This window comes from Dermacentor variabilis, chromosome 6 (assembly GCF_050947875.1).
Source record: "Dermacentor variabilis isolate Ectoservices chromosome 6, ASM5094787v1, whole genome shotgun sequence".
Classification (NCBI taxonomy): domain Eukaryota; kingdom Metazoa; phylum Arthropoda; class Arachnida; order Ixodida; family Ixodidae; genus Dermacentor; species Dermacentor variabilis.
Genome location: NC_134573.1, coordinates 82,247,953 through 82,320,041, shown reverse-complemented (window position 1 = coordinate 82,320,041; position 72,089 = coordinate 82,247,953). Strand labels below are relative to the sequence as shown.

The window sequence follows — 72,089 nt, the reverse complement described above, 5'->3', positions numbered from 1 at the left end:
CACTATGTTTAGATTCAGACCCAAGCTCTCAACTCAAGACATCCTCCTACAGTTGAAGGAAGAAGTCCTGCCAAATATACCAAAATCAAGCGAACACATTGTCATGGCCATCGACATAAAAGGAGCTTTTGTTAACGTAAGCCACCAAGGAATACTCGATGGCCTGGCTGCCACAAACTGCGGAGAGCGGATATACAACTATGTTCGCAGCTTTTTAAACCAACGAACCGCTGAGATTAAATTTGGCGCAGTAGAAATCAAGACTTTCAACGCACCCAACAAGGGTACTCCCCTGGGCGCAGTGATCTCGCCAACGCTATTTAACGTGGCGATGATAGGCCTTGCAAGAAAACTACAAGCCATCCCGGGTACCCTGCACGCCCTATACGCGGATGACATTACAGTCTGGTGTGTCACCGGGTCGCTACGTGAAAAAGAAGAACGATTACAAGCAGCTGCCTGGGAAATCGAGACATACGTGCGAGCCAGAGGGCTGCAATGCGCGTCAGAGAAATCGGAGATTATACGAGTGTGGAAAGGCAAAGGGAATTGTAACGTCCCGACGGATCCTGCCCTTAAACTGGAAATCAGACTTGGCAATGATGGAATACCTGAGAAGACCACAATCCGGGTACTAGGCATGTGGCTGCAATCAAATCAACACTGCCAACACGGGCTTAACCTCATCAAGACGGCAACACAACAAGTCGCGAGAATGATAAAGCGGGTAGCCAGATTTCACCTTTTATGGGTACCCGGTCATGAGGGAATAAGGGGAAACGAAGAGGCTGATAGAGTAGCTCGTGCGCATGCTACACCCGACGGGTACTCACAGGACGCCTCTGACGACCCGATCCCGATTGACAAGAACCACTCTGCAATTTTAAACTATCACAGAGGAAATAGAATGAAGCTACCACCCCCAGATAAGAATCTCAGCAAGGAAGAACAGGTTACATGGAGAAAGCTGCAAACCTATACATATAACAACCTGCACATTCTCCATAAAATTCATCCGGAAAGACATACGCACACATGCCCATGGTGCGGAGCCACGCCAACCTTAGACCATATCTCATGGGCATGCACGGCATATCCACAAAAGACAAACACAGAAATTACAGAGCATACACAATGGGAGGCGGCGCTGTCCAGCTCACAGGAAGAGGTCCAAAGGGCCATCATCCGACAAGCAAGACGGCGCGCGGAAGCCAGTGGGGCTCTTGTCTAGGGGCTCCACCCATTGAGCGTTTTATTCTACAATAAAGTTGTTCTTCTTCTTCTTCAAATGGAAGCATATGCAGTGGGAGATTCAACTGCTACTGCGGAGGCATAAGAAAGCACATTAGCCAAGGCTCGGAGAAACTGCACTGCACGCGTACTATGCAAGAACGAAGTTAATCGGGAAATAACTACTTTAAACACCATCTCCTAAATGACTTCAGTTCTTTGAGGTGCATATCTAACCAATTTTGGTTTAGGTCATGCGTGTGGCTGCTCAGTCGAGAACACATATCAACACAGACCCTTGCTTAATGATGCTAAAAAAGGGTTTTTCTTGCGTGCCCTTAATGACATAGCGAATCCCCGGTTATGAGCGCAGACGTCATTTTTAGTGCAGCACGGAGAAATGCGGTCAGTCTTTTTTTCACGGGTTATTGCATCTCACTTCATGTCCATTTCTCGCTATGAATATACGGTTAACAGTGACGCACTGCTACACAAATAATGACATCGATAATATCGCTGTCCCACTTGTGAATATTTTATTACAGGAAGCAAAACGCTCGTGCACACTAGTGAAGCATCACGCAGTTCGCAACCTCATACTCAGCACAAACTCAATGCCTCCGCCCGTTTGTCGCTCCAAAGGTCCATAATAATGCTAGAACAACTCGTCTTTTCCGCGACGCTGTCCTCCATGCGTCGTAGCTGCTCGGGCGAGAAGCGCTCCTTCCACTCTCCCCTCTTGGCGTTCCTGACAAAATTATAACGCTTGGTGTCTCCTCCGTTGCCCACTCTTGACGAGACATCAAGGCTCTTCAACTGCTTGTCAACCTCCGGGTCGGGATGCCCGGCGAGGTTGAACACCATGACCTTTCTCATGCTTTCAGCGCTACTCCTCTGGACGATGTGATCCAATTGCGTATCCCCTTCTATGCCACATTCTTTCATCAGGTTCCCGTAGTGTTCCCCGATAAAGTTAGCCAAACGAAGTATTGCGTCTCGTATGTCTCTCTGCAGTTCTTCGTACGTGAGAAAGAGAACATTCGGTTTGTCCTTGAGCAAGTAACCGGCCTCCAGGTGCTCGAAGTAGCAGCCGTAAGGGAGAGTGCCTTTCAAGAAAGCCTCCAGAAAGTCATCGAATGTTCCCTCTTGGAATTGGTAGAAGCTGAGCGAAGTCATCTGCAATTTAAAAATTCAAAACAAGAATGTTCGATGAGCAATTTCAACTGCACCAGTATCACAGCCTTCACGTTTGATGCATTCTACGATACCGATTTACTTAATTATACGATGCCTATTGATCTACGGATGCCTATTGCTACGCTCATTCACGCCAACTAGAGTGACGGGGTATGTTCATTTGTACACGTGCTGCACTTCAATGAAACAAAAAAAGAATGTCAAAGGAGAAGTTCCAAGGTAGTCCCTCCTAGGACGATTCAAATAGGTCGCGAAGTTCCGGGCGAATAGCGGTTTACAACAAATTTTCGCCAAAATCAGAGAGGGTGCTTACGGGAGCAGCAATTGAAGTGCGACTATGCTAGGAGGGAACAAAAGTTGGGGAAGAAAAAAGAATTTTTTGATTAGAAAGAGGCCCAGCTAGATTATTTCAACGAAAGTAAAATTTTTAATACATTTTATGTAGGCGTGACGAGTAAGGAAAAGGGTACTCTTTTTTCCTTTTACTGTTGTCAATAAATTCGTTTTCTCAGCTCTCAGTTTTCTCAGTTGACGCCGTTGTCACTTGCAATGCAATGCTGCTCTTGAAGTGTGCAGGAAGGCGCGCTCGTAAAGTGCACCTGCTACTATACGTCCTTCCTCACACATTGTGCTCTTTTGCATGTCGACGTTTGCATGAATGGGGTGAAGCGGGTAGTTTCATCGTTTCTTAACCCCATCAGTCAAAGCATTGAGTCAAGACTGTTGGTTATCGTTTACTTTTGTTGTCTTCGCTCGACTGCGCTGGCCGACTGCATGGCTTGTCCTCCTTACGATATGACGAGCACTCTACAACTAAAATTTCTGTCCGCCTCTAAAGAAAGTATGTTTTGTGCAGGGGTGCGATTTCGACACCCGTAAGGCTGTCGTGTCAATACATCACTTTCGGCGCTCAATGCCCGAAACGATCATTAAGTCAAATGGTGGAGCATTTGAATATATAGCAGTAATGCCCTCGTTCAGAGCTATTGAAACGCAGCTAACAGCTGTCGTGTGTTAATGCTGATTGAGTTCTACCTTAGCACAACTAATCACTACATCCTTCACTTCTTTTTCATGTGTCGTGGGGCTGTGTTATGGACATTCCACCATTTTATTCGAGGCGGGACGTAGCCGCGATGCGTAGAAATGGTCGCTGACGACTCCCTTTTGCTATGTTAAGGTGAAGCAAACTTGACAGTTTGTCTTAAAAGCAGAAACAAAGGCATTGAGCATAACCTTCTTGATAAAGCAAAACAGCTTCCCCCCTCAGTAAAAATAAAGAAGCTAGCTCAAAGCGTAAGAATATTCCGTCGAAAACGCTTCTCGCCTCCGCCGTCTGCTGTGCACAAGCCGTCGGTCGTCTGCGTCATTATCTTCGATGCGCGTGTCCGGGATACGGAAGGAGTCGTCGAATTTTAGCGACAACGCTCTTGTTTTCCACCTTGCGACAACGTACGCGATCGACCTGTGGTGATGAGCGTACTTTCGAGACCGCGTTGTTGCCGCACGTGAAAGGCAATTTACTCAGCCCGCCGCGGCTGGCTCAGAAAAGGCGAATATCGTCGATAGCATTGCGCGTGCTTAGGTATCCGCTTGCGCCATGCAAGCAGCGGCTCTGACATCTCCTTTTCACATGGGTGCTTACCTGCACCGCGTAAGGATTTTATTTATTGGCATTGCGTGAGGAAATTTCAAGGCGCCGCCTTTACGTGCATTTTTTTTATAAATCATAAGCCGCCGTTGTCACAACTTCTCATGATGCGAAAATTCACCAATATTCATTACAATATCAACACATCCGTGAAAAGTGGGAAACATAGCAGAAGGTTGCAATGTTCAACCAATATTACTTCAAATGAACTTATATTTTAATAAAAAATGTTGGTCCACGACACAAATGCCAATGACACCCGAGCGCAATGCAAATACTTTGAGCATCCGTTACGAGAAAAAAAATATTTTCAACAACTCAAACGACGGGGAAAATGCGGAGATACGCATTCCTCTGGGCTGCCACTGCATATGGCCGCTGATTATAATAATTCATGCGACTCGTAGCGCCACAAATTATAGCGGAAAATTTCTGCAACGGCGGCCCAGCGCAACGTCGCGCTACGTCCAATTGACGTTTACGAAAGGGCGCTTTGCGCGACGCTTGCCACCGCACATGCCTTCATCCACTCAGCAAGCCGACATGACGGCTCTCTTAAATCACCACCTCACATGAGAGGAAAGAAAAACAAAATGGGAGAGGCCCTGATGCCACGTTTTTGAAACCGGAACGGCCGCCATGTTGGTATTCCATCACTCTTTGCGCCTTCAATCAGCTCACCCGAGCACATGTGCGCGAGCCTTGAACTTGCATTGCTACGTGCAGCCGGAAGGGTGTGCTGCCGAAGCGCGCCAGAGCAAAGCCTACGAGACTTCTGTAGGAAAGGAGTCGCGCTCCTGTGTTCGTGGCACGGTAAAGAAGACGGCACAGACTCGCACCGTGATTCCTTGAGTGTCTCTGTTGCCAGCTGCCTCACACGCGCACAGACCCAAAACACAACTGTCTAGCGCACACACCACGCTCCAAAGTCAGCTTCTATCGCAAACATAATGAGCTGCGAGAAGGACACGGGCTGAGAAAACTGCATCTCACTTTTCAAAGGCCTAGAGCAGCAGCTAGCGCTTCAGGAGCGCGGTTGCTATGGCACCGTTCAAGTATGGGGTACCAGTCCTACTGTTCCTTTGCGAAAAACAGCACGTGACTTCCACCACACATTATCCAACACGTTCGTGATAGTCGTGGTCACTCCTACGCTTTGCTTCCTCCATGCTGCCACATATTCGCGAAATTGCAGATGCATTGCAGGGGCTCTGCCCGCAGCCGCTCACTTTCTTTCTGAACCGCTAATGTTGGACTGTAGCTGCCAGTGACCCAAAAATGTATTAATCGATGAAATTTGCAGGTCCACGTCACGTTTCGTCATCTTGATGAAAACGCAGAACTGAGTATTGGAAAACTTCCGCTTCCCGGCACAAATAGGAAGGGACGGGACCTCTCGACAGCCAATCAGAGAGTCAACATGAGGGATAATGGCGTCCGTGCTGCCGCCATGCATGTAGAGAATAGAGCCTTTGGCTGCTGGCTATGTTATCTACAAATTACACAGACACAAAACAAGTGGTACCAGAGGAGATGCATTGCAAGAAACATGCGTCATCAAGAATACAATGCCTTTATGAAGGTCAAATTTGCATTGGCTGCATTGCATTGCATTTTATAGCAGCTTTAATACTACGCATTTAATGGCCGGTTATCTAAACTATGCTTTTATTTTTTCGATAAACGAAAAGTGACTTGTGTTTTCTATCCTGGCGACCGATATATAACGTTCATTAGAAATTTTATTTCTTTCAATGCAATCATAGTTCGGTTCTTCCTTAATTAAAGAACGCTTTTCCCATGCGTTGTTCTTGTTCTCTCCACACCATCGCGTTTCAGTCATTGCTCTCATAGGTCGGAGACAATTGGTTGGGGACCACTTTTCACCCAAAGCTTCGCGAACAACTTGAATCGACCTTGCTGTGATAGGAAGTTCTTCCACGTACTGTAATATTTATGAAACCCTTGCAGGTGTCGAGGCTGCCGGCCATGTCGTCTCCGAATGAACTCAGAGATAACGGCAATCATACCCAAATATCTTCACTGTAAAACGTATTCGTCACCAAGACAACTATTCTATTATCAAATCAAACCTTTCTAGCTTCTCTTTGGTTACTTTTCCAACATCTAGTTGGGAAAAAGCAGCAAGGCTATCGCCATGTCGTGGATTTGCAGCATGACGAGCGTGTGATGTACGTGCATGGGCAAATTATTGGTGTAGCCCGGCCTATCAATACAATTGTGAATTATAATCTCCATAGCATAAAAATATGTAATTCCTAATTACACAACAGGCATAAGAATTATTGTGGATCGTACTAATGTACAATCATGTGCAAAGCGTAGATGGGCCGGGAATATTAATAATTTATTAATGAAATACTTAATTATTTTTGGGCTTACCTACCTGTTTAGTTATTCTTTGAAAAGGTCGCCTACTTCTCCACTATTTAAACTGAGTTAATAATGAGGGATGATGATTTGTGGTATCAAAGAGATTGCTCGAAATGCGAGCCAATTGCTCGCCAATATTAAAAAAAATAAACCAAGTGGGAGAATATTATACGCTGTATTTCTTGACACTCGCTTACGTGACGGTAGAGGGACACGCAGACGTCCCAAGGATTGCGGGCCACGTAGACATACTTGGCCTCTGGGTTCAGCTTCTCCACGCGCAAGGGCAGGTGAGTGCAGAACGTCCGCACTGGTGCGCTGGTCTCGTGTTTAGCAGCGTCCACGTGGTATTCTATAAACGGGGCCCGTTTAGTGAACTCCTCGTACGTGTCCAGTGGTTTCCCGCCATTGAGTATCAACTGGGTGATGTATTGGACCCAGTGGGTGCCGCTTTTGGGAAATGACACTTGCAGCAGGTCGCCTTTCTGGGCCAGAAACTGCAGAGCATTCCTGATGGATTCCGGGGTGGCGAATGGACACCTCGGCAAGCCGTCGATGATTTGGGCGTAGGGTTTGAGACGGTTGGGAGCCATATCACTTCCGGTTTCACGTTTCTTGCAAATTGTATTGGTCCTGCCGATATGAAAAAAGAAGATAAAACATTGGCCAGTTTAGTATACTATATATTCTTATGAGAGCACAAAATGTCAGTAATCGAACAGAATTATCCTTTGGTAAAGAATAAAGTGCGTAGGTTGGCTAGACTTTGCTTGCCCTAATGTGGTGAAAAAAGATGTTTTTGGTAGGTTACGCGAGAATTTTTAGCTGAGGAAGCTACGGCCCCGAATATTGTATGTAATGGATACACGAAAAGAAGAATGAATACACTTTTCACGCATGAGTGTTTATAGACACGCTTCATGTCATAAAAAAGATATAATTCGAGAGAATCAAAGTTGTGAAAAAAAACTTGTGCCAACTTTGCGATAACACGCTTGTATCTACTAATAAATAAATTATGAGACAAAGAAAATGCTTTGACTTCTAAAACGAAATGCCTCCAAAAAATCAAAACTGTTTATGGAAGAGGTGTTACACTACAAAAATGTAACTGCAAACACTACCGGTGGGTGTGCAATGCGGAGAAGCAGTTCCTCAAAGCAAACCCGAGCGGAATGTTGAATGTCTAACCGTAAACCCTCTTTTGGGGCTCAGTTTTCCAGTTGTTGCGGCACATCTTGCAGTTTCTATACCTCTCCAACTTGGCAGGATCTCAAGCACTTCAAACGACAACAAAGACGGGCCGAAGCAAAAACCAAACTAACTGGTCGGCGGCCACCGATATTGTGGAAGGGTGTGCGTTCTCGTCGCTATCAATGTGCGATAAAAAAACAGCATACTCAAACTCGACGCTGCTTGAACAATCGATATAACCAGCCGCAGATGCAGCGGAAAACGAGATTCGCGATCTACCGAAGCGTGCGCGCCGCTTCAGAGGCGGCCATTTTTTATTTATTTATTTATTTATTTAGCTTCGCCAAATGGTCTATTTGAATGTGTCATTTCATGTAACAGACGGCTGTATCTATAAACTGTGCCCGAGTCTAGAGCGTTGACTTGGCAAAATTGCACACACTTCATGTAAATAAATTCTAGCCTCATTATGAATAAGGAAAAATAAAAATTTTACTCGGTCAAGCTTTGTCCTCACTTCTAAAGCGAGAAGGTTTGCGCCACAACATAGTTCAGTGGGAGACTGCGCGCTATATGAATATGAAAATATGAATATAAGCTCCAGTCGTTGAACGCTGTCCAATTTGTGGCGGGTATTAGCTGTGCGAAAGTCGCATGCTATCTTAGCATATTCAATAATTGGCGGTATTATTATCCTTTATGCCAAGCTTTTCACTTCAGGAGTTGCGCTATACCATCCTCCACCTAACGCCCCACCGAAATTTATTTGCCCTCCTACAGACTTCATTGATGTGTGTGTTCCACCTCAAGTCTGGGGTAAATATTGATCCTAAATATGTACATTCTGTTACTATCTTTAGTTCTTGGAGACCGATGCTGTATTTACGACTCAAAGGCGCCTCCTTCTCTGTTATAGCCACAAAAACTGATATTACTGGGTTCAGTGACAGTTGGCATTATTATGCTATTCTAATTTCTTTTATAAGTTAGCGTTGATCGTTAACTCCTCGTTTATAATTACATCTTACTATGCATGACGCTGTCGCCTGCACAAAATCTTTGTGCAACGGTTATATCAGGAGGCCAATAATTAATAAAGATCAGATATAAAGGAGGCCCAAGAATACTGCCTTGATGCACTCCAGACGTAACCGCGTTGAACCTGGATTTTAGTTTAGTTGCTTCAAAATACTCCTCACGAGACTGGAGGTAGGAAGCAAACTACAGAAAATTATTCGGATTTCTAAATGTTTCATTTTTTTCCTCAATAGTTTAGGACGATAAACTTCAGCAAATGCTTTGGGAAATTCTAAAAAAAATTTGGTCAATCTGTCCTGGAGTATTTATTGTTGTGAAAGATCGTGCTCTTTCAGCACAAGCTACGTTGCTATAGACAACCCCTTACGAAAACCATGTGGCACTGCTGATAATCAATTGGAAGTTTCCAGATAATTTTAGACATGTCTACAGACTATTTGTTCAAGTTGTTTTAATCAAGTGCTCGTAAGAGAAATGGGCCTGTAGTATAACAAGGATATCATCACAAATTGTTGCCTAAAAATCAAACATACTGCATGACTGAACTACATGAAACACTAATTTATGAACTACAAGCCAAAATCCCTGATCTCCTTGAAGCCTTACGCTGCAAAAGCGAAAACAAAGCTCGAATTACTCTTTTGGTTCCTGTATTGCTTGCAAAACTTTTGTCCTTGTTTCACTTCTGGTACTTTGGAATAGATTGTTCACAGATGGACCAAAGGAACCCGACTTTACCAGTAGGCTGGCAAGAAATATTTGTTCAGTTTGGATAGTAAATATACTGGATAGTTAATTTGCGCATAAGGATACACTAGTTAACCTGTAATATTTGAATTGAGTTCGAAACCTTGAATATTCACCTGCTCATAACTATCAGAGTTCCATAAAACATAGCAGAGCACCTATTCCCATGCAAACCCCTAAAGTCAAGTGCCAGTTAACCCCACCAAATGGCTAAACTGGAAATTATACTTTCACCTATCACAGCATTAATGCAGAAAAGCTTTTCAGTTTTTTTCGCTTTTGTGGAAAAACCTACTAGTAGCCTATACATTTCGTATTACTAGCAGTCAATCAAGATATATCCCTTTCGACTACTGGTACGTATAAGTAGTATAGTTGGATAGCTATGCTAAATGGTGGGTGGGGGGAGTTCTATTAGTTGCATAGCACCAAGGCAGGATTGTTATAATTTTTACTCCAAAAGATGATTATCTTTGTATGCGTGATCATAGGAACATAAAAAGAATGAGCGTGGTTAGACATTGTGTGAACTAATGCAAAATGTAAAAGGAAAGGCAGTCGAGCTCATCTTCTCCTCTTTGATTGTTTAGGCAACCTAAAGGCAGAAAGCTTTGCATAGTTTAAGATACGCCTAACAAAAAAAATGCTTTGCTTTTATTGTATTTTAAGTAGCTTAGCCAAAAGGAATGAGTAGATGGTGCCTTCATGGTCAAAGATGTTGCCTCCTGAAGTCTAGTTCACCAACCGAAAGATGTTACTATTTGCTCCTTTCTATGCCTGGATCTCCAATGTCTTCTCGAACCGTCGTCAATATGGGCAAAAATTTGATGTCGTGCACAGCGTAGAGGTCATGAGGAAAGGTATATGGCGCTACGGAAACTCACCAGGAGCATCAATTTTGTAGATTAGCGAACACTATGCTGTCAGCCAAAGCAATAATGCGCTTCTGCTCTTTCTTTAAATTTACTGTACGCGCATACAAAATTAAAGGCTTGCTTAGGAAGATATTCTTGTGGCTAATCTCGAAACCACGGCAATGTGACGACACCTTTGGCTACAATATAGCATCCGTACTTGCAAAAATGTTCAAGCGACCACATATAATTTGGATTGGTGGCTACAGTGGTAGTTAAAAAAAGTTGCAGAACAAAGAGGAACATGTGCATTGTGACTTGCCTGTGAAAGGGCTAAGCGCCGTATAGCTCTAGTATGCGGAGCCAGAGCAGTCGTGACGATGGCTTCTGCATGAATGAATGTTGCAGGCACATATATAGTCTTTGCGAGTTCTCACGTCAGTATTTAAATAGGAACGCAAGAAAGCCTCGCAATGTATGAGTCAAAGCATGAGTATTTGCAACATCGTTTTTTGAAGCGAAGCTTTCCTTGCTTCCACCTTTGACATTCCCACTGCTGCGGCTGTCGTGGATGCCATCTGGGACACCGTGTCGAAGTGTGGTTTAGAGCGAGTGCGTTCTTGAGAGGAACGAAGCAGAGAGCAAAGACGACGCGATGAACTCGTTCTGATCTTTCCAGCGCGTCTCAATGGGCAGAATGCTCTCTGGCACTCTCTGCTCGTCACCATATTAACTACTTGACAGCTGTAATTATCCACGACTCACCACAATAACATTGCAGAAATTGCAACGCTTAGCTTTCTACTACTGTGCAAGTCCAGAGATTAGCTAGGTAGAATGGTAGAGAAGAGGGGAAGAAGAGGCAGAGAATAGGTAGAACCGAAGCAGTGGTGAAAAGAAAGGTAAATAAAAGCCTTGCCACTTTTCTCTCGCAGTTCCGATACATGAGGAGAGGGTAGTTTGGGAGGAGATGACGTGGGAAGGCAAGGAAACGACATAGACAGAGAGCTGTTGCTGGCAAACGGGATGAATTTAAGTTCAAGGCAGGTATGTTGCTGCTTTTTCTGAAAAGTAGGCACCCTGCATATTTGTCAAGCTTACAATAATTAGAGTGGGCGCGCCGAAGCAGAGCCATATTAAAGCGCACGGTATGGCCTAGGCGACACTACGGAAGTGGTCACACTTGCAATGCACAGTTCTGTGCCCACTGCGGTAGCTTTGCGGTATGGCATTGCTCGAGGTCGCGGGTTTGATCCCTATGATGGCAGCCGCATTTCGACGGGTTCTATCTAAGAAAAAGAAACAACGCTCGTGCGCTTAGCATTAGGGATATGATAAAGAACACCATGATGTCAAAATTAATCAGGAGTACGCCACTTCTGCGTGCATCATAATTCGATTGTGGCTATGGCACGTACAGGCCCATAATGCAATGAAAGTGTAATACTTCTGTCGCGATGCGGTGTGCCATGTGAGGCAACGAATTTGCTCAACCCTCTTAGATACTATAAAGTACCGTGCAGAACAACGCCTCAAGCAAACACTTCCCCTGTGTGTTCTATATGCTACACAGGCAAGCACCAGTGGTAGATTTGTATGTGCTACCATGATGTAATTTTTGGACGCACATTCCTGGAGCACAACACTGGTCTCGCTGTTGTACACGAGTGTATCGAAAAGGCAGGCCTTTTTGTGAAGGCCATTTTTGTGAGTGCCAAAGTGTAGTGCTATGGGACATCTGTTCGATGAGTATGGCATTAGACCCAACCGCAGCAGACGGTAGCCGTTGAATCATTCGAGTAATCTTAATCTGTAAAGCATTTTCGTAGCATCATCAGGCTCTGCTCTTATTTGCGGGGGTTCATACCCGGTTTCGCGGATGTCGCTTGCCCTTTTACGAATCATCTGCGTAAGAACACTCCGTTTCAGTGGACCCCTGAGTGTGAAGCTGCTTTTTGCCAGCTGAAGTTTTCATTAACTTCAAAGCCCATACTCCGCCACTTTGATCCTTCGTCAGCACGAATAATTCGCGCAGATGGCAGTGGCGTCGGCATCGGTGCCGTCCTCGTTCAGCGCTCTAGAAACAACGAACAAGTCGTCGCGTACCGAAGCCGTTCTTTATGCAAGCCTGAACCCAACTCCACTGTGACGGAACAAGAATGTCTAGGAGTAGTATTTGCAGTGCAGCAGTTTCGCTCGTACGTCTATGTTCCCCTGTTCAGTATCATCACAGATCACCACTCTCTGTGCTGGCTGGTCAATCTTCGTAACCCGTTCGGTCGCCTCGCGCAATGGGCCCTTGGTCTACAAGATTATGCGTTCACTATTTCGCACAAGATTGGCCGTCGATACGCGGACGCGGAATGCATTTCTTGGACGCCACTACGTACGACGGATTGTGAAGACGACAACTTTGATCTCCTCATGGCGTCTGTATCGCCTGACATTTCCTATGGCTTGACATTCGCCGCAGAGCAGCGCAAAGACCATAGCTTGAATGCCTATTTTTTGTCACACAAGGTGATCCACCGGTTGCCTCTTGACGAACGCGGAAACGGTCCGATCCTGTCTGTGCCGACTTCCTCAAAGGGGGCACTGCGGGGCTTTAATGGCTGCAGGTGACCGACTGGAGGTGAGAGAGGTCGCGTGTTGCTCTGGCAATTCTACAACTGGCCGCATAGGTATCCATTGCTTTCCGCATTTGAGGCCAGTAGAACCTTTCTTCAGAACGAGGAAGTGTTCGCGCGGTCCTTAAGTGCCTGAGGTCGTGTCATCGTGAGTAACGCGCAGGACGCATGTGTACAAATACTCCGGAACCACCAGTATAAACGCGCGCCCGTTGTTGAAAAGTTTCTCTTGTAGAGAAGACTATCTCGGAGGCGTATCAGTGGGCGTCGTACAACGCTTAGTAAAGAATACCAGCTCATTTCCCACAGTAACGATGCCATCGGCGCACTGCTCCTGAGTAGCACGCTTCTCAACAATGCGGACCGCGCGCGTCACCGTAGCAGACGACGCCTTTCAAGACTCAACTCCTCGAGCGCCTGCGCCTGCGTGAGCTGCTGCCGCCGACTGCCTCAAGTGCTCGCCGCATCGCGATGCAATGCGCTCGATCAGCCATACCACCATCTTCATGCGGTTATCGATTTTCAGTGCACTGGCTGGGCCTCATAGAATCCCTCGCCGGTGGAGCCTACACCTCGCTTCTTGTCAGCCAATTAGATAAGACATGCCGCTCAGAGGAGGCAATGTAATTCATCTTGAAAGCAAACAGAAGTGACCTCCTATAAAGGAGGAGAGCGTTTGATTGGTCTGTTCAGACAACCTGGAGGGTCACAGCCCCATGCTTGCGTCAGCAGTTACGCAAATTTGACGCAAAAAAATTTGAATAAAAACATATAGGAATGGTTTTACATTATAGGGTCTGTTATAGGGTCCTATATTGTCACTTCTGTCACCATCGTTGTCACCTTCTGTAAAAGGCCACAAGTTGGCTACCACTAATACCGCACCACGAAAGTAAGTTGTTAAGCGCGCGGCAACGTAAAAGTGTAAATACCCGAGCTGAAATTAACATGCAGCATTACAAGAAAACAAGTACTGGCCACTGCATTTTCGTGTACAGGCAACTGAAAGTCGCAACTCGTTTCACTCTCAGTTACAGCCTTTTATAACCACCTGCCTTTCACAGCTGGTTATAAAACTTTTGGTAGGCTTTTGGTAGGCAGTTCAAAAAGCGCACGGCCAGGCACAAGCTCCATTCCAATATCACATAAGCCTTTGTTGTTCCTAATTCTTGTTATTCATAACGAACTACTTAAATATTTTCTTAGCCATCACGACTGCGATATATGTTTATGACTGGAACGTTAAGACAATTGTATTTGAAGACATCTTTGCTTGAGCCTACTGGAGGTGGGAGGGGAGGGCGATTCTCTTCCGAGGAAGTTATAATCAAACTTGACACTCAGTCTGCTAATTTCCATTACGGGAATCTCGAACTCGGCAGAACGTGTACGTCCGCTTGTGACGTGGCTTACTGCTCTTTGGACATTGTTTGCACGCTTCGCAAAACTGATAAAAGCTGCGACCTTGCTCTCGGCTGGCGAAAACAAGCTAGGACTGAATTGTTTTTTTTCCATCCTGTTGACGCTTCTTGACGGCTTGACATTAAGTCGAGATACGCCTCCGCGCTCCAAGCGTAGTGCGTGCGTACATCGAACGTCGCATCGACGTATACAGGAGGTTGGTTAACGTATGATTGTTGATGTTGAAAAGAATAAAGCTTAACGCCCTGCGATGGAGCAGCCTGCGTTTCAGATATCAAAGAGTGTGGCAACCGTTCCTCGCCATTGTATAGACACTGCGCGGAAGAGTAAATGTCAAATAAAACAAAGCAGCCATCCATTTAACCCTAGATTATGGACATCGTACAACGAATGTACGCGGCCAGCTGGGTTCAAATTCCGTGTGGTGAAAAACATCAATTCTCATTCTTGTATGGCTACGATATGCCCAAGCCACTAATTGTATAGTGTCTTCTAGCACGACAGCGGTTTCGGGGTTTACTTCCCTAGTCATTAGGGTCCTTCTTTGTGATTCACTGGAACCTGCTAACCTAAGCAGGCATCAAAGACATTCATTCAAGAGCAGCAGACACCTACTGGCACATATGCAATGACCCAAGTTGGCATCGAAGAGGTTCACTGAAGAGCAGCACAGACCGAGAGACACATACCTAATGTTTCGAGTAAGCGTCACAGTTTCTGCAAACAAAAGTACCTACTGACTTCCGGTTATACAATAACCTATATCGGCTTGAAATAAGCAAATAAAAATCGCGCGTATGTAGAAATTGCGACGTATTCAATGAGCCAAGTTCGGCCCATGTTTGGTTTCCAATTCTGTTGCCTTAGGAAAGTATGCCGATGCGCTACCGACTCGATCACGGACTACCCAGTATGCCAGATAGGACGTGAAATGATTGTGTGCAAATTAAATGCGTATAAAGTTGCGGAAGAACTCATTTCACGATGACTGTCGGTGGTAACGCGTTAGCATTAGATAAAATAACGACACAACGTATTGCTACCATCGTAGCGACGTATATATGAGGCGTTTTCTTCAGCTGGACTCCTCTTTCGCGTGATTCCAAGAACACTCGTGAACATCTAGCGCCGCTGCCGCGAAGCCTGCGCGTGGCCTCCGAAAGGCATTGCGCGGCCACGCGAAACGCGTCACGTGGCCACCGGGCTCCTCGCTCGCTTTTCGCTATGGACTAGCTGCGCCACCTGGTGGCACTGCCAAAAATTCTGCGCATGGCCTCCGATACTGGAGGCGCGGTGCACCGGCTTCTGCGAGTGCTGGGAATCGTTCATTTGCGACCCAAGCTGGTGAGAGCTTCGTTGAAGAGCGCCACGTAGCCAGTGAATTCATGGCGCGGCTCAGAAAATCTTGGGAATGAGAAGTGTTAACTAAAAAGCGGCAATTACCCGTGCATTTGTGGCGCAGCCTGATCATGCGTCAGGTAGCTGCCCTCTGGGAACACTTGGAACGGGAGTTGCGATTGCAGTTAGCGTAGGATAAATTTAGGCGGTCTTTTTCAACAATCTAGAGCGGCAGATGCATCGCGGCGCATATCAAGTTACTGAAGCAGACGTCAAAGGCGTCCATCGAAGAGCGACACACACCTACCGGCACAGCATAGACCGAGTGGCACATGCCGAATGTTCGAAGTCGGGCTCAAGCAGTTTCTTCGAAGAACGGTCCCAGTACTGCACCTACATTGACCCATCTCGGCTTTGAAGAGCTTTTTCGCAGACACTCGTATGGGGGGCACACTGGCTCACACTCAGAGACCTACCTTGATCCGATGGTTGGTATTGAGACCAGTTGTATTAGCACAGCCGCCCGATGCACTAGCCATTTGTCCACGGACGCATTAAAATCGGGCGAAATGTGTACTATGAACCCGTGGCAGAACAAAAAAAAAACAAATTAAAACATGTTATATAATCAAAGTCCTTCCTTTCTGAATTTATTTGCCTCTGAGAAGGCTGTACATTGCCTACTAAACAGACCCGCAACCCTTGCAAACGTTAGGTATATCTCTAATTTCTTCTGTTTCTTCCCCACGGTGAGTATGGTGCTTACGCTTGTAACGGACTGCGCAATCTCTTAGCTAAAATGCTCTTATACTAAGATTAGGGTGCAACCGAAGTGATAACGCATGTAACTTACTTCGTCTAGGGGAGCAAGGAAGGCGCAAATGTTGGATTAAACGACAATAGATTAAAGAAGCGCCTTGAAATAATTGCATTAAGGCACATCAGGCATGTGCAATATCGGCTATATTCTTACGGCGAATCATTACGGACTCCTATTCGACAACTTCCCTTTGCGGGCGTCGGCTACAGCACCGAAAAACGGTACTACGCTCGCCCTTTCACCGCACCAGAATCAAAATAATGGCTGTGGAAATCTCACGCATTGATCTCATATTTCTGTGAGGGGCAGCAGTGCTTATAGGCGCACGGTGGAATATTTGACACATAAAAATGTGCTGCGGAGCCGCAATGGCCGGCCAGGTCAGCCAGGCTAATCCCTCTCGTCCTCGCCTTTTCATTGCCTCTGCGCCCTGCTTCCCCCTGCACCACCTCACAATATGGAAAGCCAACTAGCCCAAACTAACACCCTTCAATGCTAAACCCGCCTGCAGCAGCATCACCAGCACCACCTCCACTATAATACAAAACGACAAAATGTCTTTATTACGATAATAATTGCAGGAAAAGGAAAAAGAAAGCTGCTTAAAACATAGTTCACATGGCTTCAGAGCAAGGAGAGCACCACCCACACTTTCACCGGCACGGTATGTGATCGCGCTGCGCCTCGTTGCAGCTGCTGTTGCAAGTAGAACATTCGAGCAAATAGATGCAGTCGTTAGTGTCGCACGTCAAATTACCTTTACATTCATTGTGGAAGACGGAGGCAGTACTTTTGGCAATACATCATGTCATCATGCTGCACAAACCTTGCACCGTGTCTCGTATTAGATGACCCTTAGATGATGATATCCTATTTTTAGGTGACGTTAACGTGTCATGCAGATTGCTATATCGTCTGAAGTCTAACTGATGTGGTTCTCGAAAGATAACCTTAAGGTGATCCCTCTGCGCTAGTTTGCTAAAATGTTGTGTTTTTAAATGATTGACGAAACATTTGGAACCGATGCTGAGTAAGTTATAACAAGGTTACCTTGTGTCTGAATGGACGATTGCATCAGCTTTTTTAGCAGCATCATCAACAATTGTGACGTGGATATTCCTGCTGGTAGAAAGCTTCGCGGTAGTGTTCATATATATATATATATATATATATATATATATATATATATATATATATATATATATATATATATATATATATATATATATATATATATATATATATATATATATATATACAGCTGCGAGTATGTGATTCCTACCGAAACTCTTCGACCTGTCACCCTGTACACATACAAATTTCTTTACTTTCCTAACCGTAACCGTAATTTCCTCTATGGTACGGCACTCCGAACGTTTACTCTTTAAGTATTACAGACCTATCGTGATTGCCAGCGCCTGCAGGTGGAAGCTATTGTTTTCCAGGGACGGTTGTAAGTGCAGAATGAAGAGGCGCTCAGGCTGTTTATCTTTCACCCTCACCACCATAGCTCTGACCTCATGGGCTTGTTCCCAACTGCCGCGTCCCTAATCGGCAGTATACTTGCATGGGTGGTACTGATAAAACGTTGCAGCGGAAATTGATCAAGCACATACATTTAACTAAAGCTTATAATGTGGCTCTTTCAACTGGTACTGCCTAGGCATAAGAAAGCACATTAGCGAAGGCTCGAGAAACTGCAGTTCACGCGTACTATGAAAGAACGAAGAAGACATTCGGGAAATAACTATTTGAAGCAACATCTTTTAAATGACTTCATTTCTTTGAGTAGCGTCTCTAACAGCTTTTGGTTTAGGTCAGACCAGTGAGTGCCCACCAAAGAACACAGATTGAACGCATACCCTTGGTCTATGATTTTCAAAAACTTTTTGCTTGCGTGAGCTTACTGACATCGCACAGCCCCGCTTATGATCCCAGGCGTAATTTGCAGTGCCGCGCGGAGAAACGCGATCAGTTTTTTTCTCGGATATTTGCATTTTACTCCATATCCGTTCTCGCTATCAATTACCGTTCACAAAAAATGACATGTATCAGATCACTGTTCAACCTGACTGACTGAATAAACTTTATTGAAACCAGCAAGAGATGGTGGCTGGGCCTAGGCCTCCCACGCGGGGACGTCGAGGTGTTGCCTCTTCGCCGCCTCGCAGGCCTGCTGGGTCGCCCAGAGTTGGTCGTCAAGGTTGGGGCTACGCAGGGCAGCGTGCCATCTCGACGAGAGGGTCGTGGGGTTAGTGTCGGGGTATTGGTGTGTACAGTCCCAAAGCATGTGTGGAAGTGTGGCTGGCTGTGTCTTGCAGATATGGCACGTGGGATTGGGGTAAATGTTTGGGTAGATCTTGTTATAAAGTTGTAACGAGGGGTAAGTATTGGTTTGTAGCAGGCGGAAAGTTGTAGCCTGCGCTCGCGATAGTTTGTTGTGTGAGCCGGGGAAGGTTCTACGCTCTAAGTAGGACTTCACAAGATCATTGTAGCGTGTCAGGCGATCCCTACCGGTGGGGGCAGCCTCCCCTTCTCCCGCGTGGTTAACTAGGCCTCGCGCTAGGGAGTGGGTAACCTCGTTGAGGTTGGGGAGGTGCGGGTGGACGGTGCCTACAAGAGCCGGGAACCAGACGAGTGTAACCTGATGGTCGGTTGAGCGGGGCGCTTGTTGCAAGATGCGCAAGGCTTGGTGTGAAATACGGCCGTTGATATAGTTGATAACGGCGGAGCGGGAGTCAGAGACGATGGTATGGCATGTTGGGTCTAGTGTGCCGAGGCTATCTCCGCAAACAGCCAGTCATCCGTCAACACCTTCGTACCGTCACCCGGCAACCGGACGTCATCATGATTCAGGAAACCCATATCGATTCGGTCACCCTCCCAGGTTACCAACCTTTCATCCCGCCACATGCTTCTCGCCGCCTCTGCACTTTCGTCCACAAGAGAATCACCGAACCTGTGAATATTTTATTACAGGAAGGAAAATGGTCATGAGCACTAGTAAAGGGTGACGCAGTTCGTGGCCTCACACTCAGCACAAACTCAATGCCTCCGCCCGTATGTCGCTCCAAAGGACCATAATAACGCTATAACAACTGGTTTTTTTCCACGATACTGTCTTCCATGCGGCGTAGCTGCTCGAGCTAGAAGCGCTCCTTCCACTCTCCCCTCTTGGCGTTACTGACAAAATTATAACGTTTGGTGTCTGCTCAATTGCCCACTCTCGACGAGACATCCAGGCTCTTTAACTGCTTGTCAACCTCCGGGTCGGTATGCCCGCTGAGGTTGAACGCCATGACTTTTCTCATGCTTTCAGCGCTGCTCCTGCTGACGATAGTGTCCAATTGCGTATCCCCTTCTATTCCACATTCTTTTAGCACGTTTCCGTAGTGTTCGCCGGTAAAGTTTCCCAAACGAAGTATCGCGTCTCGTTTGTCTCTCTGCAGTTCTTCGTGCGTAAGTTTCGTTTGCCCTCGAAGTAGCAGCCGTAACGGAGAGAGTCTGTCAAGAAAGCCTCCAGAAAGTCATCGCAAGTTCCCTCTTGGAATTTGCAGAAGCTGAGCGAAGTCATCTGCAATTGAAAAATTCAGAACTAGAACGTTTGATACGCAATTTCATCTGCACCTGTTTTCCAGTGTACACATTTGATGCAATCAACGATGCCGATTTACTGATTATTATGATTAGCATGTTTAGCGTACTTCACCCACTATATGTCATCCACGGCTGCCTATTGCTACGCTCATTCACATGAACAACGCATCATGATAACATCACAGGTTATGTTCAATTGAACACGTGCTGCAGTTCAATGAAAAAAAAATGAAAAAGAAGATGCGCCAAGAAAATCCCTCCTAGGACGATCCAAATAAGTTCCAGTCTAATAGCGGTTCACAACAAATTTTCAGCGACATCAGAGAGGGTAGTTACGGGAGCAGCGATTGAAGTGCGACTGTTTTGAAACCAAAGTTGGAGAAGAACAAATAGTTTTTAATGAAAACGAGCCCCAGATAGAATAATTCAATGAAATCAAAATTTGTAATAAATTCTATGTAGGCGTGATGAGTAAAAGGACGACAACTCTGTTTTATTTTATTACTGTCAATAAATTCGTTTTTCCACCGCTCATCGTAAATCGTTGACGCCGCTGTGACTTGCAATGCAATGGTGCTGTTGAAGTGTGCAGAAAGGCGCGCTCGTAAAGTTCAGCTGCTACAACACGTCCTTCCTCACACTTTGGGCTGTTTTGCATGTCGACGTTTGCATGAATGCGTTGGCGTGGGTAGCTTTATCGTTTCTTAACCCGTTCAGTAACAATTACTGAGTCAAGACAGGAGATGATTGCTAACTTTAGTTGTTTTCATGCGACTGCTTGCGCTGGCCGACTGGCTAGGGCTCCGACGAGAAGACCAGCACTCTACACCTAAACCTTTTGTCGGCCTCCAAAGAAAGTATGTTTTGTGCAGGGGTGCGACTTCGACAACCGTAAGGCTGGCCTTTTCCTGCATCACTTTCCGCGCTGAATGCTCGAAACGCCCGTCAAGTCTAAAGGCGGAGCATTTGAATATGCAGCTGTAATGGCAGCAGGCCGCGAGGACGAATTTCTAGCGTTGGAGGTCAGAATTAGATTACTTCTGTTTTAAGGAATATGGCGTCATATTATGAACCGCCATGAACCGCCCATGAGCCGCCGATAAACGCCCCATGAACCGTCGTTCAACATTAATGTTAAGAACGTATCACCTTCTGTGGATGCTTTGCTATCAGGTATATTTACCTTGATCCCTCATTCAGAGCTATTGAAGCGCACCTAAATTCTGTCGTTTGTTAACGCTGATTGAGTTCGAGCTTAGCGCAACTAAGCACTACATCCTTCACTGCTCTTTCATGTGTCATGGGGTTGTGTTCTAGACACTCCACCATTTTATTCGAGGCGTGACGTAGCCGCGACGCGTAGAAAATGGCGCTGACGGTCCCGTTTCGCTGTCGTAACGTCACGCAACCTTGACGTTCCGCCTAATAAACTGAAACGAAGGCACTGTGTATAAAGTCCTTGATAAAGCAAAACAGCTTTCCTGCGCAGTAAAAATAATGCAGCCAGATCAAAGCGTGCGAATATTCAGTCGAAAACGCTTTTTGCTTCCGTCGTCTGCTGTGCACAAGCCATGGTCTCCGTCATTGGACAGTTTTAGTTCTGCGTACATAGCGAACTCAAGGGGCGCTGCGTACATATGATCACTACGTTCCGCAAAGTGCGCACGTGCAGAGCGCAGCGCGGACGATATGTGATACGCACGCGGCCGCTACGTACGCACGCATCCGATTCTTGTGTGCGCACGTAGGCAGTTTTGCGTGCTGCTCTCGTCGTTCTCGTTCGTTCGAGAGCGCGAGACAAAAGAGTTTCCCAATATGGTAGCGTCAAAGGCGACCAGCGAAATGCTGTACTTTTCAATGGCCTACAATTTAGCTTTGCTGCGTGAAGCGAATGCGTGGAAGCCGTTCCCGGATCCTGCACGGTGAGACTGCATAGCAAAAATAGGAACGTTGTTTTTGAGAAAGTGTTCAGTGTTCTGTTTGCTCGAAAGGCTCGACCTGCTTTTGGCGCAGTTCTTTGTAAATGACCGCGCGAGCTTCAGAAAGCAAGTGCCGGGTTTTTATATTTATCGATATGATTCGTGTATTTCATTCGTATGAAAAGTATAGTCTCTTTAAGGTCTAAATATAGTTCGACAAAACGGGAACGCGCCCATACGTTACATCACGTTGGCGAGATGAACAGCGTCTATAGTTCAAGTGATACAGCTCGGTGAAATGGGTCAAAGAATTGATAGTGCAGAAATCAGATTGATGATGATAGAAAACATGAAAAAAGATCACACAACCATGGAAGCAGGTCCATTCAAAACAAGAACTAAACCATAGAACAGGCCAGCTACGGCTGGAATGAAAAAAATTTCCTGTGAAGCTTACGGAAATAGCACACGTGGCCGAACGTAATCAGTACAAAAGTATTGGCAATGGAATTTTAGGCGATACCCACGAAAAACGAGGAACCTACAACAATTTCTAAATGCAAAGGAGGAGGCACTTGACGTCATCGTCCTGCAGGAAATTGGAGGTACCACCAAATTTGCAGGCTACACACAGTATGGCACCACTAATTTCAACCCCAAAATAAATGTTACGACATTCGCGCGAAGGAAGATCACGACAATCAGACATGACACAGGAGTCCATGGCATAGACGACATTCTAATAGCGATCACTCCGTCCAGGAATAATAGAGTTCCTGTATTAGATGTATACAGGTTGTACGAGATAAATTTAGCCCGAGTTGAAAAATATGCGAATGCCACTTAGCTGGACAGAACCAAGGTAACCTTCGCCATCGCTTGGAGATACGCAAGTTATTTTTTTCTACTTTTATTTTTTATCCCTACTTAATTATTCAACTTTTCAAACATTAAAATTAGGTGAAAAGTGTCAATGAGAAGATTGTAGTGACATGAAAAGCTCCCGACACAGCTTTCTGTTGCTCAACACGTGCTACATAAAAGTGTTTTTCCGAGCGTGAAAGTAACCCGCAACTGCATGCAACATTGCCGCACAACTGGCCGCTCTAGGGAATTAGCGTGTATTCGTGGGCTTCTTTCACGACCGCAAAAAACAGTTTCATGCAGCACCTATCGAGCAAAAGAAAGCTCTATCGGTACTTTTACATGTTGCTCTACAGCTTTCTCATTAACACTTTTCGTGTAATTATATTATTCGAGAAGGTCATTAATTAGCGAACACTAATTATCTAATTAGGCGGAATGAAATTGGTTGTAGCAAGAAATACGGGTGCCAGCAGAAGACGAAGACGAAGAAGATGGTTGTTGTTGTTCGCGTTGGCCTCGCTCGGCCACTGTCTCTTTCCGTGCATTCCTATAAAGCGTCGAGCGCATCTAACCGTAAACGCGTGCTATGAATATAAATAAAGCGCTCCTTAATATTTTACAGGATGAAGAGCATGCCAGATAGTTTGCAATTTTGAACGAGATGGCGCTGACGAGTTTTCTCCTTATTCTTATTTTTGAGATGTTCCCGGAAACGCTGAGACGATGCAAAGCAGATTTGAGGCGTTTGGGACCCCCACGCTATTTTTGAACTTTAGCGTTTAGGGCTTGCGGAAACCCAAACACAGATATGCTATTTGGGTTTTACGCATGCGCTGTGGTGAGATACTAAGCACAGTATCCTCCTATCCTTGGGGACCCCTGTTCAAAAAGAACCTAAGAGGCTTAGGCGCACGATAAAAACCGCAATGAGTCGAAACCAAGCATGATGTTCCCTCTGCATGCCCCTTTCTGTTAGCCTGTCTATTGCTTTGAGACCTGGTATGTCCCAAAAGCATGAATCAACCAATCAATAAATTGGGAAATGACTAAAGGTTTTACTTCATTTCTTCAAAATGTGCGGATGAGTAATAAGCACAAATTCAATTTCGAAGAGAAGCATATTAATTTAGTTACGGCAAAACAGATTTCTGTCTGAGAGGTGACAAAGTATAGCGATGAGAAGCTTTGAGTAAACAGCGCAGTTAATGAATGAATGAATGAATGAATGAATGAATGAATGAATGAATGAATGAATGAATGAATGAATGAAAAACTTTCACAAAGGAGCTATCCCGGCGAAGGTGGAGCCCTCAGTCATGGGCCCCTGTGAGCTTTGCCACGTTGCTAGCTGTGTAGATCAGCTTGAGCTAGCGTCGTCTCGACAGCGTAGTTAATAGCCACGTCTGTTCGGCATGAACCTTGCAAAATAGCGTTGCTGGAAAGAAAAGCACGCTCGCTCGCCGCTGCCAGCGTTTCTCGTCGCGTTGGCTTTTCGACGCGCGTCGAGGCCAAATGATGTACGTGTCACAAGTGTTTCTAACAGCGAGAAGCTATATTGTGACGCACGGAAGATATAAAAATGAATTTAAATATCACGCGTCACATTTACGTGTTTGGATTTCGCAGCAACTCGGGAGTGTAGCTGAAGTAAGCCCCCCCCGACTATGGTGATGTCGCTGATGCTTTGCCCTTTTTATGGACGCTTATGCTCGATTCCCTATGCATGCCTTTTCGGACCCTGCCATATTGCTTTACACGCTATAAGAACTACCGTAGTAGCACATTCTTGCTAAATTCAATCAACGAATAAAACACTCCTCTTTACTATTTTAAACCGCCTTGCCTTTACAATTATTGCGGTCAAACGTTAGTGCTTCTTTTTTTCTTTCCGGAAATGGTATTTTTCATGGTGTCATGCCGAACAGACGCCGATATTTAGCGGGCCCCTAAGTAACCCATAGATGGCCAGGCCACATAGAAAATTTTGGTTACCTGTTGGAAGGTGTTACGGGCTGTATGGGGAGCGTTCTACCGCAAGAATTTTTCAAATTGCTCCATATTAACGGACATTTCAGTGTCACGAACCCATGATTTCAGGAGGCGAGCCTCACCGCCAACATAAACCTCTCTCCACTTGCCCCCATCTAGCCTCCGCAAGCTAAATTCCTTCCCAGCGGTCTCCCATACCAGAGCTGGAGGATCGCGTGAGGCATACGTCACGGGCCCGCCTGTCTTTTTTGTCGCTTTATTATTGCGCGGCGCACCTCCGCTGACGTCGAGCGCGAGCTGCTGTGTTTGCCTTGTTCCGTGCAGCGTATGAGACAAGACATTTTGCGCGCTGTGCACAACAAGAGCTCGCTAGCGGTATAAGTCAGTGCTACACGAGCAGCGGGGCAGACGCAAGCGGATCACAGAACATGATCGCGCGCTGAAACACGGTAGAAAATGGCATGGTTTCCCTCACTGAGCGTGCAACTGTACGACATGTGAACAAGCAGACGAAACGGAAGTTTATCTCTCTTGAAAAAAAGACCACGCAGATATTCGTGTTGTGTATTTCACTATTTCTCTAAACTTTATTTCGTCTACTGAAGCAACAGATTACACAAACAACAGATGTTGCTTTGAATAATTCTCGTAATGACGTGTCACTACGAGCGACGTCATAGCACTGGCCCCCACATGACGAGCGCCACCACTGGAAAAGCCGGCTCTGCCGTCGGCGTGACCTGGTATAAGGAATCACGTGGACACAGCGGATGCGTCGGCTTCATCGGAAGCGGCGAAGCAAGCTGAACACGAAAGTTTCTAAAGTCCCACCTGCGCTGAGGCTCTGATTAAGTGGGGAGGTTTTCCCGCTTCGGGTGCCTGCTTCACAGCACTTGAAAGCACTATAATACGTGGTGGCTTCCTCCGAAGGCGTCCAACATGATATGCTACTGCTCGGTGCCACAGTGCCGGACGCACGAAACGTACCCCGCTGTCAGCCTTCACACGCACCCACGGGACGAGAAGCTGCGTAAAGCTTGGATACCAAAAGTCATCGCTACAACTCGGGTGTGCAGTAAGCAATTCCGCGAGAAAGATTTCTGCTATGGAGTCGGAGTTGCGATGTTCTCGGTGAATAGCACAAAGCGCGCACTGAGACGGTCGCCCGCGCGCGCTGCCTGGCTACGCTTCCGCATATGCTATGGGAGTGCCCAGCACAGTACACCCAGACTAATACCGCGACTCTCTCGTCGAGGTTGCATGAGGCTCTGCGGAGCTCCGCCCTCGACGACCAAACCTGGGCGACCCAGCACGCCCGCCAGGCGGCGGCGAGGCAAGCCGTCGACGTCCCTTCGTGGGAGGCTTAGGCCCGGCCATCATAAAGTGCTGGTTCTACAATAACTGTTTATTCCTCCTCCTCCTCTGTAGTAATGTGAGAGCGGCTTGCTAATCGCTAAAATAACCCAATTTTGCGAATGTTTTTCTGATGTTATGAAACGCAAAGCACACAGGATTGCAGATAGTTCTGCCTTGGTAGAAGATGTCTCCCGGGATAATTTAAGTGTTTGCTCTGGCGCTAAATGTGGAATGACGAATGCTGAAGTCGAGAAATTTTTATGACACGAACCATCTGTATAAACATGGATGTACTGAAAATATGATGAGTAAATTTGGAAAAGTGCCAGTTGCTGTGCGGCTACAATGAACATGTCTCTCTTTGATATAATCCCGTCAACCGATAATTCTATTTCAGGGCTTGTTAGCATCCAGGGAGGGTAACTAACATCCACTTTGCATAATTCAAATCTTGGTAATAATGCTTTATGTTCTCGAACAAAATAGTGAATTTTGCTTTTGTTTCTTTCGGTGAGGGCGAGGTTTAATGGATGCTTCTCGTGTTGGGTTAAGATGCGATAAACATTTCGGCATGTTTGAACCGTTCGTATGAGAGGAAATGGGGGGTCACGAGCTTCAGGAATTACTACAGGACTCGAGGTAGCCTGCGACACACTAGTAGACACACTCGTAGCCCCCTTGCTAGTAAACGTTGGAGGCGTTCCTCAGAAGTTTGCGATAAACCATGAATAATAGGGGCCGAGTAAGCAATTTTTTGTTTTATGAGTGCATTATGAACTTGTAGTAGCGAGGAGACTAATCCACCCCACGTTGTGCCAGCGAGTCGCCGAAGTACGTTTATTACTGCATTGGTCTGCTTTTCAATTGCGCGGATCTGTGATGCCCATGTTACCTGGCGGTCAAGAATAACTCCAAGAAATTTATGCTCTTTCACAAACATCAAACTTTGCCCCTTTAGCGTAAGTTGGAAATTATTCAGCTGTCGTCTAGTGAAAGAAAGTACGGCAGTCTTTGCGTATGAAAGGCTCATGCCTCTTTCTTTTAAAAAGGTGTCGATACTATCAAGACCCTCTTGCAGCGTTGTTTGAATGTCTTGTATATGAGATCCAGAGGCTCATATGCAGACGTCATCTGCGTACAGAGAATACAATAGGCCAGACGGGAGTTTTTGTGGCAAGGCTGCCATGACACAGTTGAATAAGAACGGACTGAGAACACTGCCCTGCGGAACGCCCTGCGTGATGCTATGATAATTACTTTTTCCTTCAATTGTTTCCATAAATATCTTTCTGTCTTTCAAAAAAAGCCAACAAACATTGACACCAAGGACAACATAGTAGCTCAATTGGCAGAGCATCATTTCTTCATTTCATTTATTAAGCACAATTTCCCCTATGTTGTCCTTGGTGTCAATGTTTGTTGGCTTCTTATGGTATGACTAATAAAAATCGGGCCCCTCGGTTAACCCCCTTTCTTCTCGTTAATTACATAGCGAGGGTCTCCAATCCGGCAACATTGATGCCTTCAGGTAGCATATGTGGGTTTATTGACCAGTCGCCTTCACCCAAAAAGATCACGGTCTCGTGACGCCTGCGGCAAAAAAGACGTTCCACGTCTGCCGCCAAGGTCAGTGAGTGGTGGCGCTGGCTAACACTCCCAGGGTTCTACTAGGACACATAAATACCCAAGAAAGTGGATGGGGAAACAGCGCCGTGGTATCTCAATTGGTAGAGCATCGCACGCGAAATGCGAAGGTTGTGGGTTCGGTTCCCACCTGCGGCAAGTTGTTTTTTCATCCACTTTAATTTCCAATAATTTATCATTTCTTCATTTCATTTATTAAGCACAATTTCCCCTATGTTGTCCTTGGTGTCAATGTTTGTTGGCTTCTTATGATATGACTAATAAAAATCGGGCCCCTCGGTTAACCCCCTTTCTTCTCGTTAATTTCTGTCTTTCAAGAAATTTGATACCCATCGCAGCGTTCGACTGTGTAGGCCAAGCTCTAACATACCAGCAAAGACGGGTATGTGACTTACAGTGTCAAATGCTTTTGAATGTCTAAGAATACTGCTACTGTCACATTTCCGAAAATTCGTTCATGTTCGACGCATGTGGCAATGTCTAATACTGCATCCATTGTACACCGATTTTGTCGAAAACCGGTCATGTGGTCGGAAAACACATTTGTGTGTTCACACCACCATTGCAGTCGACTGTCTATCATCTTCTCCATTAGTTTGGAAAAAACAGCTTGTGAGACTGACGGGTCGGTAGGAGCCAAGACAAAGTGGAGTCTTCCCTGGTTTTAGCACTGAAATTGGGCTAATTTCCATGAATCCGGAAGCGTCTCTGTTATCCAGATATCATTAAATATCTCCAAAACAGTCATTCTTCCTACTGGACCTAGGTTCTTTAACAACACATACGTAACACCATGTGGGCCTGCGGTTGTCTTTGTACGGCATGACGAAAGAACACATTTCAATTCATTTAGACTAAACTCACAGTCAAGTTAAGGACGTTGTGACATAAAGCACGCACGAACTTTATGTTCTGCTAGTGTTGTCGAACTTGTACATTGTAGGCAAATGAACGGAATTCCTGGTCGGGATATAAGTTGACAGAATTCGTCACCAACAGATGTTTCCGGAGTGCTTCGAGCTACGGCAAGGGCTCGGAAGGGATGGCTCTGGGTGACTGGACCGCTAAAAGATCGGACAACGGACCTTATTCTGGCAACTGGAGTAAACGGAGACAACGACACGCAGTATTCTCGCCATCGTCTCGCACCTAATTTTTGTAAGCGTCTTTGTAAGTTGACTGAATTGGCTGAATTTTGACTGAATTAATTGAATTCACTGTAAGTTGACTGAATTTTTGTAAGTTGACTGATATTTGTGTGCCATCTTGTAGTCCTCCAGCTTTCCACTGCGGCGGTAAGCCCGTTCTACGCGTGTTCGAATTGCCCTTAGGCATTCATATTCCTCGTCGACTGCAGCGTATTCATTCGGAACAATGATTTGCTTTGTGCAGATCTTGTAAGACTCACACAATATATTTGCGAAACTTTGAAAGTTCGGATTTTCGCCCAATGAGTTACTTAAATGGTGCCGAAAACTTTGCCAATTAGTATATTTTGATAGCGCCGGGTCCCCTCACTCCGTATGAGGCGATGTTTTACCAGGATCGGAAAATGATCACTACCGTGCGTTTCTAAGTCTGTTGACCATTCAACTCCATCAAGAAGGTCTTGTGAGCAGAGCGTGACATCTATTCAGCTTGAGTAACGAAACCCACGCAAGAACGTGGGAGAGCTGTCATTTAACACGACGAAATTACTTTTTTCTGCGGCAGTCTCTATAATGCTTCCACGGGAATCTTTATATTCACTGCCCCAGATGACGTTATGTGCGTTGAAGTCCCCACAAACCAGCACATGTGAGTTTCCGATACCAAACACATTTATCGAGCTGTCTACTGATATTTTCCTAGAACATTGTAGATAAAGACTGATTACTGTGACGCTTGTATTTCTAAAAGATATCTTGCATGCTACGAACTCCTGTATATTTAGATCGCTCGACTGTATTAAATAGGATGGCAGGTCTTTTCTCAGGCATAACGTCGCTCTGCTACTTCCAGTGATGCGCGATGATTTATATATAACATAGTTCGAAAGACGAAAGTCATCTCGTACGCCTGCCTCCTCTATACATAAAACAGGAATGTTATCTTGAGCTAGTAGTTTGCCGAAATCAGCTGACTTATTTCGAAGGCTATTAGAATTCCACTGATACACGAAGACATTGTTATAGCGTATATTCATTGTAAGTCTGCAGTGGAGCTGTTGTGGTTGTGGAAGCACCAACGATTCCATAGCAAGCAGTGCTTTTACCTCTGGAAGGTTGTTTGCGTGTGGAGTGGCACTGTGAATTGCACGCAGAGCTGTGAATAGCATGGGTAGGATCATCTGTGCCACGGGTAAAGACGCGTAATCACCAAACGACGCTGAAGCTCCATGCGTGCTTGAAGCAGGTCCCTGAAGAGCTGACTGAGATGGTCGCTGGGATGACTGGTGTGGTTGAGGCGAATGTTGATGTAGTCGTTCAGATGTTAGGTGAGGTCGCTGTGTCACTGGCAGAGGGCGTTGTTTAGAAGGTCGGCGAAATTCACTCGAAGCCTTGGCAAGATGAGTAGTGTTCTCTGGAGGTGGATCGTGTCGCTCACTGTCAGAGCGTTGTCGACCCGAGTGCTTTAGAGCTGCAGAATGGTTCTTGTTGAACACTTGTACTTTTTCTTTGTTGGCAGTTGGAGGCGCTCATCTTACAGCATCAAAGTTGGGTGGGGGCGCATTACGAGGAAGTAGCCTTCTGTATTTCAACTCATGTCTGCGCAACCTTGAGGCAGCTCTGCTCTGAGGGCACCCGGAGAAGGAAGCTGTATGGTTTCCGCCACAGCTGGCACACTTTGACTGACAAACAGACTTGCACTCTGAATGGTCGTGGTCTTCTCAGCATATCTTGCAGCGACGTGGACTGCGACAGTTCTTCGATAAATGTCCAAATGTCTGGCGGTTGTAGCATCTCAGAGCAGGGCCGTGATATTCTTCTACGGGATGACTCGTGAAATCTAAATGCACTCGTTGCGGCATTGGTTTGTCTTCTCTGAAATGGAGAATGACAGTTCTCAGAGGGCGTCATTCTACCGCTCCTTCTTCTTGGCGATTGTAGCGTGATTGGCGACGGGCAGATGTCCCGCCAAAGTCCTTCAGGAAGTCAACCAGTTGTTCTTCCGTATAATCCACTGGCACATGGCGTATCTTGCCAACATTCTCGGTATAAGATGCCGGAATGAATGGTTTGACTCCCAAACCAGCCACTTCGCTCATCGACAGTAGATGTCTTGCAGATGAGAGTGAAGTAACGTTGACAGAGAAACTTCCATCTCTATTCACGCGGAATGTCTGTACCTTTTCCTTTTCCGCGGAGGCAATTTCCGACGCAGCGCAGTTTGGATTCACTTGGCAGAAGTCGCGTCCTACCTGTGAGGGTCGAAAAACAACTGGAATTCCCTCAGGCCGCTTCTTTTTATACGTTACCAAAGACAACGGCGTTTCATCGCAGTCTATGTCTTTATCTTCACTTAGCTCATAGGTAGATGTCTTGTCGTCGTCAACCCGTGGTTTCTAGGCTTCACTTTCGCTTGTCTCAGCCTTATTAACTGAAGGTGCGTTGGAAGGTAGGACAGCGTTGAAAACTAGCGTCGCCGGCTTGATGCCATTAGCCGCGTGTTGTGGCACTTCCGATTGCGGCGCTGATCCTGCGGCAGTCGTGCGCCTAGGAACGCGCTGTTGGACGTATGGCTCGTGCCGGTGTTCTTTGCTGCCCACAGCCGTGGCAAGCGCAGATGTGTTGCTTAGCCCAGCAAAACCGCGCGATACTGTCCGCGATCTCCAGCACACAGGTATCCCACGGGGTGTTCGTTCTCTCTGGACAACAGCGAAATCTCAACACAGCTCTGATTCTTGAAGAAAACAGAAAACCTCACCGAAGAAGCAGCGGCCGCTTGGAGGGACATTTCTTCCCAAAAACTGATATGGGTGGTGTTAAAGCGGTTTTAGTTATAGCATTTGATCGCCGCTTTATTGGTCATCAGCGCTCAACAATCCGTATAAGCGCCAATCTCCCACAGCGGACAGCACGCGAGAACATTGCCACAGTTTCAAAGAAATGGTGACCTTCATAGAAGGCAAAGGAAGCACGTCTCGCAACTTTCTTAAGGGCGACAATCAATTTAGTGACGCGCTGAAGAAATTAAAAATATTCTCTGGCTCTGCCCTAATCGACAGAAGATATAAGCACGAATGGCAACCGCAAATCAGATTGGCTAGAGATGACACTAGCCAAAGTCTAAAAACGCGCGTATTGCATGTTCGCAACGGCACACCCTACCACACTGAGACGTACCGCCTCACGCCATACTCTGCCCTGGTTAATATCAACGCTGCCCAGCCGAAAGAAGAAAACCAGCTGAAGCCGGCTCGACAGGCAGTGAAAGACGCCATGGGAACAGAGCACACTGCCCAGCTAGAAGAAGAAAAGTGCCTGAAGCAGGCGCCACGCAGCTTGGCGCCATTTCTCGAGGCGACACAAAACCCTCACCGAAGAAATAACGGACCAATGGCGTTCAAAAGAGCGCAGGCAACCTTGTTTCACCGAGAAAAAATGTCAACGAAGTGTATGGTACCCTGAGTCGGCCTTTTGAACGTCGCATTTAGAAACGACAAATAAAACTTCAGCGTACCAGACGTTACGCCTTGATTGATATTGTAAACAAACAATAGGAAGAACTCGGAAGCAAGATTTTTAGTAGCTTGTTTGTGTAGTAATTAGTGAATGTAATTTAGTCCACCATAAAGCGTTGGAGGCAGGAGACGACATTTTCTTATGTTTTCACTGGTTGTCCGGATGATTTCGTTTTGTTCGCACAACTTACTCATTTATTTTCCCATCGTTATGGGTAAACAAGTCGCAATACATAGCGCACAAATTTTTGCGTCTCCCGAAATCCAGCGGAGGAGGGAGCTTGCGCTGCATAGTTACATTTGGTAGGCTGTTGTGCACTAAGAGCACATGTGATCTACTTGATGATCATGAGTACCCAGGTAGGCCACTGCTCCTTCATTGGCTGGGCTATTAACGTCGAACGCTTATGCCGCAGAGTACAGGCAACACGCTTCCCACAGCGGGAACGCCAGCACTGCAGTATGCGGCGGCTGCGCGTTTGCAAAGGCAGCTTGTACAACTAAGAATTACAAAGTGGCATGCGACACCCGTTTCCAGGCTTTGCGAAATGTTGTGTGAGACAGGTATCCCTGCACGGACAGCTACTACGCAAACATGGACAGCCGTGCTTTCACGTGATTTAACCTCTCAAGTAAAGGATTTTCATTGGCTATATCAGTGGGGCATTCTACCTACAAGAGACATGCTGGAACGCTGGCATATGGTATCGAATGATAAATGCATCCATTGCTCACAAACAGAGACCAACGCGCATGTAGTAAGGGGTGCGTTGTTTCACGCACCTTCTGGGAGCTAGTTGCAAGAATGTTTGGAATATCCATCTTGCGGCACCACAGCACCGAGAACGGTTTGCGAGTCTCGTCTACTACAGCGTTAGATGTACGTTCTTTGGTTCTTCCGCAACATTGCAGAACGATCGCGGCAGTCAAATAGAGCAATGTACCCCGAAATGCGAATACTGAATGTGATAGTATGGGCTCATATTGAAGAACAGTTGTTCAAATGCGGTGAAGCCGAGTTCCTCCGCCGCTACTGTACGCGGTCCCTCACCGTCTCCCGAGGCAGTCTTTCTACAGCCAGAATGATGCTCAATTCTGTTTTCCTGAGTAGAGACTTTGTATTTGTATGTGCCCCGGGTGTCTTTCATAGATTGGAAGCTGGCAAAAATGCTTTTGCGTGGACGCTGTAATGATATCTTGTTGTTGTTCCTGTGTTGCAAAGCCAGTGTCAAGCAGAGGCCATTTATTATTCCAATTGCTAATCTGTTTTGTTTACATCAAGTATGATGTATTACATGTGGTATACTTTATATTGTACTTTACGTTTATACCACAGTTGTAAGCGTGCCTGTGGATGAATAAATTTCCTTGTAAACTTGTCCTGATAACAGCTCCGGCTTTTCGCTCAAGGTCGTTTGGCCTCCTATCGGCATCTGAAATCTACGGTAAAATGCATTGGCGTTAGGGTTAAAATTGTTCTGAATTCGCAGCGTGGCTATCGGTGATCTTGCTGCAGATGACGTTAGCCTGGCATACCTGGCGTGTGAGTTGCTGTGTCTGAGGAAATCGCTCTGCGCCATATTTGTTCCCCTGTGTCCGCTGAGCCTGACTCTCGCAGATATGTGAGAAGTAGGGTCTGAGAGGCTTTCCTTGCCCGAAAAGCTGAGACGGTGATCCGGATGAATTCAAGCAATTTTGTCAAGTGCATAACAACGCATTTATATCACGCGGTATTTTTATTCCCGCATCAGAAATGTCCTGTTATATTACGTCCTGTATTAATGTCCTGTTAATACGTACATTAAATCCATAAATACAACAGAGTTTCAAACTGACACCATCACTGACAGGGCATCCGCGTTGTCGTCGTCGTCGTCGTCGTCGTCGTCATAAGTTGGTTCACTTCATCGTTGTCACCTTCTGCGGTAACGTAAAAGGCCAGATGCTGGCTACCAGTAATAACGCGCCAAGAAAATAAGCTGTTAAGCGTGCGGCAACGGAAAATTGTAAATACCCGAAATGAAATTCACATGCGGCATTAGAACAAAACAAGTACTGGCCACTGCATTTTCGTGTACAGACAACTGAAAGTCGCAACTCGTTTCACTCTGGGTTACTGCCTTTTATAACCTGCTGCCTTACAAAGCTACCTCCTTTTCGTAGGCAGATCACAAAGCGCACGGTCCGGCACAAATTGAGTTCCTGTATCACATAGTTCTTTGTTGTTCTTAATTCTTGTTTTTCTTAACAAACTACTTGATTATTTTCTAGGCCATCACGACTACGGCATATGTTTATGACAAGAACGTTAAGACAATTGTATTTGAAGACATCTTTACTTGATCTTACTGAAGGTGGGAGGGGCGGGCGCTTCTATTCAGAGATGTTTATAATCAAACTTGACACTCAGTCTGCTAATTTCCATTACAGCATTCTCGATCTCGGCAGAACGTGAACGTTGTTGCAAATGGGTCGCAAGCCCCAAGGGTAGCGGTGGCCTGGCGGCCTGGGGCACAGCTGGAAGCATCCGAAGGCCCTGGCAAAGGATGAGTCGACTGCTAACAGAACAACTTGTTTATTCTAGCATCGCAAAAGAGCGGCCGGTCAGGTCTTCCGAAGTGGAGAAACGGGAGACCACGTTACTCGACGGAAGAAATCGAAGCTTCCCTCTTGGCGTCCGGGGGCAGCTGCTTTTCTACTCTCGGAGTCGAGGGCAAGAAGGAACGGCTCGGAAGAGGCGCACGTGACGGCGGCGCACGGACACGTTGTGACAAGCGACAAGTCTCCGCCGGGCCGGCGCCGCTCAGACCTCCTCGCTTCACAGTTGGGGAGCTCCTCTCCCCGGCTGCCGCGCTTTGACAAGCGTGGGCACCAACACACACACACACACACACACACACACACACACACACACACACACACACACACACACACACACACACACACACACACACACACACACACACACACACACACACACACACACACACGCACACGCACACGCACACGCACGCACACACACACACATACACACGCGCACACACACACACACACGCGCGCACACACACGCACACGCACGCACACACACACACACACACACACACACGAAGACACGTGGCATTGAAACATGCCTGGACGCGCTTAGCAGGAGGTGTTGGGGCAGCGCTGAACTGGCCAAAATGTCGGCCGCTGTGAACGAAGCCCCGACGTCCGTTGCATCCATGCCGGCTATACCGCACGTCGGAGGGGAAACGTAACAACGTCCGCTTGTGACGTAGCTTACTGCTATTTGGACATTGTTTCCAACATTCGCAAAACTGATAAAAGGTGCGATCTTGCACTCGGCTGGCGAAAACAAGCTATGACTGAATTTTTATTCCTAATGTTGGCGTGCCTTGACGGCTTGACGTCGAGTCGAGATGCGCCTCCGCGCTCCAAGCGTAGTTGTGCGTACAATGACCATTGGATTGACGTATGCAGGAGGTTGGTTAATTTATGATTGATGATCTTGTAAAGAATAGAGCTTAACGCCCTGCCATGGAGCACCCGGTGTTTCATATCGCAAGGAGTGTGGCAGCCGTTCGTCGCCATCGTATAGACACTACGCGGAAGAGTAAATGTGATATGAAACAAAGCAGCCATCCTTCTAACCCTAGACTGTGCACCGTACAACAAACGTACGCGGCCACGTGGGTTCAAACCCGTGTGGTGAAAAACAGCAATTTTCATCCTTGTATGGCTACGATATGCCCAAGCCACTGAATGTATAGTGTCTTTTACAGCGGCAGTGGTTTCGGGGTTTACTTTCCTATAGTCATTAAGGTCCTTCCTTGTCACTCACAGGAACCTGCTAACCGAAGCTGGTATCAAAGCGTTCATTAAAGAGCAGCGCACACCTACTGGCACATATGCAATGACCCAAGTTGTCATCGAAGAGGTGCATTGAAGAGCAGCACAGACTGAGTGAGACATATCTAATGTTTCGAGTAAGCATCTGAGCTTCTGCGATCAGAGGTACCTACTGAGCTCCGCATATACGATGACCTATGTCGGCTTGAACTATAGATTAATTGAAAAGCGGCACTTATGTAGACATTGCAACGTACTCAGTGACCCAAATTCGGCCCACGTTTGGTTTCGAATTCTCTTCCCTCAGCAAGACATCCCGATACGCTACCCATTCGACCACGAACTACCCAGTGTCTTCGGTAGGACGTGAAATGAAAAGATGCAAATAAAATGCATATAAAATTGCACCAGAACGCATCCCACGATGACTGTCGGCGGTAATGCATTAGCATTAGATCAAAATAAAGACAAAACGTATTGATACCCTGGAAATGAGGTATATATCAGGCGTTTACTGCAGCTGGACTCCTGTTTCGCGTGATTCCAAGAACACACGTGACCATCTAGCGCCGCTGCCGTGAAGCCTGCGCGTGCCCACCGAAAGGCACATCGCGGCCACCCGAAACGCGTCTTGTGGGCACCGGGCTTCTTTCTCGGTTTTCGTTATGGACACGCTACGCCAGCTGGTGGCACTGCAAAAAGCCTGCGCGTGACCTCCGAGGCATGAGGCGCGGCGCACCGGTGCCTGCGAGTGCTGGAAATCGTTCAGCTGCGACCCAAGCTGGTGAGAGCTTCGTTGAAGAGCGCCACATATCCCGTGAGTTCATGGCTCAGCTCACAAGGGCTTGGGAGTGAGAGGCCTGAACCGGTGCATTTGTGGCGCCGCCTGATCACGCGTCAGGTATAGGTGACCTTGAGGAACGCTTGTGAAGTGGGTTGCGTTTCAGCTTAGCCTAGGATAAACTTATGGGATCTTTTTCAACACTGTGGAGCGGCAGATGTACAGGAGCACATATCTAGTTACCGAAGTAGACGTCAAAGACGTTCATCGAAAAGCGGCACAAAGCTACTGGCAAAGCATAGACCGAGTGGCACATGCCCAATACTCCAAGTCGGCGTAAAACAGTTTCTTCGAAAAACGTTCCCAGTCCTGCACTTATATTGACCCATGTCGGCGTTGAAGAGCTTTGTTGCAGAGACACACGTATGGGGCACACTGGCATAAACTGGGAGATCTAGCTTGAGCCGATGGTTGGTATTGAACCCAGTTACCTTAGCAAAGCAGCGCGATGCGCTAACCATTTGTCCGCGGACGCATTAAAATCGGGCGAAATGTGTGCTATGAACCCGTGGCAGAATAAAAAATACGAATTAAAATGTGCCAAGTAAGGAACGCCCTTTCTTTCCGAATATATTTGCCGCGGAGAAGGCTCTACCTTAAGTACCAAACAGACCCGCAACCCTTGCGAACCTTAGGTATATCTCTCATTTCTTGTGTTGAGAAGACCATGGAGCGTATGGTGCTTACGCGTCTAACCGACTACGCAATTTCTTAGCCAAAACGCTCTTATCCTTGGATTAGGGTGCAACCGCAGTCATACCGCATGTAGCTTACAGCGCCGTATGAGAGCAGGGAAAGAGGAAATAATTGATTAAACGATAAGAAATGAAAGAAGCGCGGTAAAATAATTGCATGATCACACATCAAGCATCTGTAGTATCGGCTATATTCTTACGGCAAATCAGTACGCAGCCCTATTAGACAACGTCCCTTTGCGGGCGTCTGCTGCAGAACCGACAAAGGGAACTACGCTCACCCGTTTGCCGAACCCCAATGAAAGGAATCGCAGCGGAAGTCTGACGAATTCTTCTCATATTTCTGTGAAAGACAGTACTTATGGGCGCGTGGCGGAATATTTGACACAGAAAAAGGTGTTGAGCCGAAGCAATGGCCGGCCAGGCCAGCCAGGCTAATCCCTGACGTACTCGCCTTTTCAGTGTCCCTGCACCACTTGACATTTTGGAAAGCAAACTAGCCCAAACTAACACCCTTCAATGCTAATCCCGCCTGTAGCAGCATCACCAGCACCACCACCACTGTATTACAAAACGACAAAATGTGTTTATTACGATACTAATTGCGCAAAAAAAAGAAAGGTGCTTAAAACATCGTTCGTATGGCTTCAAAGCAAGGAGAGGAGCACCCGCATGTTCATAGGCAAGGTATGTGATCGCGCCGCACACAGTTGCATATGCGGTTACAAACAGAACATTCTAGCAAATAGATGAAGTTTTTAATGTCGCAGGTGAAATGACCTTTACTTTGACTGCGGAAGTCCGAGGTAGTGTTGTTGGGAGTACGTGATGTCATCATGGTGCAGAAACCTCGCACCGTGTCTTCTTGCAAGGTTGGCAAACCGTAGTCTCGGGAATCTTCGTTTTAGAGGACGTTAACATGTCATGCAGATTACTAGATCGCTTGAAGACTACCCGAGGTGGTTCGGGAGGGATAACCTCAACGTGATCACTCTGCGCTAGTGTGTTAAAGTGTTTTTTAATATTCGAGGAAACCGTTGGAAGCGACGCTGATTAAGTTAGAATAAGGTTACTTTGTGTCTGAATGGACGATTGCATTTTCGAGTGGAACAAATCCTGCCGATTCAGCGTATCACCTTCTTTAGCGGTTTCATCAACAATGTGACGTGGATACTCCTACTTGATTAAAGCTTATATATATATATATATATATATATATATATATATATATATATATATATATACACATATATATATTATATATATATATATATATATATATATATATATATATATACATATATATATATATATATATATATATATATATATATATATATATATATACATATATATATATATATATATATATATATATATATATATATATATATATATATATGCTACTGCATGCAGCTTGGGGTGCGTGATTTTTGCTCCAACCCTTCCTTCGTAGCCCAATCGCCTCATCACCCTAATTGCCTCTATAACACCGCGCTCAGCAGGCCTACTCTCGTTCACTTACAATTACCAGCGTCTGCAGGTGGACCTACTGTTTTCCATGGAGGGTGGGAAAGTGCGGAATGAAGAGGCGCTCAGGCTGATTATCTTTACGGCTAGCCACCGTCGATCGCACCTCGTGGGCGTGTTGCCAACTGACGCGTCACTAATAAGCGGTATACCTGCGTGGGCGGTTGCAGCGGAAATTTTTAAACCAGGTACATTCAAATGGAAGCATATGAAGTGGGACATTCAACTGCTACTGCGGAGGCTTAAGAATGCACATTAGCCAAGGCTCGGAGAAACTGCACTGCACGCGTACTTTGCAAAAACGAAGAAGTTAATCGGGAAATAACTACTCTAAACACCATCTCCTAAATGACTTCAGTTGTTTGAGGTGCATCTCTAATCGATTTTGGTTTAGGTCATACGTGTGGCTGCTCAGTCGAAAACACATATCAACACAGACCCTTGCTGAATGATGCTAAAAAAGGTTGTTCTTGCGTGCCTTTAATGACATAGCGCATCACCGGTTATGAACGCAGACGTCATTTTTACTGCAGCACGGAGAAATGCGGTCAGTGTATTTTTCACGGGTTATTGCATTTCACTTCATGTCCATTTCTCGCTGTGAATATACGGTTAACAGTGAGGCACCACTACACAAATAATGACATTGATAATATCGCTGTCCCACTTGCGAATATTTTATTACAGGAAGAAAAATGCTCGTGCTAACTAGTGAAGCATCACGCAGTTCGCAACCTCATACTCAGCACAAACTCAATGCCTCAGCCCGTATGTCGCTCCAAAGGTCCATAATAATGCTAGAACAACTCGTCTTTTCCGCGATGCTGTCCTCCATGCGTCGCAGCTGCTCGGGCGAGAAGCGCTCCTTCCACTCTCCCCTCTTGGCGTTCCTGACAAAATTATAACGCTTCGTGTCTCCTCCGTTGCCCACTCTCGACGAGACATCAAGGCTCTTCAACTGCTTGTCAATCTCCGGGTCGGGATTCCCGCTGAGGTTGAATGCCATGACTTTTCGCATGCTTTCATGGCTACTACTTTGGACGATAGTGTCCAATTGCGTATCGCCTTCTATTCCACATTCTTTAAGCACGTTCCCGTAGTGTTCGCCGATAAAATTACCCAAGCGAAATATCGCGTCTCGTATGTCTCTCTGCAGTTCTTCGTACGTGAGAAAGAGAACGTTCGGTTTGCCCTTGAGCAAGTAACCGGCCTCCAGGTGCCCGAAGTAGCAGCCGTAAGGGAGAGTGCCTGTCAAGAAAGCCTCCAGAAAGTCATCGAAGGTTCCCTCTTGAAATCGGTAGAAGCTGAGCGAAGTCATCTGCAATTTAAAAATTCAAAACAAGAATGTTCGGTTAGCAATTTCAACTGCACCAGTATCACAGCCTTCACGTTTGATGCATTCTACGATGCTGATTTACTTATTAATACGATGCCTATTGATCTACGGATGCCTATTGCTACGCTCATTCACGCCAGCTAGAGTGACGGGGTATGTTCATAGGTACACGTGCTGCACTTCAATGAAACAAAAAAAGAATGACAAAGGAGAGGTTGGAAGGAAGTCCCTCCTAGGACGATTTCACCAACATCAGAGAGGGTGCGTACGGGAGCAGCGATTGAAGTGCGACTATGTTAGGAGGGAAAAAAAGATGGAGAAGAAAAAAGTGTTTTTTAATTAGAAAGAGCCCCAGTTAGATTATTTCAACGAAAGTAAACTTTTTAATACATTTTATGTAGGCGTGACGAATAAAGAAATGAGTACTCCTTTTTCTTTTATTGTTGTCAATAAATTCGTTTTCTCAGCGCTCATCGTAAGAGCGGGTGTTGACGCCGCTGTCACTTGCAATGCAATGCTGCTCTTGAAGTGTGCAGAAAGGCGCGCTCGTAAAGTGCACCTGCTACTATACGTCCTTCCTCACACGTTGTGCTCTTTTGCATGTCGACGTTTGCATGAATGGGGTGACGCGGGTAGCTTCATCGTTTCTTAACCCCATTAGTCAAAGCATTGAGTTAAGACTGTTGGTTATCGTTTACTTTTGTTGTCTTCGCTCGACTGCGCTGGCCGACTGCATGACTTGTCCTCCTTACGATATGACGAGCACTCTACAACTAAAATTTCTGTCCGCCTCTAAAGAAAGTATGTTTTGTGCAGGGGTGCGATTTCGACACCCGTAAGGCTGTCGTGTCAATACATCACTTTCGGCGCTCAATGCCCAAAACGGTTATCAAGTCAAATGGCGGAGCACTTGAATATATAGCTGGAATGGCAGGTCTCGAGAACGAATTTCTCGCCTTGCAGGTCAAAATTACGTCACTTCTGTTTTTTTTTTCACGAATATGGCGTCACATTATGAACCGCCATGAACCGCCGATCAACGCCCGCGAACCGCCGATGAACCTTTACGTTTTGAACGTATGGGCGTCTATGGAAGCTTCCCTACCAGGTATATTCACCTTGGTCCCTCGTTCAGAGCTATGGAAACGCAGTTAACAGCTGTCGTTTGTTAATGCTGATTCAGTTCTACCTTAGCACAACTAATCACTACATCCTTCACTTCTTTTTCATGTCTCGTGGGGCTGTGTTCTGGACATTCCACCATTTTATTCGAGGCGTAACGTAGCCGCGATACGTAGAAATGGTCGCTGACGACCCCCTTTTGCTATGTTAAGGTGAAGCAAACTTGACAGTTTGTCTAAAAAGCTGAAGCGAAGGCATTGAGCATAACCTTCTTGATAAAGCAAAACAGCTTCCGCCCTCAGTAAAAATAAAGAAGCTAGCTCAAAGCGTACCAATATTCCGTCGGAAACGCTTCTTGCTTCCGCCGTCTACTGTGCACAAGCCGTCGTCTGCGTCATTATCTTCGATGCGCGTGTCCGGGATACGGAAGGAGACATCGCATTTTAGCGACAACGCGCATGTTTTCTACCTTGCGACAACGTACGCGATCGACCTGTGGTGATGAGCGTACTTTCGAGACCGCGTTGTTGCCGCACGTGAAAAGCAATTTACTCAGCCCGCCTCGGTTGGCTCAGAAACGGCGAATATCGTCGATAGCATTGCGCGTGCCTGAGGTATCCGCTTGCGCCATGAAAGCACCGGCTCTGACATCTCCTTTTCACATGGCTGCTTACCTGCACCGCGTGAGGATTTTATTTGATGGCATTGCGTGAGGAAATTTCAAGGCGCCGCATTGCGTGCATTTTTTTTATAAATCATAAGCCGCCGTTGTCACTTCTCATGATGCGAAAATTCACCAATCTTCATTACAATATCAACACATCAGTGACAAGTGGAAAACGTAGCAGAAGGTTGCAATCTTCAACCAATATTACTTCAAATGAACTTATATTTTAATAAAAAAAATGTTGGGCCACGACGCAAATGCCAATAACACCCGAGCGCAATGCAAATACTTTGAGCATCCTTTATGAAAAAAAAATATTTTCAACTCAAACGACGGGGAAAATGCGGAGATACGCATTCCTCTGGGCTGCCACTGGATATGGCCGCTGATTATCATAGTTCATGCGACTCGTCGTGCCACAAATTATGGCAGAAAATTTCTGCAATGGCGGCCCAGCGCAACGTCGCGCTACGTCCAATTCACGTTTACGAAAGGGCGCTTCGCGCGACGCTTGCCACCGGATATGCCTTCATCCACTCAGCAAGCCGACATGGCGGCTCTCTTATATCACCACCTCACATGGAGGAAAGAAAAATAAAATGGGAGAGGCCCTGATGTCACGTTTTTGAAACCGGAACGGCCGCCATGTTGGCATTCCATCACTCTTTGCGCCATCAATCAGCTCACCCGAGCACATGGGCGTGAGCCTTGAACTTGCATTGCTACGTGCAGCCGGAAGGGTGTGCTGCCGAAGCGCGCCAGAGCAGAGCGTGCGAGACTTCACTAACAGTTCTAGTACAGCAGCCGCGCTCCTGTGTTTTTCGGTAGCACGTTGAAGAAGACAGCGCAGATTCGCGCCGTGATTCCTTGAGTGTCTCTGTTACCAGCTGCCTCACACACACACAGACCCAAAACACAACTGTCGAGCTCACACCACGCTCCAAAGTAAGCTTGTATCGCAAACATAATGAGCTGCGAGAAAGACACGGGCTGAGAAAACTGCATCTCACTTTTCAGAGGCCTAGAGCAGCAGCTAGCGCTTCAGCAGCTAGGTTGATATGGTACCGTTAAAGTATGGGGTACCAGTCCTACTGCTCCTTTGCGAAAAACAGCACGTGACTTCCGCCAGACAGTATCCAACACGTTCGTGATAGTCGGGGCCTCTCCTGTGCTTTGCATCCTCCATGGTGCCACATATTCGCGAAATTGCTGATGCATTGCAATGGTTCTGCCCGCTGCCGCTTACTTTCTTTCTCAACCGCTAACGTTGGAATGTAGCTGCCAGTGACCCAAAAATCTATTAATCGATAAAATTTGCAGGTCCACGTGACGTTTCGTGATCTTGATGAAAATGCAAGACTGCGTATTGGAAAGCTTCCCGGCACAAATAGGAAGGGATGGGACGTCTCCACAGCCAATCAGAGTGTACATATGACTGATAATGGCTTCCGTGCAGCTGCCACGCGTGTAGAGAATAGAGCCTTTGGCTGCTGGCTATGCTGTCTGCAAATTACACAGGCACAAAACAAGTGGTACCAGAGGGGAGTATTGCAAGAAACATGCTTCATCAAGAATACAATACCTTTATGAAGGTCAACTTTGCATTGGCTGCATTGCATTGCATTTGATAGCAGCTTTAATAAGACGCATTTAATGGCCGGTTATGCTAAAATATGCTTTTATTTGTTCCATAAACGAAAAGTGACTTGTGTTTTCTATCCTGGCGACCGATATATTGAGACGTGTACTTATCTTTATCAGGCGACCACGCTTCACCGCCTAACAAAAGTAATCGTACAGCGCGGGACGCGCCTGCATGTATCTGAAGTTTCTGGAAAGTTATCGGTGCTTCTATCCGGCTGTCTGTTGTCGCCGAACGTTGTGTTGTCTGATTTCATCGCGTGACGCGGATGGTGTAGAACTTTGTGGAAGGCACGCGGGTCCGAACGATTAGTCTGGAACGTTCGACGACTGCTGTATATAAGCGGACGCGCTTGATCCGGTAATCAGAATTTCGACGATCACCGAGCGTGTTCGTCGCTATCGTTGTGCTATAAGTGTAGCCTGTTTTTGTGGGCACAGGTTTGCCCAATAAAACTTACTTTTGTTCTTCACAGTATTTGCTACTGTGTTCTTCAACGTCACCACCACGTGACAACATAACGTTCATTAGGAATTTTATTTCCTTCAATGCAATCAAAGTTCGGTTCTTCCTTAATTAAAGAACGCTTTTCCGTTGTTCTTATTCCCTCCACACCGTCGCGTTTCAATCATTACTCTTATAGGCCGGAGACCCTTGGTTGGGGACCACTTTTCACCCAAAGCTTCGCGAAGAACTTGAATCGACCTTGCTGTGATAGGAAGTTCTTCCACGTACTGTAATATTTATGAAACCCTTGCAGGTGTCGAGGCTGCCGTCCATGTCGTCTCCGAATGAACTCAGAGATAAAAGCAATAATACCCAAATATCTTCACTGTAAAATGTATTCGTCACCAAGACAACTATTCTATTATCAAATCAAACCTTTCTAGCTTCTCTATGGTTACTTTCCCAACATCTACTTGGGAAAAAGCAGCAAGGCTATCGCCATGTCATGGATTTGCAGCATGACGAGCGTGTGATGTACGTGCATGGGCAAATTATCGGTTTACCCCGGCCTAGCATACTTTCGTGAATTACAATCTCCATAGCATAAAAACATATCTTTCCTAATTACACAACAGACATAAGAATTATTGTGGATCGTACTAATGTACAATCATGTCCAAAGCGTAGATGGGTCGGGAATATTAATTTTTTATTAATTAGAAAATTTTTTATGGGCTTACCTACCTGTTTAGTTATTCTGTGGAAACGCTCGTGATAATCCCCCTAGGTCGCCTACTTCTCCACTATTTAAACTGAGTTATTAATGAGGGATGATGATTTGTGGTATCAAAGAGTTTGCTTGAAGTGCGAGCCAATTACTCGCCAATATTAAGAAAATAAAGAAACTGGGAACATGTTATACGCTGTATTTCCCAACACTCGCTTACGTGACGGTAGAGGGACACGCAGACGTCCCAAGGATTGCGGGCCACGTAGACATACTTCGCCTCTGGGTTCAGCATCTCCACGCGCAAGGGCAGGTGAGTGCAGAACGTCCGCACTGGTGCGCTGGTCTCGTGTTTAGCAGCGTCCGCGTGGTATTCTATAAACGGGGCCCGTTTAGTGAACTCCTCGTACGTGTCCAGTGGTTTCCCGCCATTGAGTATCAACTGGGTGATGTATTGGACCCAGTGGGTGCCGCTTTTGGGAAATGACACTTGCAGCAGGTCGCCTTTCTGGGCCACAAACTGCAGAGCATTCCTGATGGATTCCGGGGTGGCGAATGGACACCTCGGCAAGCCGTCGATGATTTGGGCGTAGGGTTTGAGACGGTTGGGAGCCATATCACTTCCGGTTTCACGTTTCTTGCAAATTGTATTGGTCCTGCGGATATGAAAAAAGAAGCTAAACATTGGCCAGTTTAGTATACTATATATTCTTATCCGAGCACAATATGTCAGTAATCGAACAGAATTATCCTTTGGTAAAGAATAAAGTTTGTAGGTTGGCTTGACTTTGCTTGCCCTAATGTGGTGAAAACAGGTGTTTTTGGTAGGTTACGCGAGAATTTTTAGCTGAGGAAGCTACGGCCCCGAATATTGTATGTAATGGATACACGAAAAGAAGAATGAATACACTTTTCACGCATGAGTGTTTATAGACACGCTTCATGTCATAAAAAAGATATAATTCGAGAGAATCAAAGTTGTGGAAAAAATTGTACCAAATTTCCGAGAATACGCTTGTATCTACTGATAAATAAATTATGAAACATAGGAAATGTTTTGACTGCTAAAAGGTAATGCCGCCAAAAACATCAAAACCGTTTATGGAAGAGGTCTTACACTACAAAATTGTAACTGCAGACACTACCGGTAGGTGTGCAATGCTTCAGAAGCAGTTCCTGAAAGCAAACCCGAGCGGAACGTTGAATGTCCTGACGTAAACACTCTTTTTGGGCTCAGTTTTCCTGTCGTTGCGGCGTTTCTTGCAGTATCTATACCTCTCCAACTTGGCAGGATCTCAAGCACTTCAAACGACAACTAAGACGGGCCGAAGCAAAAACCAAACTAACTGGTCGGCGGCCACCGATATTGCGGAATGGTTTCCGTTGTCGTCGCTATCAATGTGCGATGAAAAAGCAGGATCCTCAGACTCGACGCTGCTTGAACAATCGATAAAACCAGCCGCACATGAAATGGAATGACAAGATCTGCTATCTTTCGAAGCATGCGCGCCGCTTTAGGAGGTGGCCATTCTTGGTTGTTAATTGTTTGTTTATATAGACTATTAGCCGAAGAAAAGGCCTTTACAGGAGTGGGAACAAAAATTAAAAAAGCTGCAATATATAGCCGCATGTCGAGCAAAAAATGAGAATGCAGTACAATCGCAGTATCCATAAAGACTGACATGCGGTGAACAAAGACAACATGCACTTGTTTCATCTGCATCAGAAAGAAGAACCCGTGCTAAGACACATTCATATGACAGAAAATAAGACGCTAAACCAGCCGTAAAAACTCTCACGGTGAAATATATGAGGACTGAATTTGGTAAGTCATTCCATTCTTTATTCAGCTTCGCCAAATGGTCTATTCGAATATGTCATATTATGTAACTGACGGTTGTATCTATAAACTGTGCCCGAGTCTAGAGCGTTGATGTGGCAAAATTGCACACACTTCATGTAAATAATTTCTAGTCTCACTATGAATAAGGAGAAATAAAAATTTTAGTCGGTCAAACTTAGTCCTTACTTCTAAAGCGAAAAGGTTTCCACCACGACATAGTTCAATGCTAGACGGCGCGCGCTAATATTTCGCAAATATGAACATGGGCTCCAGTCGTTGAACGCTGTCCAATTTGTGGCGGTCATTAGCTGTGCGAAAGTCGCATACTATCTTAGCATATTCAATAATTGGCGGTATTATCATCCTTCATGCGAACCTTTTCACTTCAGGAGTTGCGCTATATAACCCTTCACATAACGCCCCACCGAAATTTATTTGCCCTGCTACTGACTTCATTGATGTGTGTGTTCTACCCCAAGTCTGGGGTAAATATTGATCCAAAATATGTACATTCTGTTACTATCTTTAGTTCATGGAGACCGATGCTGTATTTAAGACTCAAAGGCGCCTCCTTCTCTGTTATAGCCACAAAAACTGATTTTACTGGGTTCAGTGACAGTTGCCATTTATTATGCTATTGTAATTTCTTTTATAAGTTAGCGTTGATCGTTAACTCCTCGTTTATAATTCCATCTTACTATGCATGACGCTGTCGCCTGCACAAAATCTTTGTGCAACGGTTATATCAGGAGGCCAATAATTAATAAAGATCGGATATAAAGGAGGCCCAAGAATACTGCCTTGATGCACTCCAGACGTAACCGCCTTGAACCTGGATTTTAGTTTAGTTGCTTCAAAATACTCCTCACGAGACTGGAGGTAGGAAGCAAACTACAGATAATTATTCGGATTTCTAAATATTTCATTTTTTCCTCAATAGTTTAGGACGATAAACTTCAGCAAATGCTTTGGGAAATTCTAAAAAAAGTTTGGTCAGTCTGTCCTGGAGTATTTATTGTGAAAGATCGTGCTCTTTCAGAACAAACTACGCTTCTATAGACAACCAATTACGAAAACCGTGTTGCACTGCTGATAATCAATTGGAAGTTTCCAGATAATTTTAGACATGTCTACAGACTATTTGTTCAAGTTGTTTGAAGCAAGTGCTCGTAAAGGAAAAGGGCCTGCAGTATAACAAGGATGTCATCACAAATTGTAGCGTAAAAATCAGACACGCTGCTTGATTGAACTACATGCAACACTAATTTACGAACTACAAGCAAAAATCACTGATCGCCTTGAAGCCCTACGCTGCAAAAGCGAAAACAAAGCTCGAATTACTCATTTTTCCTGCATTGCTTGAAATCTTTTGTCCTTGTTTCACTTCTGATAATTTGGAATAATTTGTTCACAGAGGGACCAAAGGAACCCGGCTTTACCAGTAGGTTGGCGTGAAATATTTGGTTAGTTTGGACATTAAAGGTACTGTATAGTTAATTTGCGCGTACGTATACAATAGTTAACCTTTAATATTCGAATTCAGTTCGAGACCTTGAATATTCACCTGCTCATAATTATCAGAGTTGCATGAAACATAGCAGAGCACTTATTCCCATGCAAACACCTAAATTCAGGTGTTGGTTCACCCCACCAAATGGTCAAACTGCAAATTATATTTGTACCTATCACAGCAATATTGAACAAATGCTTCTCAGTTGTTCTCGCTTTTGTGAAAAATGCTACTAGTAGCCTATCCATTCTGTATTACTAGCAGTCAATGAAGATATATCCTTTTCGATTACTGGTACGTATAAGTAATATATTCGGATTGGTGTTCTAAATGGGGGGGAGTTCTATTAGTTGCATAGCACCAAGGCAGGATTGTTATAATTCTTGCTCCGAAAGATGATTATCTTTGTATGCGGGATCATAGGAGCATAAAAAGAATGAGCTTGGTTAGACGTTGCGTGAACTAATGCAAAATGTAAAAGGAAAGGCAGTCGAGCTCATCATCTCCCCTATGAATGTTTAGGCAGCCTAAAGGCAGAAAACCTTTCATAGTTTAAGATACGCATTATAAAACAAATGCTTTGTTTTTATTGTATATTAAGTAGCTTAGCCAAAAGGAATGAGTTGATGGTGCCTTCATAGTCAAAGATGTTGCCTCCTGAAGTCTAGTTAACCAGCGGAAAGATGTTACTTTTTGTTCCTTTATATGCCTTGATCTCCAATGTCTTCTCAAACCGTCAGCAATATGGGAAAAATTTGATGTGGTGCACAGCGTAGAGGTCAGGAGGAAAGGTATATGGCGCTACGGAAACTCACCAGGAGCATCAATTTTGTAGATTAGCGAACGAGATACTGTCGGCCAAAGCATTAATGCGTTTCTGCGGTTTCTTGAAGTCTACCGTGCGCGCTTACAAAATTATAGGCTTGCTTAGGAAGATATTCTTGTGTGTTCTCTCGAAACCACGGCAATATGACGACAACTTTGGCTTCCATATAGCGCCTGTACTTGCAAAAATGTACAAGCGACCATATATAATTTTGATTGGTGGCTACAGTGATAGGTAAAAAGGTAGCAGAAAAAAGAGGAACATGTGCATTGTGACTTGCCTGTGAAAGTGCTATGCGCCGTGTGGCTCTAGTGTGTGGAGCCGGAGCAGTCGTGACGATGGCTTCTTCATGGATGAATGTTGCAGGCCCATATATAGTCTTTGTGAGGTGTCACGTCAGTGATTTTACTAGGAACACAAGAATGCCACGCAAATAATGAGTCAAAGCATGAGTATTTGCAACATCGTCTTTTAAAGCGAAGCTTTAGTCGCTGCCACCTTTGACTTTCCCGCTGCTGCTGCTGTCGTGGCTGCCATCTGGGACATCGCATCGTGGGGTGGTTTAGAGCGAGTGCGTTCTTGAGAGGAGCGAAGCAGAGAGCAACGACGACGCGATGAACTCGTTTTGATCTTTCGACCGCGTCGAATGTGCGGAATGCTCTCCAGCGCTCTCTGCTCTCCAGCATTAATTATCCACGACTCCCCACAAAAACATTGCAGAAATTGCAACGCTTACCTTTCTACTAATGTGCAAGTCCAGAGATTAGCTAGGTAGAATGGTAGAGAGGAGGGGAACAAGAGGCAAAGAATAGGTGGAACCGAAGCAGTGGCGAAAAGACAGGTAAATAAAACTTGAAAGATTGTAGGTTAGGGCGTGTTGGTATTCCATAACTGAGGTTTTTAGCGCACGAAAAGGGACGAAAGACGGTGGCGAAACGAGGACACAGCGCTTATTTCCAACAATGGTTTTATTCCACAAAGCGGTAGACACATATATATATAGGTAACACCCACAACCGTACGCATGCGCATATGTACTGATATTTAGTCAAATGAGACAGCACCGAGACATGTGTAATGGAAAGTTAAGATGATATCAAAGATGAAAACCGACCATGCATAGCCAAAAAAAAAATTTTTTTGTAATTGCAAGTCTAAATGATTAAAATGTAATCTGCATCAGGCCACCCTCTGTGTCACGTTTAAAAAATCAAATTCTTTACTTCAAAGATCTATTGAAGGCGCGCTAACACACGCGCTCCCTAAACTAGCAATCTTTGCCGCTTCAATAATCTCACGTGTTGTTTGCGCTGGGCTTCTTCCTATCACCGTGCACTGTTTATAAATGGGACTGCACCCATGCTTTCTGCAGTGAAAAGCCAGATGCCCCACTGCTCCAGTTCGCACATTATTTGCGTGTTCACGCAACCTGTCATTTAGGCACCTTCCCGTTTGGCCGATGTATTTTTTGCCGCACGACAGGGGCAGTTCATACACGATATTGTTCACACAATGAACGTTGCGTTCCTTGTGATTTGCCCGGCAACTGGGCTTCTCAGGACCATAGTAGCTGGCCTTGCACAAGTTGGACAGCTTGATTGGCGCTGAAAAGATGACGCTTACATTTGCGTTATTGCCAATCTTCTTCAGTCTGTGCGGGATATCGTGGATGTACGGTATGATTGCGCGTTTCTGCTTCACTGTCGTATTTTCCCGTGAAGTGGACTCCTCATCCTGTCCGCGTTTTGTGGTCTTTAGGAGACCTTCGGCCACAGCTGTGATGATGTGCTGCGGGAAACCGGCCTGTTTCAGGCGATCCACTTGCGCCATAAAACTGGACAAACACTTGTGAGGACATGAGCGGCGAAGAGCCTTCATTAGGGTTGACTTTGCAATCCCCCTCTTAACCAACTTAGAGTGGCCTGATGAAAGTGGCAGTAGCGGTTTTTTCGCCCTTGGTTCATATGCTCAGCACAGCTGGTGTCCCTCAAAAAACATTTTTAGATCGAGAAATCGCAAAGTACCATCCTGTGGCGTTTCATGCGTAACAGTGAGCGGTTGTAAACACTTGCTGAAAAGATCTAGCACTTGTGTGACATCAAGACAAACCTCCCCGCTAGGGCTTGGATCGAGAAGAACAAGGTAGTCGTCAACGTACCTATACACCTTTTTTACATTTGAGTTTTCTAATTTGGCATCCAGTATCCTGTTTACACGAGCAAGATAAAGGTCACTTAAAATTGGCGCAATACAGGAACCAATGCAAATTCCTTGTTTTTGAAGATAAACACTTCCATCCCACTTAGAGAATGTCGAGCGTAGATACATGGACAATAGTTCAAGAAAACCCTGTGTGGATATGCAGATGGTGTTTACAAACTTCAGTTCATCGTAAGCATCAATAGCCTCTTGAACACATACTAATAACTTATCATGTGGCAGTGAATAATATAGATCTTTGACATCTATAGGGAAAGCTTTCAAATTGCTGCCTACATGCGTCTTCAGGCACCCTATTACTTCTGAGTTCTTGGTCAGAAAAGGATCATTCACTGCAAGCAACTTCAACTTGCGTTGAAGGAAAAGCCCTACGGACTTTTGCCAAGTTCCACCTTCCGACACTCTAATACGCAGTGGCCATTCTAGTTTATGGGTTTTGGTCGAAAAAAACATTGCAAGGCTGTCAGATCTTTTACTTTCGATTTCGCGGACCAGTTTACTCAGGTTTAATTTCTGACAAAGCTTATTAGCTTCTAATTTCACTTTCGCAAGTGGGACATCTTTCCTGCTATGAAAAACTGAATTCAAGGCCTCATCTGCCTTCTGTTTCAACGAGTTATGTGGGATGACCACAAAACCACCTTCTTTATCTGCAGGAAGCAGTGCCAAGCTATTCTCGCGAAGGAAATGTTTCACACGTTTCCAGTCGTGCCCTTGAAACGTGTGAAACTTTTCCATGGGGTGGTGTCAAAATTAGAAAACCATGTCAAGAAAACTATGGGGTGGTGTCAAAATTAATCAGGAGTCCGCCACTACTGCGTGCATCATAATTAGATTGTAGTTTTGGCACGTACAGGCCCGTAATGCAATTAAAGTGTAATACTTCTGTCGCGATGCGATGTGATGCAATGAATCTGCTCAACCCTATCCGATAATATAAATTACGGTGCACACCAACGCCTGAAGCAAACACATCCCTTGTGTGTTAAATATGCTACACAGACGAACAGCAGTGCTAGATTTGTATGTGCTACGCTGATGATGTCGTAATTTTTGGACGCACATTCCAGGAGCACCACAGTCGTCTCGCTGTTGTACACGACTGTATCGAAAAGGCTGGCCTCAAAAATTCCCCTCAAAAATGGCCATTTTGTTGAGCGCCAAAGTGTGGTGCTAGGACATCTCGTCAATAGGGATGACATTAGACCCAACCAAAGAAGTACAGCAGCCGTTGAATCATTCGAGCAATTTAAATCTGTCAAGCATTTTCGTAGCATCCTAGGGCTCTGCTCATATTTGCGGCGGTACATACCCGGTTTCGCTGATGTCGCTCTCCCTTTGACGAATCTTCTGCGTAAGAACACTCCGTTTCAGTGGACCCCTGAGGATGAAGCTGCTTTTCGCCAGCTGAGCTTTTGTTAACTTCGCAGCCCATACTCCGGCACCTCGATCCTCCTTCAGCAACAGAAGTTCGCACAGGCACCAGTGGCGCCGGCATCGTGCCGTCCTCGTTCAGCGCTCTAGAAACGACGAACATGTCGTCGCGAACGCAAGTCGTTCTTTATGCAAGCCTGAACGCAACTGCAATGTGACGGAACAAGAATGTCTAGCAGTAATATTTACCGTGCAACAGTTTCGCTCGTACTTCTATGTTCACCTGTTCAGCATCGTCACAGATCACCCCTCTCTTTGCTGCCTGGTCAATCTTTGTGACCCGTCCGGTCGTCTCGCGCGATGGGCCCTTGGTCTGCAGGATTATGCGTTTACTACTACGCACAAGAGTGGCCGTCGATACGCGGACGCGGAATGCCTTTCTTGGACTCCACTACGTACGACGGATTGTGAAGACGACAACTTTGGTCTCGTTATCGCTTCTCTTTCGGGTGACTTTTCCGATGGCTTGACATTCGCCGCATAGCAGCGCAAGGACCAATGCTTGAATGCTCATTTCTCTGTCACACAAGGGCCTTTAACCTCAGGTCAGTTTTGCCTCCGAGATGGTGTTCTTTACAAGAGTAACTTCACAATGACGGGAGCGCGCTTTATACTGGTGGTTCCGGAGTATTTGTACACATGCGTCCTGCACGTTACTAACGATGACACGACCTCAGGCACTTAAGGACCGCGCGAACACTTACTCGTTCGAAAGAAAAATTCTACTGGCCTCAAATGCTGAAAAGAATGGATACCTTTGTGGCTAGTTGTAGAAGTACCAGAGCTACACGTGACCTACCTCAGCTCCAGTCGGTCACCTGCAGGCAGTAAAGCCCCGCTATGCCCCCTTTGAAGGAGTCGGCATAGACCTTATCGGACCGTTCCCGCGTTCGTCAAGAGGCAACCGGTGGATCGCTGTGTGTGCTGGCTATGTGACGCGGTATTCTGAGACGGTAGCTCTATCCTCCACCACTGGAGCCCAGGTTTCTCAGTTTTTGCTGCATTCAATCACACCCCGACATGGGGCGCCTCGCGTGATAATAAGTGACCTTGGTTGCGAAATAATTGCCGATGTTGTGGAAGAATTACGGCGTTCGTGTGCCTCCACGATCCGACACTCAACAACTTATCATCGGCAAACATGTGGGCATACCGAGCGCACAAACCGAACACTGATTAACATTCTAGCAATGTACAGTCTGTTTCACACTTAGGGGAAAACTTGTAATGTATTGCATCGCGATACGGCGAGCGTTAGAGTCGGGGCGGCAATAATGCGGCCGGGGCTGGCCGCATTATTGGGAAGCGTGCTACTGTCAGGGGCAGTGCACCGATTTAATAGTTACTGCGGGAACTGAGCTGACATGATTTAGTAAACGTTGTGCGATGCCAAACTCTGAGACTTCATTGCCGATAATAGAGTTCCACAAACTTCTTCTGGAAGCATACTTCGTTCGTTCTTTCGAAAGGCCGGGGTAATGAGTGTGCTGACGTATATTTCTTCAATGTGTGTGCTAGGGTAATAAGCAGCGACAAGATGCAACACGATGTGCGCGCAACGTGCTAAGTCTTCATTTGACTCGGAAGGAAAGCGAAGCACTCTACAATGATAACTATGGGGATCAAACACGATGAAACAAGGATTGTTTTAAAGGTTAAGACAATGAGCGGGAAGTGACTTTTTTCTCGACAATCAATCACTACACCAAACAGACCCTGCCCGCCGGAGGGGAATTGGATGCGTCACGTCCCAAACTTCACTTAGTATCTCGTTATGTCCCCAGCGGCAGCGATTAAAGCGCTCATCCTGGAAGGCAGTGAAGTGTAGAGTGATTCGGTCAGTTATGTGTTCATTCGCAGCACGTCTCACTCCCTGACGATGGTAGCCCAAAGCCTATCCTCGGGCGACTGATGGTGAGGATGGTGCGCCAGCGATATTTTCAATGAACTACAGTCATTTTAAATGATCTTGACGCCTGCGGATGGGGCCGGCCAATCCAGGAGTGTGACGGCGCGCTCTTCGAGCAGTTCTTGCACAACACGAGCAGTGTCGATCGGCGACTTATCTTGCGGGAATATATAGTCGCCTTCTGGGAACAGGCCGTCAAGAACGCATGGAATCAGTACATCGTCTATAATTGCACTGCACGTTTCAGCTATGAACATATGTTCGAGGCGTATCAATGGGCGTCGCACAACGCTTAGTAGATAATACCGGCTCATTTCACGCAGTAAAGAGGACATCGGCGCACTGCCCCCGAGTATCACGCTTCCCGACAACGCGGACCGCGCGCGGCACTGTAGAAGACGACGCCGTTCAAGACCCCACCCCTCGAGCACCTGCGTCTGCGCAAGCTGCTGCTGCCGGCTGCCTCAAGCGCTCGCCGCATCGCGATGCAATACGCTCGACCAGCCATCTCAAGCTAAGTAAGGGAAAGCGGACCGATTGCAGACGCCAATACCACCATCTTCATGCGGTTATCGATTTTCAGTGCACTGACTCGGGCCCATCGAATCCCTTTCCGCTGGAGCCTACTCCTCGCTTCTTGTCAGCCAATTAGATAAGACATGCCGCTAAGTGGTGGCCGTGTTATTATTTTTTTAAAGCAAACAGAACTGACCTGCTATAAACTAGGAGAACGGTTCATTCGGCTGTTAAGAAAACCCGATGGGTCACAGCCCGATGCTTGCATCGGCGGTTACGCAAATTTCACGTCAGAAGATTGGAATAAAAACATATAGGAATACTTTTGCGTTATGGGGTCCTTGGTTCAGTTCATCGTTGTCCCCTTCTGTGGCAGCGTAAGAGGCCACAAGCTGGCTACCAGTAATGCCGCACCACGAAAGTAAGTTGTCAAGCCCACGACAATGTAAAGGTGTAAATACCCAAGCTTAGATTAACATGCAGTATTAAAAGAAAACAAGTGCTGACCATTGCATTTTCGTGTACAGACAGCTGAAAGTCGCAACTCGTTTCACTCTGGGTTACTGTCTTTTATAACCAGCTGCCTTTCAAAGCCACCTGCTTTTGGTAGGCAGTTCACAAAGTACGCGGCCCGGCGCAAGCTCAGTTCCAGTATGAGATAAGTCTTTGTTGTTCTTAATTCTTGTTATTCTATACAAACTGCTTAATTATTTTCTTAGCCATCACGACTACGGTACATGTTTATGACTGGAACGTTAAGGCAATCGTATTTGAAGACATCTTTGCTTGAGCCTACTGGAGGTGGGAGGGGTGCGCGATTCTATTCCGAGAAGCTTATAACAAAACTTGACACTCAGTCATCTAATTTCCATTACAGGAATCGCCATCTCGGCAGAGCGTGAACCTCCCCTTGTGACATAGGTTACTGCGCTTGGGACATTGTTTGCAAGATTCACAAAACTGATTAAAGCTACGATCTTGCTCTCGGCTGGCGAAAACAAGCTAGAACTGAATTCCTTTTCCCTCATGTTGACGAGCCTTGACGGCTTGACATTGAGTCGAGATGCGCCTCCGCGTTGCCAGCGTAGTTCGTGCGTACATCGACCGTTGGATTGACGCATACAGGAGGTTGGTTACTTTACGATTGATGATGTTTAAAAGAATAGAGCGTAACGCCCTGCCATGGAGCAGCCTGTGTTTCATATATCAACGAGTTCGGCAGCCGTTCCTCGCCATCCTATAGACACTGCGCGGCAGAGCAAATGCGAACTACGCTACTACGGTACTACGCTCGCCCGTTCACCGCACCAGAATCAATAGAATGGCTGCGGAATTCTGACCCATTGATCTCATATTTTTGTGACGGACAGTACTTATGGGCGCATGGTGGAATATTCGGTGCATAAATATATGCAGAGGCGCCGCAATGGCCGGCCTGGCCAGCCAGGCTAATAGCTCTCGTTCTGGCCTATTCACTGTCCCTGCGCCTTGCTTCGCTCTGCACCACTTGACATTACGGAAAGCAAACTAGCCCAAACTAACACCCATCAATGCTAAACCCGCCTGTAGCAACATCACCAGCACCACCACCACTATATTACAAAACGACAAAATGTCTTTATTACGATACCCACTGAAGGAAAAGGGAAAGAAAAAGCTGCTTAAAGCATAGTTCACATGACTTCAGAGCAAGGCGAGCAGCACCCGCACGTTCACCGGCACGGTATGTGGTCGCGTCGCGCATGGTTGCAGGTGCGGTGACAAACGCAACATTCGAGCAAATAGACGAAGTTGGTAATGTCGCACGTGAAATTACATTTACTTTCATTACGGAAGACGGAAGCAGTGCTTTTGGCAATACATGATGTCATGGTGCGCAAACCTTGCACGGTGTCTTCTTGCAAGGTAGGCAAACCGCAGTCTCGGGAATCCTCGTATTAGATGAGGCTAACGTGTCATGCAGATTACTAGATCTTCAGAAAACTACCCAAGGTGGTTCTGGAAAAATAAACTTAAGGTGATCACTCTGAGCTAGTATGTTCAAATGTCGTTTTAATCACTGACTAAAGATTTGGAACCCATGCTGAGTTCTAGCAAGGTTACCTTGTGTCTGAATGGACGATTGCATCGTCGCGCGGAATCAATCCTTATATATATATATATATATATATATATATATATATATATATATATATATATATATATATATATATATATATATAAATATATATATATATATATATATATATATATATATATATATTTATATATATATACATAATCTGCGACCGCATGTAGCTGCGGGTATGTGATGGCTACTCTAACTCTTCGACATGCCGTACTTTACACATACAAATTCCTTTACTTTCCTACGAAGCCAAAGCGCCTCATCACTGCAATTCCTTCTAATATACCGCACTGAAAACGTTTACTCTTTTACTCTTACAGACCTATCGTAATTTCCAGCGCCCGCAGGTGGAAGCTGTTGTTTTCCAGGGACGGTTGTAAGTGCAGAATGTCATCATCATCATCATAAGCCTGGTTACGCCCACAGCAGGGCAAAGGCCTCTCCCATACTTCTCCAACAACCCCGGTCATGTACTAATTGTGGCCATGCCGTGCCTGCAAACTTCTTAATCTCATCCGCCGACCTAACTTTCTGCCGCCCCCTGCTACGCTTCCCTTCCCTTGGGATCCAGTCCGTAACCCTTAACGACCATCGGTTATCTTCCCTCCTCATTACATGTCCTGCCCATGCCCATTTCTTTTTCTTTATTTCAACAAAGATGTCATTAACTCGCGTTTGTTCCCTCACCCAATCTGCTCTTTTCTTTTCCCTTAACGTTACACCTATCATTCTTCTTTCCATAGCTCGTTGCGTCGTCCTCAATTTGAGTAGAACCCTTTTCGTAAGCCTCCAGGTTTCTGCCCCGTATGTGAGTACTGGTAAGACACAGCTATTATATACTTTTCTCTTGAGGGATAATGGCAACCTGCTGTTCATGATCTGAGAATGCCTGCCAAACGCACCCCAGCCCATTCTTATTCTTCTGATTATTTCCGTCTCATGATCCGGATCCGCCGTCATTGCCTGCCCTAAGTAGATGTATTCCCTTACGACTTCCAGTGCCTCACTGCCTATTGTAAATTGCTGTTCTCTTCCGAGACTGTTAAGCATTACTTTAGTTTTCTGTAGATTAATTTTTAGACCCACTCTTCTGCTTTGCCTCTCCAGGTCAGTGAGCATGCATTGCAATTGGTCCCCTGAGTTACTAAGCAAGGCAATATCATCAGCGAATCGCAAGTTACTAAGGTATTCTCCATTAACTTTTATCCCCAATTCTTCCCAATTCAGGTCTCTGAATACCTCCTGTAAATACGCTGTGAATAGCATTGGAGATATCGTATCTCCCTGCCTGACGCCTTTTTTATTGGGATTTTTTTGCTTGCTTTATGGAGGACTAAGGTGGCTGTGGAGCCGCTATAGATATCTTTCAGTATTTTTACATACGGCTCTTCTACACCCTCATTCTGCAATGCCTCCATGACTGCAGAGGTTTCGACAGAATCAAACGCTTCCTCGTAATCAATGAAAGCTATATATAAGGGTTGGTTATATTCCGCACATTTCTCTATCACCTGATTGATAGTGTGAATATGATCTATTGTTGAGTAGCCTTTACGGAATCCTGCCTGGTCCTTTGCCTGACAAAAGTCTAAGGTGTTCCTGATTCTATTCGCAATTACCTTAGTAAATAGTTTGAAGGCAACGGACAGTAAGCTGATGGGTCTATAATTTTTCAAGTCTTTGGCGTCCCCTTTCTTATGGATTAGGATTATGTTAGCGTTCTTCCAAGATTCCGGTACGCTCGAGGTCGTGAGGCATTGCGTATACAGGGTGGCCAGTTTCTCTAGAACAATCTGTCCACGATCCTTCAAGAAATCTGCTGTTACCTGATCCTCCCCAGCTGCCTTCCCCCTTTGCATTGCTCCCAAGGCTTTCTTTACTTCTTCCGGCGTTACCTTTGGGATTTCGAATTCCTCTAGACTATTTTCTCTTCCATTATCGTCGTGGGTGCCACTGGTACTGTATAAATCTCTATAGAACTCCTCAGCCACTTGAACTATATCATCCATATTAGTGATGATATTGCCGGCTTTGTCTCTTAACGCATACATCTGATTCTTTCCAATTCCTAGTTTCTTCTTCACTGTTTTTAGGCTTCCTCCGTTCCTGAGGGAATGTTCAATTCTATCGATATTATACTTCCTTATGTCAGCTGTCTTACCCTTGTTGATTAACTTCAAAAGTTCTGCCAGTTCTATTCTAGCTGTAGGGTTAGATGCTTTCATACATTGGCGTTTCTTGATCAGATATTTCGTCTCCTGCGATAGTTTGCTGGTATCCTGCCTAACGGAGTTACCACCGACTTCCATTGCATACTCCTTAATGATGCCCACAAGGTTGTCGTTCATTGCTTCAACACTAAGGTCCTCTTCCTGAGTTAAAGCCGAATACCTGTTATGTAGCTTGATCAGGAATTCCTCTATTTTCCCTCTTACCGCTAACTCATTGATCGGCTTCTTATGTACCAGTTTCTTCCGTTCCCTCCTCAGGTCTAGGCTAATTCGAGTTCTTACCATCCTGTGGTCACTGCAGCGTACCTTGCCGAGCACGTCAGCATCTTGTATGATGCCAGGGTTAGCGCAGGGTATGAAGTCTATTTCATTTCTAGTCTCGCCGTTCGGGCTCCTCCACGTCCACTTTCGGGTATCCCGCTTGCGGAAAAAGGTATTCATTATCCTCATATTATTCTGTTCCACAAACTCAACTAATGACTCTCCCCTGTTATTCCTAGTGCCTATGCCATATTCGCCCACTGCCTTGTCTCCAGCCTGCTTCTTGCCTACCTTGGCATTAAAGTCGCCCATTAGTATAGTGTATTTAGTTTTCACGCTACCCATCGCCGATTCCACGTCTTCATAGAAGCTTTCGACTTCCTGGACATAATAACTGGATGTAGGGGCGAAGACCTGTACAATCTTCATTTTGTAGAGGCGCTCAACCTGTTTATCTTTAACGCTCACCACCATCGCTCGCACCTAGTGGGCGTGATCCCAACTGACGCGTTCCTAATGAGCAGTATACTTGCATGGGCGGTACGGATAAAACTTTCAGCGGAAATTGATAAACCAGATACCTTTACCCGCTGCATATAGTGTGGGACATTGAACTGGTACTGCGGAGGAATAAGAAAGCACATTAGCGAAGGCTCGAGAAACTGCACTTCACGCGTACTATGCAAGAACGGAGAAGTCATTCGGGAAATAAGTATTTAAAAGAACATCTCTTACATGACTTCAATTCTTTGAGGAGCGTCTCTAACAGCTTTTGGTTTAGGTGAGACCAGTGATTGCCCAGCAGAGAACACATATCAACGCATACCTTCGCTCAATGATTGTCAAAAAGTTTATGATATCGTGCCTTTACTGACATAGCACAGCTCCGATTATGATTCCAGACGTCATTTGAAGTGAAGCGCCGAGAAATGCGGTCAGTTTTTTTCTTTTTCTCGGATATTTGCATTTCACTCAATGTCCGCTGCACGCTATCAATTAGAATTCACACAAACGCACCGCTACACATAAAATAACACGTATCAGATCGCTGTCCAACTTGTGAATATATTATTGTAGGAAAGAAAATGCTCGTGAACACGAGTGAAAGGTCACGCAGTTCGTGGCCTCAAAATCAGCGCAAACTCAATGCGTCCGCCCGCATGTCGCACCAAGGGTCCATAATAACACTAGAACAACTCGTTTTTTCCACGATGCTGTCTTCCATACGTTGTAGCTGCTCGAGCGAGAAGCGCTCATTCGACCCTCCTCCTTGGCGTTCCTGACAAAATTATAGAGCTTGGTGTCTCCTCCGTTGCCGACTCTCGACGAGACATCCAGGCTCTTCAACTGCTTGTCAACCTCCGGGTCGGTATGCCCGCCGAGGTTGAACGCTGTGACTTTTTTCATGCTTTCAGCGCTACTACTTCGGACGATAGCGTCCAATTGCGTATCCACTTTATATCACATTCTTTAAGCATGTTTCCGTAGTGTTCGCCGATAAATTTAGCCAAATGATGCATCGCGCCTCGTATGTCTCTTTACAGTTCTTCATGCGTGAGAAAGAGAACGTTCGGTTTGCCCTTGAACAAGTAAGCGACCTCCAGGTGCTCGAAGTGGCAGCCGTAAGGACGAGTGGATCATGTCAATAAAGCCCCCGGAAAGTCGTCGAAAGGCGCTCTTGGAATTGGTAGAAGCAGAGCGAAGTCATCTGCAATTTAAAAATTCGAAACAAGCACCTTGGATTCGCAATTTCATCTGCACCTGTTTTCCAGCGTACGCATTTGATGCACTCAAAGATGAAGATTTAATTAATAATAGGATTAGTATTTTTAGGGTACTTCATGCACCATTTGGCATTCATGGCTGCCTATGTCTACCCTTATTCGCGTCAACTAGAGTCACAGGTTATGTGCAACTGAACACATGCTGCACTTGAACGAAACAAAAAGAAAAACGAAAAAGAAGACATGCCAGGAAAGTCCCTCCTAGAACGATCCTAATAGGCGGCGAAATTCTTGGGCGAATAGCGGTTCCCAACAAATTTTCACCGACATCAGAGGGGCTGGTTACGGGAGCAGCGATTGAAGTGCGAGTGTGTTTGGAGGAAACAAAAGTTGCAAGAGAAAAAGGAGTTTCTAATAAAGCCAGCCCCAGTTAGATTAATTAAACGAAAGTAAAATTGTAATAAATTTTTCATAGGCGTAATGATGTGTTCTCGTGCGCAAAGCGCAAAATGTCTTGTCTCTGGCACTGCGCGAAACGAGGTAAACACAGCAGCTAGCACTCGACAACCTAGCAGAGGTGCGCCGCGCTATATATCGCGAGAGAAAGAAAGCGGGCCCCTGACGTATGCCTCACGCGATCCACAAGCTCTGGTATGGGAGAGTGCCCTGGAAGGAGTTTACCTTGCGGAGGCTAGATGGAGACTAGTGGAGGGGGCTTTACCTTGGTGGTGACGCTCGCTTCCTGAAATCATGCGTTCGGGACACTCAAATATTTACACTACTGTTATTCACGAAGTAATTTAGCAAATTCTTGCGGTAGAAAGCTCCTCACAGAGCCCCTAAACAACTTCCAACAGTAATATTTCTTATTGTGGCCCGGCGAGGCGCCCTCTATGTCGCCGCGTCTGTTCGACATGACACCTCGAAAAGTGGCATTTCCGGAAAGAAAGAAAGCAGAAGCACTGAAGTTCTGACCGTAGTAATTGTAAAGGCAAGACGCGCTAGAAAATTACCAATAGGAGTGTTTTACTGGTTGTCTCAATTTAGCAAGAATGTGCTTCTGGGATACTCCTTATATAGTACAATATGGCATGGTCAGAAAAAGCGTGCATAGAGAAGCGAGCATAAGCGTCCATTAAGAGGGTAAAACATGAGCGATATTACAAGTCACAGGGGTGCTAGTTTAGCTGCGCCCCCAAGCTCCTACTAAAACCGAACGCGTAAATGTCACTCGTGTTCTTCAAAGATATTTTCATAACTTCCCTGCGTCACCACATAGATTCTCGCTGTTAGAAACTCTTGGGACACGTGCTTCATTCGGCTGCTATGCGCGTCGAAACGCCAGCGCGATCAGCGAGCGTGCTTTTCTTTCCAGGAACGCAATTTTGCAAGGTTCAAGCCGAACAGACGTGGCTTCTTAACTTCGCTCTTAACTCAGAGCTTTCGATCGCTGCTTTTTGACGCCTTTGAGACGGAAATCTTTTTGCCGTAATTAAATTAATATGCTTGTATTCGGAATCGAATTTATCCCTATTACTCATGCGCACGTTTTGAGGAAATGAAATAAAACCTTTGGTCATTTCCCAATTTATTGATTGGTTTATTCATGCTTTTCTCACATATTAGGTCTCAAAGCAAAGGACAGGCCAAGAGAAAGTGCCATGCAGTGGGAACGTCGTGCTTGGTTTCCTCTGATTGCGATTTTATCGTGCTTCTAAAGCTCTTAGGATGTCTTTGAACAGGGGTGCCCTGAGATAGGAAGCTACAATGATTAGTGTCTCGCCAGGGCGCATGCAGTATACCCAAATGGTGTATTTGCGTTTGTGTCTCCAGGCGCACCTAACGCTTAAGTGCAAAAATATTGTGCGTCCCTCAAACGCCCGAAATCTGCTTTGCGTCATCTCAACGTTTCCTGGAACATCTATTAAAACAAGAAGAAGGCGTCAGCGCCATTTCATCGAAAATAAGAAAATACCAGGTATACTTTTCATTCTTTAAATTATTACGTGTGTGTTCTTCATTTATTTTTTCAGTTGCATAATATGCTTCCATTTTCTTTACGCGTGAAGGAAGGGCACTTAAATCGCGTTATCACTAACGTAAGCCAATGAGACAATGAGAGCTTAGGGTGCCCGGTCTACCCCTCTAACGCGGGGTAGCCCGTGCACCCTAAACTCTAATTGTCTGATTGTGTATGTGTGTATGTGCGCGCACGCGTGTGTGTGTGTGTGTGTGTTTGCGCGCGTGCGTGTGTGTTCATTTGCGGTGCGCCCAGACCTGAGTGCTAGAGCGTCCATGCATTATCGCGAGGACAGGGATCAAACCCGCGATTTGGTGATCAGCGGCTGAATAGATTTCGCTCGAAGACACCGCCATAGCCGATTCCTCGTTCGATCGTGTTGCTCATCGCAAAAGTATACCACGGAAACACGAGTGACCCTTTCTGCTGGGACCGAATCCTGTCGGATCGAAAGAACCGAGAGCGATTCGATAAACATGACTCTGGGAGGAGATCATGAAATGGTTGCCTACTCTACCACCCGCTATTGCAATTTACGTTTATTGCGCTAGCAGCTATATGAGCACTCGAGGCGTGGCCCCACCATGGAAGCCGTCGCAGTCCAGCTTGCCGAGGCCGCTCGTTTCACGCACCCAGCTTTGGAGGTCACGTGATCAGATGCAAGGTGATACAAGGCGCCAATGTGAGGGCGAGTCGAGGAAGGATGTCTGGATGCGCTCTTCTTGACCGTGCACACTCAGCATTGCGCCCGCTGCAGGAGGTCTGGTTATCTGCTGTATTTCTGTGGGTGCGACGCAGGTAAATTGATGAGCGACACGGCATCGTACTACGTTACAACTGCCGCGTAAAAAATCCATAGCGGCAAAGTCTTTAGGGTGCACTCCTTTCCTGATTTTCTTTCGGCTTCAACACACATGCAACACAAAATTTATTCAAACGTATGGTAGTCGTACCAAGCGCCGCATGATGCCGTGGAGAACTCGCTAAAGCAGGCGATCTGTAAACAGTAAAAAGTTACCGAAATTCACGCTCAGGCAACAACCCTATAATACCTGTGATAACTATACGCTATTGTGTTCTGGTTCTAGGGTACCTGGTCAGAACTCACGTCACTCATAGGGTCGCTTGCCTACAATGCCGGGGATCGTGTAACGTGGTAGCTGGCCTGCGCTATACCGGGGTGTCGCACTAAGCCGTCGTCAATATATCTGTTGCCTAATGTTGCTTGTTGGTGAGAAGGTGAGGCCGCGAGGTTTAAAGAAACTAGAAACGGGTTTACCTCACCTATGTACACAACTGGCTCCAGATATGGGAGCACCACCCCATGTAGGCGCAGTTTAAATCTTTGAGTTCGCTAAATGTCATAGCACGCATATGCCCGCACACTTCACTGCCTCAAAGGATACGGCTTTTCAAATAGTTATTTTCGCTTTTTCTCTACAAAAAATTAGATGACCTTGTTACCGCCAATCAGAATGGTCGTAGTGTCCACAGAACTCCGTCCACGGTCGCGCCACGTTTCTGGACTCTGGCTCTGATCCCCGACCTTCCGAGCAACAAAATTTAATTATGGGGTGTCACGTGCCACAACCACGAGCTGATTATGAAGCACACTGTAGCGGGTGAATACGGAAATTTAGACCACCTGGGGTTCCTTAACGTGCACCTATATCTAAGTACACCGGTGTTTTCGCATTTCGCCACCATCGATATGGGACCGTCGATCTCGCGGCCCCATGCTTAGCAGCCCAACACCATAGCCACTAAGCAAACGCGGCGGGTACCTTGGAAGCAAGGATGAGGCAATTTGGAAACAAGGGTTCGTGGTCCTGCGACGAAAGTCGTCGGCACTTGTTCTTTGCTCTCCGTGAAGGTCAGCCTCTCAGGGTTGTGAGACTGGCCTTTGCCGTCATTACCGCGTTGCCAGGGAGGGCGGTGCATGCTGTCACCTTGAAGTTGTTTTTCATCAAATTCCATAGGAGGTTGAATTATCTTTCGACATTGTTGCCTAAGTCGGTACCTGCCATTCATCTCAAGCCGATTCCGTATTGGGTTAGATATTTTCGACCTCTTTCCTACGTCACCGCCTGGGAACAAATGTGTAGCGACGGAACTGATCTGATATAACAAGGACTCTCCCTACGAGTGCCACCATTGACACCAGGAACCAACTTTGATGTTATTACCTTCCTTCATGGCGCCACACGACAGATACTTACTTCCCGTAGGCGTAAGTTTTAATGCGATTACCACTCTTTGCTACTTCCGCCATTTTTAGCTTATGAATGTGTCCAGCGTCCTATGCTTATCCAGTGGTCCAAGAGTTCTAACAGCTTGCGCTAATAGGTAGATTCATGATAATAGCTTTCTTAGGCAATAGTTTCATGATGTGACTCTCGTCATGCCAGTGTCGTCAAGCCATCGTTGTTATACAGTCATCATTACTTGTCCACCGACATCTAATCGTTCCATTGTCTTCACAACAGCGTTGTCATCCGAGTCGCGTCAGGTACCGCTCCTGAATGAAACTTTGGGAGGCCGCCTTCGAGCACTGCATATGTGACACCCGGTCTGCGCTAGCCTTCAATGAACCTCTTCGATGCCAACTTGAGTCCAGTAGGTGTGTACCGCTTTACAATGAAGGTCTTTGACGTCAACTTTGGTAACTAGCGACGTGCCATTGGAAAGGAGCTGCTCTGCAATGATCGAAAATCCACCCTTAAGTTTATCCGATCGTGTCCGGAATCAAGCCCCCACGACACACCGGTTTCTGAAGGACAGCAACCTGACGCTTGAGGAGAATGCGCCATGAATGCTCTGCGTAGAAAACGCTCTTCAGTGAACCTCTTACCAATTAGCACCCAGTAGCCCGTACTTCTCACTGATTACGTTACGGGTGTGTCAAATACAACAATAGAACATACTCTTTCGTGCGTATGTGCTATCGCATGTGCCGAACTGGGCACGTCGAAAGTCGTCGTGAGGTGCGTGTCATCGATTTTTTTTGTAGCGTCAGCATTTATAAGGTACTTCAAGCACTTCCAGGACGCCATCTATCTATCTATCTATCTATCTATCTATCTATCTATCTATCTATCTATCTATCTATCTATCTATCTATCTATCTATCTATCTATCTATCTATCTATCTATCTATCTATCTATCTATCTATCTATCTATCTATCTATCTATCCATCTATCTATCTATCTATCTATCTATCTATCTATCAATCTATCTATCTATCTATCTATCTATCTATCTATCTATCTGTCTGTCTGTCTGTCTGTCTGTCTGTCTGTCTGTCTGTCTGTCTGTCTGTCTTTCTGTCTTTCTGTCTTTCTGTCTGTCTGTCTGTCTGTCTGTCTGTCTGTCTGTCTGTCTGTCTGTCTGTCTGTCTTTAATTTTTAATAAATTTTCTATAGACGTAATGAAGTGTTCTCGTGCGCAACGCGCAAAATGTCTTGTCTCTCGCACTGCGCCAAACGAGGCAAACACAGCAGCTAGCGCGCGACAACGCTAGCGGAGGTGCGCCGCGCAATAAAAAGCGAGAAAAAAGAAAGGCGGGCCCATGACGTATGCCTCATGCGATCCTCAAGCTCTGGTATAGGAGAGTGCCGGGGAAGGAGTTTAGCTTGCGGAGGCTAGATGGAGACTAGTGGAGGGAGCTTTATCTTGGCGATGACGCACATCTCCTGAAATCATGCGTTAGGGACCCTCGAATATTTACATCACTGTTATTAACGAAGCAATTTAGGAAATTCTTGCGGTAGAACGCTCCTCACAGAGCCTCTAAGCAACTTCCAAAAGGTAACCAAAATTTGTTATTGTGGCCTGTCGAGGGGCCCTCTAAGTCGCCGCGTGTGTTCGACATGACACCTTGAAAAATTGGGAAAGAAAGAAAGCAGAAGCATTAAAGTTTTGACCGTAATAATTCTAAAGGCAAGATGCGGTAGAAAATTAGAAATAGGAGTGTTTTATTCGTTGTCTCAATTTAGCAAGAATGTGCTGCTGGGATTATTCTTATACAGTACAATATGGCATGGTCAGAAAGAGCGTGCATAGAGAAGCGAGCATAAGAGTCCATTAAGAGGGTAAAACATGAGTGATATTACTTGTCACAGAGGTGCTAGTTTGGCTGCGCCCCCAAGCTGCTACGAAAACCGAACACGTAAATATCATCCGTGTTCTTCAAAGATATTTTCATAACTTCCCTGCGTCACCACATAGATTCTCGCTGTTAGAAACTCTTGGGACACGTGCTTCATTCGGCTTCTATGCGCGTCGAAACGCCAGCGCGATCAGCGAGCGTGCTTTTCTTTCCAGGAACGCAATTTTGCAAGGTTCAAGCCGAACAGACGTGGCTTCTTAACTTCGCTCTTAACTCAGAGCTTTCGATCGCTGCTTTTTGACGCCTTTGAGACGGAAATCTTTTTGCCGTAATTAAATTAATATGCTTGTTTTCGGAATCGAATTTGTCCCTATTACTCATGCGCACGTTTTGAGGAAATGAAATAAAACCTTTGGTCATTTCCCAATTTATTGATTGGTTTATTCATGCTTTTCTCACATATTAGGTCTCGAAGCAAAGGACAGGCCAAGAGAAAGTGCCATGCAGTGGGAACGTCGTGCTTGGTTTCCTCTGATTGCGATTTTATCGTGCTTCTAAACCTCTTAGGATGTCTTTGAACAGGGGTGCCCTGAGATAGGAAGCTACAATGATTAGTGTCTCGCCAGGGCGCATGCAGTATACCCAAATGGTGTATTTGGATGTTTCGCACAAAGCCGACTAAGCAGCCCCATGCCGTCGTCCATATATCTGACGCCTTGTGTTGCTTGTTGGTGAGAAGGTGACTCCGGGAGGTTGAAAGAAACTAGAAACGGCTTTACCTCTCCTATGTACACAACTGGCTCCAGATATGGGAGCGCACCCGGTGTTGAAGCACTTCAAATGTTTGAGTTCGCTAAATGCCATAGCACGTATGCCCGCACACTTCACTGCCTCAAAGGTTTCCGCTTTTCAAATAGTTATTTTCCCTATACTCTACAAAAAAAATGAAATGACCTTGTTACCGCCAATCAGAGTGGTCGTAGTGTCCACAGAACTCCGTACAAGGTCGCGCCACCTTTCTGGACTCTGGCTCTGATCCCCGACCTTCCGAGCAATAAAATTTATTTATGGGGTGTCACGTGCCACAACAACGATCTGATTATGTAGCTGACTGTAGTGGGTGACTCCGAAACATTGGACCACCTGAGGTTCTTCAACATGCACATGAATCTAAGTACACGGGTGTTTTCGCATTTCGCCCCCATCGAAATGTACCCGTTGATTTCGGCACCCCGTGCTTAGCAGCCCAACACCATAGCCACTAAGCAACCGCGGCGGGTACCTTCGAAGCAAGGATGAGGCAATCTGGAAACATGGGTTCGTGGTCCTGCGGCGAAAGTCGTCGACACTTGTTTGCTCTCCGTGAAGGTCCGCCTCTCAGGGTCGTGAGACTGGCCTTTGCCGTCGTTACCGCGTTGCCAGGTAGGGTGGGGCTTGTTGTCACCTTGAAGTTGTTTTTCATCAACTTCGACTGGAGGTTGAATTATCTTCAGACATTGTCGCCTCGGTTGGTACTTGCCATTCATCTCAAGCTGATTCCTTATTGGGTTAGATCTCGTCGACCTCTTTCCTACTTCACCGCCTGGGAACAAATGGGTAGCCGTGGCCACTGATCCACTATAACACGGACTCTCCCTTCGAGTGGCGAAATTGACATCAGGAACCGACTTTGATGTTATTAACCCGCCGTGGTTGCTCAGTGGTTATGGTGTTGGGCTGCTGAGCCCGAGGTCGCGGGATCGAATCCCGGCCATGGCGGCCGCATTTAGATGGGGGCGAAATGCGAAAACACAAGTGTGCTTAGATTTAGGTGCACGTTAAAGAACCCCAGGTGGTCGAAATTTCCGGAGTCCTCCACTACGGCGTGCCTCATAATGAGAAAGTGGTTTTGGCACGTAAAACCCCATAATTATTATTATTGATGTTATTACCTTACTTCCTACCCTGTTTACAGATCGCCTGCTCTAGCGATTCCTGCACGGCTTGCACCAGACCTCCTGCAGCGGGCGCAATGCTGAGTGTGCACGGTCAAGAAGAGCGCATTCACACATCCTTCCCCGTCTCACCTTCACATTGGCGCCTTATATCACCTTGCATCTGATCACGTGACCTCCAAAGCTGGGTGCGTGAAACGAGCGGCCTCGGCAAGCTGGACTGCGACGGCTTCCATGTTGGGGCCACGCCTCGAGTGCTCATATAACTGTTAGCGCAATAAACGTAAATTGCACTAGCGGGTCGTAGAGTAGGCAACCATTTCATGATCTCCTCCCAGAGTCATGTTTATCGAATCGCTCTCGGTTCTTTCGATCCGACAGGATTCGGTCCCAGCAGAAAGGGTCACTCGTGTTTCCGTGGTATACTTTTGCGATGAGCAACACGATGGAACGAGGAATCGGCTATGGCGGTGCCTTCCAGAGAAATCTATTCAGCCGCTGATCACGAAATCGCGGGTTTGATCCCTGGGGCGCTATAACGTAAAACTATTCCTAACTTTTCTATTCCAATTCTGCTATCAGCCCTCCACGATTGGTCAAAAACTTTTTTCGACCATCCCCACTTCACCTGTCTGTCACACGACGTCACGAAAACCACGATACCTCCCCATCTGATATGACGTGTACACACTGATTATGCATGATTTGACAGAAAAAAGAAAAACAGTTATTTCTGATTCGACCCCTTTGCGCCATTAGCCCTCGGCTATTGGTAAAAAGTTTTCGGGCTGCACCCACTTCACCTGCCTGTCACGCGACGTCACAAAACTGCAAGAACTCACCGCGTCAAAGTGACGTGTACGCGATAAAGATTCATTAATATGCCGAACAAAACTGAATTTTCTTCGGAATAGCCGCATGCTGCCCCGTTCCGAAAGGAATAGAAGATGGCTGCCGCCGATCGCTCAGACGCTTGCTACTCACCTGCCGGAGAGCATGGGTGTATTTTCGTATAATAAAACTTCTTGCGTGGCCGTGTAACGTTTTCGAGCACTTTCGGCACGTTTACCCCCTCATTCTGCCAACTCTTCTTTGCTGAGGGTCTCTTTTAGCGTCATTCTTGAGCTTCCGTTGCATGCCGCCGCGATTTTCGACCAGCCACCGCAAGCTAAGTAAGGGAAAGCGCACCAATCGTAGACGCCGGCACCACCCTCTCCATCCGGTTATCGACTTTCAGTGCAGTGGCTCGGCCCCATCGAATCCCTCTCCACTTGAGCGTTCTCCTCGCCTCTTGTCAGCCAATTAGATACGACAAGCCGCTCAGTGTAGGCAATGTTATTCGTTTTTCAAGCAAATAAAAGTGACCTCCTATGAACGAGGAGAGTGTTTGATAGGTCTGTTCAGACAACCCTGCGGGTGACCGCCCGGTGCTTGCGTTGGTGGTTACGCAAAGTTGACGTCAGGAGATTGGAATAGAAACATCTTGGAATAGTTTTACGTTATAGGGCCCATGCCCTCGCCATAATGCATGGACGCTCTAGCACTCAGGTCTGGGCGCACGGCTAAAGAACACACACGCACGCGCGTACACACACACACGCAAGCGTGCGCGCACATACACACATACACAATCAGACAATAAGAGTTTAGGGTGCCCGGGCTACACCGCGTTAGAGGGGTAGACCGGGCTCCCTAAGCTCTTATTGTCTCATTGGCTTACGTTAGTGATAACGCGATTTGAGTGCCCTTCCTTCACGCGAAAAGAAAATTGAAGCATATTATGCACGTGAAAAAATAAATAAAGAAAAACACACGTAATAATTTACAGATTGAAAAGTATACCTGGTAGTTTTTAATTTTCGATGAGATGGCGCTGACGCGTTCTTCTTATTTTAAAGATGTTCCGGGAAACGTTGAGATAACGCAAAGCAGATTTGGGGCATTTGAAGCACGCACAATATTTTTGAACTTAAGCGTTAGGTGCGCCTGGAGACCCAAACGCAAATACACTATTTGGGTC

At 46.0% G+C, this 72,089-nt stretch overlaps 2 protein-coding genes across 2 annotated transcripts; both read right to left on the bottom strand.

Annotated features, from left to right (window-relative positions):
* Window positions 1-1,764: 1,764 nt before the first annotated feature.
* LOC142584245 (sulfotransferase 1A1-like) lies at window positions 1,765-7,072 on the bottom strand. Its single transcript, XM_075694394.1, has 2 exons — window positions 6,670-7,072; window positions 1,765-2,406 (listed from the first exon to the last, which is right to left on the bottom strand). The coding sequence occupies exons 1-2, from the start codon at window positions 7,063-7,065 to the stop codon at window positions 1,831-1,833; spliced, it is 972 nt and encodes a 323-aa protein (XP_075550509.1). The 5' UTR covers window positions 7,066-7,072; the 3' UTR covers window positions 1,765-1,830.
* A 33,132-nt stretch (window positions 7,073-40,204) lies between these two features.
* On the bottom strand, window positions 40,205-46,019 carry LOC142586196 (sulfotransferase 1A1-like). The gene is made up of 2 exons (XM_075697450.1): window positions 45,624-46,019; window positions 40,205-40,780 (listed from the first exon to the last, which is right to left on the bottom strand). Exons 1-2 carry the CDS (start codon window positions 46,017-46,019, stop codon window positions 40,205-40,207), a joined length of 972 nt encoding a protein of 323 aa, XP_075553565.1.
* Between the last annotated feature and the right edge of the window lie 26,070 nt (window positions 46,020-72,089).

Bases quoted from the DNA above. Each gene is read 5' to 3' on its own strand.
- LOC142584245 (XM_075694394.1), bottom strand. From the start codon at position 7,065: ATGGCTCCCAACCGTCTCAAACCCTACGCCCAAATCATCGACGGCTTG. The intron at 2,407-6,669 runs GTAAGCGAGTGT...TTTAAATTGCAG, and splicing joins GCGTGTCCCTCTACCGTCAC to ATGACTTCGCTCAGCTTCTA.
- LOC142586196 (XM_075697450.1), bottom strand. From the start codon at position 46,019: ATGGCTCCCAACCGTCTCAAACCCTACGCCCAAATCATCGACGGCTTG. The intron at 40,781-45,623 runs GTAAGCGAGTGT...TTTAAATTGCAG, and splicing joins GCGTGTCCCTCTACCGTCAC to ATGACTTCGCTCAGCTTCTA.